Genomic DNA, 59,458 nt, shown 5'->3' on the forward strand with positions numbered 1-59,458 from the left:
CGGATTTCTAATTTCATCCACCTCCAATTCATTTCAACTTTATAAATTAATAATTTAAAATTACCAAACTTCAAAACCAATATTTTGCCAATTGAGTCCGTTAGCACTGTTGTTATTGCAATGATAAGGAGGACGTGAGTTCGAACATGTTTGGGTGTTATGGATAATATTAAAAATTGTATAAAAATACACATATTTTAAAGATCAGATTGATGATTGAATCTGTTCGATTGTTGATCTTATAATAATTAAATAAACAAATAAAAATGTCCATAATAATCATTAAAAGAATTTTAAAAATAATATATATAAACAAGTTTAATGGTTGTTGTTTTTTTGTCCCGATTTTTGGTTTTTTATGAGTTTTGAGTTGTTCGTTTAGAGATCAGTTTAATTTCTTTGTCTGAATCAATATACTAACTAATTTTTAATTCAACCAGTCTAATCTAATTTCAACAATAGTGGTTAAGACTATAGGTGATCATGGGCTGGGCCAAGTTCGAGCAGGGTCCAGACAAATTTTTATGCCCGTTTTCTAGGCCTGGGCCCGGCTCTGCTCGAAATATGGGCCTAAAAATTTGTCCAAGCCCGGCCCATAAAAATTGCTAAGCCCGAGCTTGGCCCGGCCCGACTCATATTAAATTTTACAACACCAAAATAGCATCAAAAACCTGCAATATATATATTTGATTAAAAATAAAATATATATATTTAATATATAATTTGGGCCGGGCTGGGCTGAGACTGGGCCAACAAAGTTTTACCCGAGGCTCGGCCCGTTTTCTAAACGGGCCTCTTTTTTTTGCCCAAACCTATTTTTCGAACTTATATTTTTACCTGAACCCTCCCATTTTTCAGGCAAGCCGTCGGGCCGGGCTGGGTAGCCCAACCCATGATCACCTCTAGTTAAGACTTGAAAAACCTGGAGACAAATTAAACTAAACTTGAAATGAGAAAAAAAAAAAAGAGAGGTTAAAATATGCCATTTGTACAATTCAAAAATTTGAAATTTAGTCTCTATATTTTTATTTCTTGGAATTTAGTCTCTTTACTTTTTAAATTTCAAAATTCAAGTTCAACTATTAGTACTTTTTTTTTGGTTAAATTTGTTGGTGTGAAAGTTTGAAATTAAAATAGAAAAACTTACTTTGTAGTAATGTAATTAAAAATAAATAAAGACTTGTAATGAAAATGAAAGAATAAGGACTAAATGCTAAAGTTTTTAAGAGTATAGAGACTTAGAACATATTTTAACCAAAATTTAAAATCTCCACGAACCAAACCAGGTGAGTTGAAATTAAGGTTGTGGTTATATAAGTAGGCCTTAAAAGAAGTCATTTTGTAGTTGTGCTCCTCAAACTCCAAAGTAGATTCATCATCAACAACAACAACCACCAAAATCCAAGCAAAGTCGGCCATGGCTGCAACTCCATACTTGGTTTCAAGCTCCAAAAGGAAACTTCGTTGCCGATCTCGGAAACCCAGTTTGAGGAAACGGTGTTCGTAGATGGCAAAGCAGCAGAAAACCCGGTTTTACATCCTCGGACGTTGTGTCTCCATGCTTTTGTGTTGGCATGTTCATTCTATTTCAGATTGAAAAAAAGTAGTTCTTACTGTAAATCATGACCAAAAAGAAAAGCAAAAGCTGTTTGCAGACATGGATTCGACAAAGCTGGGTCTCAAGCTTCAATTGTCATCAAGGTTTCAGGTGAGAAGAAGAAGAAGAAGAAGAAATAGCTGAAATTAAGGATTTGTACGGTAAAATGGAAGGAGCGAACTGTAAATAACAATTTTTCTTTTCTTTTTCCTCAGAAACCCTTCTTTTTATTTTTACGAACCACTATTAAATTACTGTCAACACAGAGAATCTCTAAGATGGAGAGACCTTTAGCTAATGCTCCAACTACAAAGACATAGTTTTCTATTTTCTTTTGATTATTACAAGCAAATATTTTTACTTTTCTCTTTTCAATTCTATTTATGTTCAAATTGTTTATTTAAACCCCAATAATCCCTTCACCTTCTTAGTGAGTGCCAAAGTTAGGTTACAGGAAAATTAAATTTAATAATTTGGACTCTAATTCCCCAAAAAATAGATTGGCCCAACTAAGGTTTTACATCATATTATCGGTATTCGCCTATGCTCAATCTGCCCTTTGGATATACTTGCTCCCTGTAGTTCTTGTTTGGCGTTAGAAAGCTTGCCATTGTTTTTAACTAAACTAGTTGAATAAAAATACTTATTCCAATTTTAAAGTATGAGTTTGTACAAATAAAAAATATGAATTAGTCTCGAGCCCAATTTGACCTAACATATTTTATAAATTTGTAATATATTATATAAAAATTAAACCTATAATAATGTAATGTAATTTTTTTACATTAAAAAATGTTATCTTTGTTTGTATGTAAATTTCTAATAAATGAAAATAATATATAAAAGTATTAAATGTTAAAAATAAAAATAAATTTGGATTAACTATTTATAAATATAAGCGGATTTGGACAAACTTTCAAACTCATACTTTAAGCAAAACCAAATTTGAATAAGTATAAAATGTATTAATATTATACTCAAATTTAACCCAAATTCTACATCACCCAACCCATAACCCTTGACATTCTCCATTTGTCTATTTCTTGAATTTTTGTGGCTTATTAACCATTGAATTATAAATTTTTAGGGTTAAATCAAAATTTAAGCAATGAATTTGACAATTATTCTTATATTAGAGCTTGAAATTTTTTTGTCCGAGGTAGGCCTTCAACTTGGCAACTATTCTTATATTAAGGCCTAGACTTCTTTTTGTCCAAATTAGAACATAAACTTGGCAATTGCTCCCACATTGGGACTTGAATTTTATTTTGTCCAAGTTAGTCCATAATGTTTCTTTAAAACCCCTAAAGTTCATGCCTTAATGTGGTAACAATTGTCAAGTATAGGCTCCAATATGAGAACAATTGCAAAGTTTAGGGACTAACTTGGACAAAAGAAATTAAGCTCCAATGTGGGAACACTTGCCTAGTTTAAGCCTTAATGTGGGAACAATGGCCAAGTTTAAGGCTTAACTTGGAGAAAAAAAAAATCATGCCCCGATATGTGAATAATTGCAGTTCAAGCCTTAAATAGCGATTTAACCCTAATTTTTAAAACAAAGAAGTAACTTGATTTAATTTTTAGGGTAAATTATACTATTAATCACTGAACTATGATAAGTTTTCGTTTTGGTCACTTAACTAAAAAAAGTCACAATTTTGTCATTGAACTATTCAAAAGTTTTTTTTATTTAAGTCACTGAACTATTCAAAATTTTTTGTTTAAGTTACTGGGCTATTAAGGTTTTTTTTTTTAAGTTCCACAAACGAGCTTTAAGCGACAATTTAACGATCAGTACGGTGGACCTATGTCAATGAATAGAAAAACATACCTTAGATTCAAATTGATCTAACGTTCAGTGTCAGAGATAGGAGAAAAAAATTGTCTAAATTTTGGTTTGTAGATTTGTGACGTCTAAAGCTGTTTTATGAAAAAAAATTAAATTGTAGAAGACATGGAGAAAAAGAGTTTTTAATTGACATAAGTAATGCAAACAAAGAAAACCATACAGCATCGATATTAATAACTAATGATTTAAATGAAATTTATTAAATAATTTAATAACTAAATTATAAATTAATTTAATTGAGTGATCGAAACAAAAATTTACTCATAATTTAATTACTGATAAACACTGTATTTGATCAATATTAATAACAAAGCTGCGATCTAGCAGTAGATTTTGTTCATCGAGGTGATCTCGCTGCGTCCGGTATCATAGTACAACGAGAAGAAGCGACGTGGCGAGTTTTGATAAGCCGTTCGATTCTCTTTAGTTAGGAAAAACAATATTAGCGGGCTTTTTTGAATTTGAATCTCGTAATTCGTAACGGTTAAATACTCCACAATCCATTTCCTCTTTCTTTACGCCCCTCCCTTTCTCTCTGTATTACGCTCCCTCGTTATGGCTTCGCTTACTCCCGGTATCCTCCTCAAGCTCCTCCAATCAATGAATTCCTCCGCCCGTGTCGCCGGCGACCACCGTTCAGGCCTCCTCCAAGTAATCGGCATCGTTCCGGCTCTTGCCGGATCTGACGAACTCTGGGCCAACCATGGTTTCTATGTTCAACTCTCCGATTCCCTTAACTCCACCTACGTCTCCCTCTCCGATCGCGACAGTGAATTGATACTCTCCAATCGGCTCCAGCTAGGTCAGTTCGTTTACGTTGATCGCTTCCATTTTGAATCTCCCGTGCCACGTGTCTCTGGTATCCGACCGATTGCTGGTCGTCACGCTTTCGTTGGTTCACCGGACCCTCTCATTGCTCGCATTTCGTCTTCCAAGAGGGATTTCGTTGTACAACCCGTATCCGAATTCTCCTCGGATCCGGTTGCAGTTTATTTGTCTAACAAGAAGTTGGAGCAACCAACTCAAAGTGGAAATAAGGATTCGAAAATTGAAAATCCTAGAACAAAGCAGCCTCTCGTGCCTAGAGATAACGTCGAAGTTAATGAAAATTCGGAAAGGTTTTCGTCTCCGGTGGCTTCCAAACGTTCGGTTTCGACTGTGAAGAAAACCAGTGCGGCGGTTGTGGAAAGAGATCCTTCTCCGGCGGGGAAAGGAAAGAGATCCGCATCTCCGTTACCTTCGAAATGCATGGTACCGAGCTTGATGGCAGGGAAGGAAGATAATAAGAAAATTGGGAGAGAGTCGGTGATCATGGTACCTTCGAGGTATAGGCAACCTTCTCCCAACGGGAGGAAGCAAGCATCACCAGGTGCTCGAAGACCGTCACTTTCTCCGGCGAAGAGGTTGGCCGGAGGGTTGAAGGTTTCGCCGGCTGTAGGGGATTCGAAGAAGAAGATGGCAACCATTGTTGCTGGGATTTCGAAGGCGTCCGAAGCTTTGGTGGGTTCTGCCAAGAGTAGTAGGAAGAGCTGGGATGAGCAACCAGAGAAGGGTTCAGGGGAGCTGAAGGAGAAAGCTTATGTTAAGACTAAGCCGGATCTGCAAGCTATTTTGCGGACTCAGGTAATTAAGTTGGCTTTCTTAGTTTGCTAGCTTGATTAATTAATCTCTAAAATCCTAAGAAGATTAGGCTTATGTGAAAATTGATATGTAATTGCATCAGATAATCTCTTTATTCTCATTCTACTACTAATGGAAAATCCCACATTAATTTTCTTTTAAAAATAGTTAAAAGTTTTCAATGGTCTTTAAGGTTCCTATTTAAAGAAAATGGAAACTGGAGACAGAACCAATTATGCTTTCAAGGAATCAAGAATGAGAGCATGGAATATTTTCTAGTAGAGTATCATGTAGAATTTGAGTTTTATGTGCCTCTTTGTTGCCGAATTTTCTGACTTTTCGGCAATATATTTTCTTTTCCCAGACGGCCATTTCAAGACGTTTAACTGATGTACATAGTCAGAAATCCAATGATGGAAATTCTTCAAGCAATGAGAAAAGAAAAGCTAGTTCACCTAAAGATGGTTCTGCCGCAGAGAAACCAGCACGTGGGAGTGGAGCTCTGGGAATCACCGTCCATGAAAAGAAATGGACTGATGGCAGTGTTTCATGGGATACCCTTTCTGCTGACCTTGCAAAGCTTGGAAAGGTATGGGGTTGTGTCGGGATTTATCAAGAAGCTATCAAATCCATCTTATTTTTGCTTTTTCTGCTTGCTTTCCAATTAAGAGAGTGCTTGTTTGATTCCAATTTCCTGTTTAAGATGCTTGCTTTCTGATATTATCTTGTCTAAACTGAAAAAAAGGTGATGTGATGGATTTGGTAGAGTAGAAATAAATATGCTGTAGTTTCTAGTAAAGAATTAACTTCTTATACTTTCATGCTTAACACTTGGTAAATAGTACTAATTGTGTCTAGTCTTTGTTGTTAGCAAATGTCATTGGTTATTCAAAATTTTCAATGCTGTTGAAACCGTATTGAAGTTTCATTATTCACACATAAGTAGAATGCTATGATTGTGGGAAAACTAGTATCGCCACTAATGAGTGCTTGTCACCATCGTTGAACTGTTGTTATTATCCAAAAGTTTAGATTTAAACAAAATATGTTATGTGAAAGTGAAGCTATTTCATGTATTTGGTGGGTTTTTAGAGAATTACATCTCTTTACTCATATTTAGATATGTATTGGACGCAAGTAAGATATATTTCAGTTTCAGTTAAGTTGTGCTTTATATAATATTATTTATAATTATACTTGTATTACTTTTTAAAAAAATATTGGCCACATGTATTTCAAACCATCAAGGTCTCTCTGTTGATATTGTGCTTAAAAGTCTTACCTAAATATTAGATAATTTCTGTAGCATTGGAGTTTTGTCCGTAGCAAATGACTCTAATCATAGATCAAGGCATTTCAATTGTTGATGCCTTAAACTGCATTCCTTTATTTGATTTGGATCTAGAACATAATCTAGGGTTAATGCCTAGGGATTTGCAGGAATGTTGATAGACTTGAATACACTTTAATGATAAGCAAATGAGAACAAAATATATAGTTAAACAAAATACATTGTATGAATGCAGGAAGCTATGCAAAGGAGAGTTCTTGCTTCTAAAACTGCAGCAGAGGCATTGGAGGAGGCCATAACTGCCGAGTCTCTTGTTAGGAATCTAAGGTTTGGATCCATTAAAATATTGCAATATTAAGCATATAAATAAATGTAGCAAATAACTTGATGCATAGGCCTAAAAGGCTTATAGTCTGTGCCTAATTTTATACTCCCAACCATATATGGTTCCAGCATGTTTTCAGAACTTTCCTCTAAATCCAAGGCTGGGAATCCTTTGCCAACCATTGACCGATTTTTATCCATTTACGACGATGTCGTAAAGTACACTGGAATTGCTGAAACTGTTGCAGCTGGTTGCAAATCTGGCATCGAAGAACACTCGAAATCATCTTCTCTATGGGTTGAAGCTGCAGTGACAACTGATCTTGAAATAGTCTCCCTTCTAACCCCTCAAAACAATGAATCTCTATCAGCTTTACAAATAAACCTGTCTCAGCATGCTTCACCCAAAAACCAACTCAAAACCAGTTCAATCCCACAGCTGCAGCAAAATAATAATGCTGCAATGTGGACTAGAGGTGAAGGGATGAAAGAGACAATGCACTTTGCAATGAACTTGAAAGTTGAGATGCAAATGTGGTTTATTGGTTTCATCGAAGAGTCCTTGAAAGCATTAGTATTAGATTGTGGTTCCATTGCAGCGGTTTTATCACAATTGAAACGGGTCAATGATTGGTTAGACCGGGCGGTTTTGAAAGGGGATGAGGTATTGGTTCACATGGTTGAGAAATTGAAGAGGAAAATCTATGGGTTTGTTATTCAGCATGTGGGTAGCACTTTTGATAATTCCTCACATTTATCCTTATATTGAATATTATTACTCTGTTTATTTGTTTTAAGTTATTTGGTTTCTGAATAAAAAGTTATGTCCTTTATGTAAGTAATGCAAATAGCATGGTTTTGGCATATCAAAATTCATTTTGTCGGTGCTTTTTGAAATTTGGTTAGGTATTTGAATTTTTGGTTCGAGATCTTCGAGTCTAGTGTTTTTAAATTTGTTATTTTAAACTTTGAAATATTTTGAATTATTTATTTAGATTTTTACAAGTTTACACCGTTTTGGGTCATTATTATTTTCGAATTTGAGTTTATTATTTTTGAATTTGATCAAATTTACTATATACTTGTCACATCATCCTTCATCAAGCCACTAAACAACTATATTTAAAGATAAAACTTAGTGAAACTTGATCTTGACTTCACCAAGAGTATAGTCTTAGATTCGTATAATAAAAAAAAGTCGCGTCACATATGTTAGACCAACACATTTCCCAAAAGATACATGGAGAAATTTTCTTGTTAGGTCAATTCATCACCCTTTCAAGTTTGATGACATATTATTCAGTCTTTTCACATTAACTTCAACAATATTGTTAGTTGACATCCACTACAATATCGCTTGCACTTACAGGTTGCAAACCATACCAAACTAATCCCTTTTTGTAAATACATCGTCTCAACACTAAAGTAAATGATAAAGACCAAATATAATTTTTTACCATTATTTTTAGTAACTCTTTATACCAAACCATTACCTTTATTTATCAATAATATCTTATATAACTTAATTATTATAAAAAAAATAAATTAATTAAATGGAATTTTTAAATTCTTCAAGGTTTAACATTTTGAATGCGGTTGGGCCCAAGCATCACCAAAGTTTGACCGAAATTCTCGAGTTTGCCTATATTCCCACAAGCCACAAGTAAGTTTAGCTTTGAGTCGGCAAATTAGGCATCTTCCTTTAGCTTAGCTCTCCCCCTTTCATTCATTTCTTTGAAAAGTATTTTAATTGTACATATTAAATATGGATTTCTTTTTGCCTTTAGTTAATCATTTTATCAGAGCAAAAATAACTTATATTTCAAACAATAAATTATTATTTAAATTTTATTAATATGGTCCAAACCTGTGCTCTCACTAAATAAAGCTAAGATATAAATCATAGCAGAGGATATATAAAGAAATATGTTGCACATCAAGGTCCACGAGTGCCCCTTGGTAACATGTGATTGTTTAGTCCATGGAAATGTATTTTATTTAACAAAGACAATTTATTTAGAGTGCGACTTTATTTTTAGTTTTACTCTTCCTACAGATTCAAAATTTAATCCTTCTCCTTTATTTTCTCGTAATTTAATTTTTTTATGAGTAAGTCTAAATTAATGACTCGTTTGTTATTGGTGTTAAAGTGGTGACAACTTTTATAAAAATATCAAACACTTGAATGATATGTAAATATATGTAAATTTATTTTACAAGTACAATTATAACTTCAAACGATATGCATTTAAATCGTTTATAATCGAGTCAAACCGTAAGTAGTTTAATTGTAGTAATAACCATAATGTATATGGAGCCATGTTATAATAGCTCTAGAGATGACTATTCCTTTTAAAATAAATTTAAAAAGTGTCTACATATGGAAAGTGAGCTTGCATGTCGTAATTACATCGACTAAGGTGCTTCCAGCGGGACACTACCTTTCGTTGAGGGTCTAAGATCCAACCCCACTCAACAAGGATAAAGCAACATTTAGCCCTTGAACTTGACTATTCTTCTAAACTTGGTCTCCAAACAATTTTTGGTCTATATTTATCCAGAAACTTGGTAACTTTTCTCAATTTGATATTTAACTTGGATTTTATTAAGGAGTGATGATGTGGCACTTTAAAATTATATCACATCATCACTTATTTTTTTTACAAATATATAAAATCTAAAAAATACAAAAATCATTTAAAAACATTTGGAGTGTCATGTCATCATAAGTCAATAAAATCCAAGTTTACGACCAAATTAAGAAAAACTATCATGTTCGATATTAATGTAGACCAAAATAAAGTTCAAGGACTAAAGTGAAAAAGTTACCAAGTTCAAAGACTAAATGTTGTTTTATCTTGTAAATTTATTATTAATTTAACATGATTAATTGAAATTTCACGTAACCCTTATTGTGTGACTAAATACAAAAAAAAAAGCAAGCACATCATTTTAAGAACAATAACTAATGATTTTATTAATTTTAACCCTTAAATCAAAGAAATAACGAGCTTAAATACGTTTTAACTCATATTCTCCTTATTGTTACAATAACAACAATACCGAATGCCAACCAAATTATTTATTAATTTAAACCCACTAATAACATTAAATGTTTATATTATTATCACTAAAACATAATTAGGCTACCTAATTTTAAAGTATGAAAAAAAGAAAATACTACTAACAAATACCTTAATTAATTTTTGAGTAGAGAGATTGAAAATTATGATCTAATTTAAAAAAAAGAATTATGATCTAATCTTTATTTTTAAATAAAAAAATTTAGTTACATTTATTTATAAAGTGGGTCCAAATATTTGCATGATAGCCAAATGTCTTGTAAAATTTCTTTTCTTACTATCCACCATAAGTACCATTTATTTATTTTATTTTTTAATTTCACAAAAAAATTGCCAAAAGGTCCAATGGGCCATTTCTTCCCAACCACAAAGTCCAATCTGATCATCAGTAAATCTAACGGTTCATATTCATCCAACTTCACTTAAAATCCCTACATCTCTAAACACAGCACCCACCATTAAGTACCCTAAAATCAAAAAAGTAAAACAAAAAAAAATCCAACCTTTGAAACCCATTTACGTGCATTTGCCCTAAGAAAGACCCATCATTCGCCACGTTTCTTTCTATAACGAAAATAAATTTTCCCAGATTCCAAACAGAAAAAAAAAAGGGCAATTTTTTTAAAAAGGGAAAAACATAAAAGAAGAGAAAAGGGTTTTCTTTTCGTTCTTTATTTCATCTCAGTTTTCTTTTTTGTATTTATTTTTACATAAGAAACTTGTAAACACTTAACCTACATTTGAAGAACACCTTGCTTCCTTCACTTTTGTTCTTTTTATTTTATATATATATAATATTCGTTTTCCCTATTTCCAGAAACCAAAAACGTGGTTCATCACAATATTTTCCGCCATTTCTCAGATCATCCCTGAAAACCCAACCAAAAAAATTCAACCTTTTTATCAGTTTCACGTTTATTTCACTCTAAAAATATCAAAATTTCCCCTTTTTTTTTTTTAACTTTTTTTCTGCAACCCCAGAATTTTCCATTGCTTAAAAATCGTTTCTTTGATAAACTACTGTTATAGTTACAATTCTATAAAAAAAAGTTCTATTTTTTGGCGTGGGGGAAGGATTGGATAAGAGATAAAAAAGAAAAAATGGCGGGAGGAGGGAAAGGCAGGAAGGAGGCTCCTTTGGTGATTAACAGCACCAATGTTTTTGCTGCTCTTGGTAGTTTGAAGAAGAAGAAGAAGAAGGGGGGTGAAAAGGAAAATCTGGGTTCATCTTCTAAGAGCAAAGGGTTGAAAGGGTTGGGAAATGAAGCAGAGAAAAAAGAGGTGTTTTGGGCCCCATCACCTCTAAAGGTTAAGTCTTGGGCTGATGTTGATGAAGAAGATGATGATGATTATTATGCTTCAATGGCTCCTCCTGGTTCTGCTTGGGGCATTCCTAAAGAACCTGAACCTACTTTAGAGGTCAGCACTTCGTTTTTTTTTTTTTGGGTTATCATTAGATGATTTGTTGCTTTATTGATGTTGTTAATATACGTATGTTTATGTACGATATAATCTTGGGTCATGAAAGTATGTATGTGTTTGGTGATGGAAGGGATGATTTTGTTCATGGATGATGATTATGAATCTTGTAGATGTAAATGTAACAATGCTTGTGTGGATTTATGAACATCATGATGAAATTTGTATGTATGGAGGGTCCATGTCTTGTTAGGCATAGTGTCTTCAAAGGCATTCATGATTCATGATGAACTAATTATGTTTGATAACATACATGTTCTATGTAGTTGCTAAATTAGATACTTTTTGTTTGTTTTTATTTTAAACTCCGGATTGATAGGATATTGATGAATGGTTCTATTGATTTGATCATTCTTTAGACTTTAAAATGAAGTTAAACTCGATTCTTGAAGCTAACACATGTATGGTGTTGTGTATATTAGGTTTCACTCTATCCGGTTTACACATGTACGTGTGATTGATGTCCTGTGTTTAACTGTTGAATGCCTATTAATTTTGCTTGCACTTGTATTTAGTCCTTATTTGGTCTTTTTCGGTTAGGGTTAACGTTCAACTAAATAGCAATCGAGTTACAAAATATTTATGCCTGTAAACTTGGTGCTATTTTGTGCTTCTGAATTAGCTGACAGTAGTGAATGTCTTTCCATATTGAATCTTTCGAATATTGGTTCTTTTTATGGTATTACTAAGTTTGATGTTGTGTATAACCATATCTTTTACTACCATATATTATCATTTGAAGCAAACAAACTTTTAAAAATGCGATAAGGATATTATAGATTTGGTTTTATTTTGTTTTTGCATTCCAGGAAAGTGAAAGCGAGGAAGATGGTCTTGACGAAGTCGATGATGAAGTTGAAGAAGAACATGAAAACGAAGCTGAGACACCAGTAGAAGTGCAGCCGGTTACTACCAAGCCTCCCGAAGCATCTGCGGTTAATAAAGAAGCGGAAAGACAGCTTTCGAAGAAGGAACTGAAGAAGAAAGGGCTCGAGGAACTGGATGCTGTTCTTGCTGAGTTAGGATATACGAAACAGCAGACAGGTGGCTCGAATGATTCCCATGGTAATTAATATCAACGCACTTATGCTTCTTAGTCTTTCAACGGGACAAATAGCATTTATCTGAAAATGTAACGAGTTGAAATCATAAACTTCTAAAGGTTGAAGTTGGAAACTGAGACTTTACGTCAAGTATTGATTGATTGTTACGAGTATTCACTGTTTATTGATTTCTTAATAGTTTTTCACGTGCTGGTACTGATCGCAGGTGATGAACAGGGGAAAATTTCAGAGAGCAATGGGAAAATCGAAAAGAAAGAAAAAACTCCAGCCGAGAGCAAGAGCGCCAAAAAGAAGAAAAAGAAGGATAAATCATCGAAGGAGGCGAAAGAATCATCACAGGTCCCAGGTGAAGGCAGTGTTAACATCGGAAACGATGCCAAAGAAGCCGGTGAAACCAATAAGCCAGAAGAGACGCCTGCTGTTGATGTGAAAGAGAAGCTGAAAAAAGTTGCTTCAGCTAAAAAGAAAAAATCGAGTAAAGAGATGGATGCCGCGGCACGAGCTGCCGCCAACGAGGCTGCTGCGAGAAGTGCAAGGCTTGCTGCTGCAAAGAAGAAGGAAAAGAATCACTACAATCAGCAGCCGGTGCGGTAAAGTAGGTGAAAGGTTTTCGGGTTTTTTGGTTTTATCATTTATAACTTTCAACATCATGGACATTTTACCCTCCCTTTGTTCGTTTTTTGTTAATGCGAAAATAAACATCAGTATATGGTTTTTGGTCAATTGGAGTTTTAACATGGCATTTTGATTTAAGAGAGAAAAATATAAATGTTCGTTTGAAGCTCAAATGCAATGCTATTTTACTGGTAATTTGTGCACAGCAGTATATTAGGAACTTGAGCGGTAGCTTCAGGGGTCGAAGTGGGTTTATTACCCTAGATTTAGTGTGTGTGCGTGTGAGGTTGAACTTACATTGTGTATCTTAGGAACTGCAGAGCATGCCCCATGGTGTCTTGAAAACTGCAGCTATTTGGTGATGTATACCCTATCCTTCCATGATCAAATCATCTTTAATTAACAGCATATTAATTTTTTCTCTTAAAAATTAATAGATTAATTTATTTAATATTTTAGTGGAGGAATAAAATATAATTTGATTTACTAATATTTTTATGATACTTATAATATAGAGAGTTTGACATTGATAAGACTCTAAATATTAAGTAATTAATTTAAATATTTATATTATTATAATGTATTAAGTTGAGTTGGCATTATTTATTGATTGGGTTTTAGTTTTGTTGTAAAATTCTGTATTATTAACTGGACTTTTATTTTATTTATATATATAAAATTCTTTTAGTTAAATTAATAAATTTAAAAGTTAAGAAAAATAAATAAAATTTCGAAGTTGGAATTATTAAAATATTAATGAAAAAAGTAAAAAACTATTTGAGCTTTATAAATGAAATTCCCCTGAATAAGGGTTTAATTGAAGAATTGTTGACAGGTTCAACTTTCAATAAAATAACAAAATATCAGAAAGTGCTGTACTTCTTATACATTTTCTACCTTTGAAATCTAAGTTTAATTATTGAGATGATTAGAATTATTTGATTAAATTCAAGTTCTGCGAACCAAGGACAGCGGCCAGAACGCACTCACTTCCCACAATGAGCATGTCAAATCCCTTCCACCATAGCGCGCAATTCAGCTTGAAGAACCAAGCCTATACCAATATGTTGGCAGATGCCGCACAACCAGTGGCCATCAGAAAGAGTGACAGCACCATCTGTATTCAATTTCGACCACCCGACAGCAGGTGGCACCCACCGTGCATCAACAGTACCCACCTCGCGTTGTATCGAAAGCCGAGTTATATGCCTTATTCCATGAGACTGAAGTTGATGGAATTGATCCTACGCATCAGAGAACACACAACGATTTCTGCGTAACCAAAATTTCCAACAAAAGATACCCAAAACAATATTTCAGGGCACAATATCAGCTATCATTCGCCATGAAAAAAACCCAAATGCAAGTCTGGTGGAACAATACTTTGCCCGATCGGTGAAACAAACGGACAGCCCCGAAGGACATGCAAAGTTGTTTCCACACCCGCCGCACAAACACCACATAGCCCATTAGTCATCAACCGATCTCGGAGCACCAGCCATAAGAAATGTCCAACCCGCTGCGGCACATGCAATTTCCAAATCAGCCCACCAGATCGACTCAACTCAGAAAATAAATTCTAAATATACAAGATGATAAGAATTTGGAGCATCTTGAAATAAATTTAAAAATAATTTAAACATTTACTTTTAGTCGGCATGAAATTGGTTAAAATACTTGACAGATTCCATCCTATTCATCTTTAACCTTTGTTGTTTAAAAAGTTATTTATTCTTTAACCTTATTTTTAAAGTTATGTAAATACAATTTTTGTTTGAAATTACTGCAGATGGAAAGATAATTCATGTTATTTTTAAATAGTAAATATTGTATCGGTTAAATTTTAGAATTATTTAATTAATTTTAGCTAATATACTAAAAATCCCTTAAACTACTCCAATTTATTTAAATGAACCCATACACTATTTATATAGTTAAATAAACCCCTAACTTATGATTTTTTCCTCGTGAAAGCTCTTGATTTTAATATTAAAGGAAAAATATTTTGAATTTGAAGCTTTCATCTTAATTTTTGTTGATGCAGTAGAAATTATATACACTTTAATATCAACATAAAATTTAAAAGAGTAATTAGAATTTTCAAAAGAGTGATTATGTGCCTTATGTACATAAACACTTCAAAAAAATTATTCATGTAAACATTAAATGTAAATTAGTTTAAAATTTCAAAATATTTTTCCTTTAATATTAAAATCAAAGGCTTTCATAGATAAAAATTATAGGTTAGATGCTTATTTAACCATAAATTTAAGGGCGGTTTTAGTACAGGGTAAATTATAAAAAATAGTCACCCAACTATGCCTTTAAGTCTCTTTTGCCAACAAACTATTTATTTTTTCGATTTAACCACCCAACTTTTCAAAATCAAATATTTTAGTTATTCTCCCGTCAATCCTCCTTAGATGAATGACAGAAAGTTGACGTGGGCTTTTTTTTTTTGCCTAACAACTAATTTAGCCCTCTAATATTTGTACATTCTATCAATTTAGTCAAAAAATCAAAAAATTCAACAGATTTAGCCCTCAATATTAAAAAAAAAATTTTGAAGGAAGGCATTTCGACTGTATTATTGTTCTTGATATTGAAAACTACAAACAAAACATGGTAGCCAAACACAACCAAAAGATCCTACATTAAGTCAAACTTTCAACACAAACAACCCCCTCATATGAAAATCCATGCAATTAAAGCAATCAACACAAGGCAATTTCCTCCATGAAATACTTTCACTTTCTCTACATCATTGTTGCTACTAGGGGTTGCCTTCGAAACCGAGTTCGAACTTGAACCCAAACCTGTAACGACCCAAAATCCATGGGCACCAGAAAAGTATATTATCGGGCTTCCGTCTTAGTAAACTGAGTCATAAATAATTATTAGAAGTAATTATGAGTTTAGTTGAGTGCTTAATTAGGTGAATTTAGTCTAATTAAGAATAATTAGGAGAAAAGGATCAAATCGAATAAAGAGTGAAAGTCTAATTATAAATTAAAAGAAAGTAAAAAGGGCTAAAGTGGCAATTAAGCCACTTACATGGAAAGAGGCGGCATATATGCGTTAAATTCAAGACTTATTTAAGTTATATATAAATATTATATGTATATAATAATAATAATTATTATTATTTATTTAAATTGCAATTTATATTAATTGTATTATTTTATTATGGAATAAATTAAAATTAAGACAAATGTGTGGTGATAAGATGGTACAAGTGTAATAATGTATAAATATACACTTGTATTATAATTATTAATTACTTAAAATTTAAGTAAAAGATATTAATTAATTAATTAATTATATTATGAGATTTTATTTAGTAAACAAATTAAATAGTGACAATTGTATGGTGTTGATGGTGTACAAATGTGAATATATGATTGAATATTTAATAGATATTTAGAATAAATATATTATTATAGTATAAAGTAAATAAAATAAAAGGAAATAAAAACAAAGCAAAAGAAAAGAAACAGAATAGAAAGAACAAAGAAACAGAGAAAGAGACGAAACAGAGGAGAAACAGGGAGAAAGAAGAAAAGAAAGAAAAAGGAAAATAGGGTTTTTAAAGCTTGGAATTTAACTTGGTAAGTCAATCAAGTCCTTTTCTTTTAATTTAGATGTTTTAGAAGTTAGTTTTGTTGAAAATAAGTTGAGGTTTTGGAAGTTAATAGATTTTTTTAGTAGGGTTTATGTTGAATAATGATGGAATTGAGGGTTTATTTGATAAAAATTTTGATTGGAATTGAATAAAGGATTGAATTGTAAACTAAACTATAAGTTTTAAATTTTAGGATTAAATTGAAATAAATTCGAAATTATGAAAATATGATAAAAATTAGATAGTTACATATAAGTTTGGCAAGAAATTGAGTAGCAAGAAGGTATGAATTGAGAAAGAAAAATATATAGATTTAGTTAGGATTAAATTGAAATTAAAGTAAAAGTTAGATAAAAATTTCAGCAAGTAAATTGTGTTGTGCTAATGATTATGAAAATTATCTTATTTTCTTTTCAGTAGCTAATATCGCACCGAGGCATCCACGAGGAAAGGAAAAGAAAAAGTGGACGAGGAATAGACACGGAATTACGGTTTGTATCATTATAATTCAAATTTTATTATTATTAAGTGTTTAATTTGCTAATGATGTGTGGTAAGTATTTTAAGGTAAGTGTTTAATAAATCATAATTTATAATGTGGTATTGAAATTGAAACTAATCTTGAATCGAGTTATGGAATATTAGATATTGTTTTGAGTCTTGAGTGAATTGTGAAAATCTGAATATTGTTATGTATATTGCATTGAATTGTGAAATTCTGGAATAATAAATTACCGTAATATCTTGTGAAACCGATTGAAATAAGGAATTTATAATTGATCTTGAACTAAAATGGAAATTGTCTTTGGAGAGTGAATTAAATACTCTATTAACTAGTCGGGCTAGTCGGATATAGTTGGCATGCCATAGGATATGGAAGAGTACGGGTATTTGCGGCCATCGATTAGGCACTTATGTGCGAATCTTTATCTTATCTTATCGTTATCGGTTCGGCACTTCGTGTGTCGAATATTGTTATCGTTATCAATATCGATTCGGCACTTTGTGTGTCGAATACGCCATCTTATCACATTCTCGACATTCTTTTTCTTGGTGTGTTTGGTTGGAACTGTATCCGCCGAGTCCGAGTCAAGTTAATAGGATAAATGAAATAAATTTCTTGATAAAACTAATCTCGAATGATATATTATATGTGAAGAGTGAAATTTTAAATAAAGAAATAAGAATGATATTTATATATAATTAATTGCTAATATTAAAAGATTGAATTGTTTCTTAGTAGTGATAATCGTAATGAAAAGTATGTGTGTGATTTAATGTATTTAATTATAAATTGAATTATAGTGATACCACCGAGTATATGCATACTCAACAGCACGGTTGTTTCCGTCATGCAGTTGTAGAGGTCAAATCTTGATCCAAGATCCAAAACCGGACCGACTTCAAAGAAACTTTTGGTGATGTATAATTTTCCTTGGTAATGTGGCATGTACATAGGATGTGTATAAAGGTTATTATGTTTTAGTATGAATGATTAAAAATGTTAGTAGTATAAGTTTATGAATTATAATGAAAGAAGTTTATCGATCTTTATTTAATTTATTACATTGTTAAATTTAAATTGACATTATGTTGATTAAGTTGATTAGAAGGTATTTAGAATAGGAATTGAGAATGTGAAATGAATCGGTTGAATTGGTTGAGATTGGAAATACTATGGTTTTAATTGCAGGAGGTATTATGCAAAAATAAGTCGAAATGCTGCCGAAATTTTGTAAAAAAAAAAAAACAAAAACAAAAAAAAAACCTCGGAGTATTTGAACGAGTTTCATTTCACTTTTTCATTCATGTGTTGAACTTCAAAAGTTTATTATATGGATTTAGTTATACAATTATATTACAATTGTTATTTTATTATGAATTATTCGTAAACTGTTTGATATGTCTGGTAATGCCTCGTAACCCCGTTCCGGCAACGGTTTGGGGTTAGGGGGTGTTACAATTATTGGTATCAGAGCTAAGGTTTAGTCGATTCTCGGCCTAAATTGGGCTCGAAATAGAGTCTAGATGTACATGCCACATTTAAGTTGAAGCTGAGTCGGGTTTTTGGATGCTAATATATTTATTTGATTTTGTTTTATAGATAAAATGTCAGATGAAAGAATGCATGATGATGAACAGGAAATGTATACTGGAAGTCAAGAATTCGAAGAAACCGAATCTGCTACACCTAGTGTGAATCCATTAAATAATCAGCCTCCTAATGTAGGAAGAGAAAGAGATGATTCACAATTGTTAAGAACTATAGCCGATGCATTACAAATGTGTAGCAGGAACTGTACCTATTACTACATCAGTACCCATCGTCAGACGGGCCCCGATTAAAGAGCTACGGAAATATGGTGCCACGGAGTTTTTGAGACTAAAAGGAATTGATCCATCTGCTGCTGAAGATTGGATGCAGTCAATAAAAAGAGTTTTGCAACAATTAGATTGCACCCCCCGAGAGAGTCGATATGTCTTATCAACATTGCAAGGAGAAGCGTATCTCTGGTGGGAATCTGTGGTTAGGCATTTGCCAGATGATCGGGTAACTTGGGACTTGTTTCAAAAAGAATTTCAGAAGAAGTATATTGGAGAAATATACATTGAAGAGAAAAGCAAGAATTTTTAATGTTGAAACAGGGTAATATGATCTTTGGACTATGAGCGAGAGTTCTCTAGACTGAGCAGGTATGCTTCAGAATATGTTCCAACCGAGACCGATAGCTGTAAACGATTTTTACGATGACTACGAGAAGAAATCAAGATTCATTTAGTAAGTCTCAGAATTACTGAACTTGTTGATCTAGTTGAGCGAGCGAAAATGATAGAACAAGTACTGGGCTTGGATAAGAAGTCAGAGATAGGTAAATCGGCTGGGAAGCGTATGGGAACTACTAGTTCTAATCCATTACCGAAGAGATTCAGAGAATCAAGAGGTGGATGGAGATCAAGCTTCCGGTCTGATAGGGATGACAGAAACAGAGGAAAACAGATTACTAGCTCCACCAAGAGTGTAAAAGCTCTACCGGGAAGGTGAAAATCTGAATGTGATTATTGTGGGAAAAGACATTTTGGTGAATCTTTGGAAGAAAATCGGAGGATGTTTCATTGTGGCTCTCTTGAACACTTTGTTAAAGATTGTCCAAAACTCGAGTAGTACACCGCTACATCTCGAGATCAATATCGATTGCTAGAGGTAGAGGAATGTTGAGAGGGGTTCTGCTTTTGAGGAGAGGAGGAGTTGGTAGAGGCGTGATATAGCTACAAACAATCTGAAGCCGAGCTCCAGCTAGAGCCTACGAGTCGAACCCGAGAAGAAGGCAATGCTCATGATGTGGTGATGTATATTTTTACCGTATTCGAGCTGTTTATGCTTTAATTGATCCTGGATCCTCACACTCTTATATAAACTCAAAATTAGTTGAATTGGGAAAACTTAAATCTGAGATGTCTAGTCTGTTGGGGCAAACAGTGTTAGTGAATCAAGTATGTCCGAGGTGCCCGTTAATTATACAAAATAAAACTTTTCCTGTTGACCTGTTAATCATGCCTTTCGGTGATTTTGATGTAATCTTGGGTATGGATTGGTTATCTGAACATGAAGTGATTTTGGATTGCTATAAAAAGAAATTCAGTATTCAGACAAAAAGTGGAGATCGGATTGAAGTAAATGGTATTTGTACTAATGGGTCAAGACGTATTATTTTTCGCAATAAAGGCTAATAAATTACTTCATGGGTTGTACATCGATTTAGCCTATGTTATTAATTCGATTCGGTTGGTAGTCGGCAAGAAGATCGAACCGTATGTGAGTTTCGGATGTGTTCCTCGAAGAACTACCGGGTTTACCACGACGAGAGAGGTTGAATTTGCTATAGAAGTGTATCCGCATGCAAAGACCAATTTCTATACCACCGCATCAATGTCGCCCATTGAATTAAAAGAGTTGAAGGTGCGATTCTGAGGACTTGCTAGATCGTAGATTTATTAGACCGAGCATTTCACCTTGGGAGCTCGGTATTGTTTGTTAAAAGAAAGATGGATCAATGCGGCTATGTATTGATTATCGACGATTGAACAAGGTAACAATTAAAATAAATATCCATTACCTCGGATTGATGATTTATTTGATCAGTTAAAAAGAGCTACAGTATTTTCGAAGATTGACTTAAGATCTGGGTATTACCAGCTGAAAGTAAAAGAAAGTGATGTTTCGAAGACTGCATTTCGTACTCGATATGGTCATTATGAATTTTTGGTGATGCCTTTTGGGTTGACTAATGCTCCAGCTGCTTTCATGGATTTGATGAACCGTATTTTTCAGCCGTATTTAGATCAGTTGTGGTGGTTTTTATTGATGATATACTGGTTTATTCGAAGTCAGAGTCAGAGCATGATCAGCATCTCAGGACCGTGTTACAGATTCTGCGAGAAAAACAGTTGTACGGAAAACTGAGTAAATGTGAATTCTGGTTATCAGAGGTAGTATTCTTGGGACATGTTGTATCTGCTGATGGAATTCGAGTTGATCCAAAGAAGATTGAAGCAATTGTTCAATGGAAGGCACCAAAGAATGTATCTGAGGTACGCAGTTTTCTTGGTTTGGCTGGATATTACAGGAGATTTGTAAATGGGTTTTCGAAGATAGCTTTGCCGATGACCAAGTTACTACAGAAGAATGTTCATTTTATTTGGAATGACCAGTGCCAGAGGAGTTTTGAGACATTGAAACAGATGTTGACAGAGGCACCAGTTCTAACATTACCGGAATCAGGAAAAGATTTTGTTGTGTACAGTGATGCTTCTCTGAATGGTCTGGGTTGTGTATTGATGCAAGATGGAAAAGTAATAGCTTATGCATATCGACAGTTGAAGCCACATGAACGCAATTACCCGACACACGATTTGGAGTTAGCTGCGGTAATCTTTGCATTGAAAATTTGGAGACATTACTTGTATGGTGAGAAATGTTATATTTACACTGATCATAAAAGTCTCAAATATCTTCTGTCACAAAAGGAGTTGAATCTGAGACAGAGACGTTGGTTAGAGCTTTTGAAAGATTATGATTGTGTCATAGATTATCATCCAGGGAAAGCAAATGTGGTAGCAGATGCATTGAGCAGAAAAGCAGTGGTTGAATTACGGGCAATGTTCGCTCGACTTAGTATTAATGATGATGGAAGTTTGTTAGCTGAGTTAAGAATTAAGCCGGTAATGTTTGATCAGATTAGAGCAGCACAGATGGAAGATGAAAGGTTAATGAAGAAAAGAGAAATGGTACGGCATGGTACGGCAGAAAACTTTAGTATTGACGAGCATGATTGTTTGAGATTTCGGAATCGAATTTGTATTCCAGCTACTTCTGAGATTAAAGAGTTGATTCTCCGAGAAGCACATGATAGTACTTTTGTTTTGCACCTGTGGAAGCGAAAATGTATCGTGATTTACGAGAACTGTATTGGTGGCGTGAATGAAGAAAATATAATTGAATATGTCAGTAAATGCTTGACTTGTCAGCGGGTAAAAGCAGAACATCAGGTACCAACAGGTTTGTTACAGCCTATTAATATTCCTGAGTGGAAATGGGATTACATTACCATGGATTTTGTTACGGGATTGCCATTATCAGTGAGTAAAAAGAATGCTATTTGGGTGGTAGTTGATAGGTTTACTAAGTCTGCTCATTTTATAGCAGTCAGAACTGACTGGTCACTACAGAAGCTAGCTGAGGTTTATATTCGGGAAATTGTTAGATTACATGGAATTCCAGTATCAATAATTTCAGATCGAGATCCTCGGTTTACATCAAGATTTTGGAAGCAGCTGCATGAGTCATTGGGTACTCGACTTAATTTCAGTACAGCTTTCCATCCTCAAACTGACGGACAATCTGAACGGGTAATTCAGATATTAGAAGATATGCTTCGAGCTTGTGTCATTGATTTTGAATCAGGTTGGGAACGATATCTGCCACTAGCAGAATTTGTTTATAACAATAGTTTTCAATCTAGTATTCAAATGGCTCCGTATGAAGCACTTTATGGTCGAAGATGTCGATCACCAGTGTGTTGGACAGAATTAAAAGAAAGAAAAGTGATTGGGCCGGAATTGATTCAAGAAGCAGAAGAAACAGTTAAAAAGATTAAAGATAAATTGAAAGTCGCTTTCGACAGACAGAAATCTTACGCAGACTTGAAACGACGAGACATTGAATATTCCGTTGGTGATAAAGTATTCCTCAAAGTATCGCCGTGGAAGAAAATTTTGAGATTTGGTCGGAAGGGAAAATTGAGTCCACGTTTTATTGGGCCGTATGAGATTGTGGAAAGAATTGGGCCTGTTGCTTATCGATTAGCCTTACCTCCAGAATTATAGAAAATTCATGATGTTTTTCATGTTTCCATGTTACGAAGGTATCGATCGGATCCATCTCATATTATTTCTACTAAAAATATTGAGATTAGACCGGATTTGTCATATGAAGAAGAACCAGTTCAAATACTAGCTCGAGAAGTGAAAGAATTAAGAAACAAACGAGTCCCTCTGGTGAAAGTACTGTGGAGAAGCCATAATGTGGAAGAAGCAACATGGGAACCGGAGGAAACTATGAGATCACAGTATCCTCACTTATTTTCAAGTAAAATTTCGAGGACGAAAATTTTTTTTAGGAGGGAAGAAATGTAACGACCCAAAATCCGTGGGCACCGGAAAAGTATATTATCGGGCTTCTGTCTTAGTAAACTGAGTCATAAATAATTATTAGAAGTAATTATGAGTTTAGTTGAGTGCTTAATTAGGTGAATTTAGTCTAATTAAGAATAATTAGGAGAAAAGGATCAAATCGAATAAAGAGTGAAAGTCTAATTATAAATTAAAAGAAAGTAAAAAGGGCTAAAGTGGCAATTAAGCCACTTACATGGAAAGAGGCGGCATATATGCGTTAAATTCAAGACTTATTTAAGTTATATATAAATATTATATGTATATAATAATAATAATTATTATTATTTATTTAAATTGCAATTTATATTAATTGTATTATTTTATTATGGAATAAATTAAAATTAAGACAAATGTGTGGTGATAAGATGGTACAAGTGTAATAATGTATAAATATACACTTGTATTATAATTATTAATTACTTAAAATTTAAGTAAAAGATATTAATTAATTAATTAATTATATTATGAGATTTTTATTTAGTAAACAAATTAAATAGTGACAATTGTATGGTGTTGATGGTGTACAAATGTGAATATATGATTGAATATTTAATAGATATTTAGAATAAATATATTATTATAGTATAAAGTAAATAAAATAAAAGGAAATAAAAACAAAGCAAAAGAAAAGAAACAGAATAGAAAGAACAAAGAAACAGAGAAAGAGACGAAACAGAGGAGAAACAGGGAGAAAGAAGAAAAGAAAGAAAAAGGAAAATAGGGTTTTAAAGCTTGGAATTTAACTTGGTAAGTCAATCAAGTCCTTTTCTTTTAATTTAGATGTTTTAGAAGTTAGTTTTGTTGAAAATAAGTTGAGGTTTTGGAAGTTAATAGATTTTTTTAGTAGGGTTTATGTTGAATAATGATGGAATTGAGGGTTTATTTGATAAAAATTTTGATTGGAATTGAATAAAGGATTGAATTGTAAACTAAACTATAAGTTTTAAATTTTAGGGATTAAATTGAAATAAATTCGAAATTATGAAAATATGATAAAATTAGATAGTTACATATAAGTTTGGCAAGAAATTGAGTAGCAAGAAGGTATGAATTGAGAAAGAAAATATATAGATTTAGTTAGGATTAAATTGAAATTAAAGTAAAAGTTAGATAAAAATTTCAGCAAGTAAATTGTGTTGTGCTAATGATTATGAAAATTATCTTATTTTCTTTTCGTAGCTAATATCGCACCCGAGGCATCCACGAGGAAAGGAAAAGAAAAAGTGGACGAGGAATAGACACGGGAATTACGGTTTGTATCATTATAATTCAAATTTTATTATTATTAAGTGTTTAATTTGCTAATGATGTGTGGTAAGTATTTTAAGGTAAGTGTTTAATAAATCATAATTTATAATGTGGTATTGAAATTGAAACTAATACTGAACTGAGTTATGGAATATTAGATATTGTTTTGAGTACTGAGTGAATTGTGAAAATACTGAATATTGTTATGTATATTGCATTGAATTGTGAAATTACTGGAATAATAAATTACTGTAATACTGTGAAACTGATTGAAATAAGGAATTTATAATTGATACTGAACTAAAATGGAAATTGTACTGGAGAGTGAATTAAATACTCTATTAACTAGTCGGGCTAGTCGGATATAGTTGGCATGCCATAGGATATGGAAGAGTACGGGGTATTTGCCGGCTTACTGATTAGGCACTTATGTGCCGAATACTGTTACTGTTACTGTTACCGGTTCGGCACTTCGTGTGTCGAATATTGTTACTGTTACCGTTACCGATTCGGCACTTTGTGTGTCGAATCGATTCTTATCATGCATTCTGATTCTTTGTTCTTGGTGTGTTTGGTTGGAATCTGTATCCATGAGTCCGAGTCAAGTTAATAGGGATAAATGAAATAAATTTACTGATAAAACTAATCTCGAATGATATATTATATGTGAAGAGTGAAATTTTAAATAAAGAAATAAGAATGATATTTATATATAATTAATTGCTAATATTAAAAGATTGAATTGTTTCTTAGTAGTGATAATCGTAATGAAAAGTATGTGTGTGATTTAATGTATTTAATTATAAATTGAATTATAGTGATACCACCGAGTATATGCATACTCACTGCGACGGTTGTTTCCGTCATGCAGTTGTAGAGGTCAATCTCGATCCAAACATCCAAAACCGGACTGACTTGACAAACTTTTGGTGATGTATAATTTTCCTTGGTAATGTGGCATGTACATAGGATGTGTATAAAGGTTATTATGTTTTAGTATGAATGATTAAAATGTTAGTAGTATAAGTTTATGAATTATAATGAAAGAAGTTTATCGATCTTTATTTAATTTATTACATTGTTAAATTTAAATTGACATTATGTTGATTAAGTTGATTAGAAGGTATTTAGAATAGGAATTGAGAATGTGAAATGAATCGGTTGAATTGGTTGAGATTGGAAATACTATGGTTTTAATTGCAGGAGGTATTATGCAAAAATAAGCGAAATCTTTGAAATTTTGTAAAAAAAACAAAAACAAAAAAAAAACCTCGGAGTATTTGAACGAGTTTCATTTCACTTTTTCATTCATGTGTTGAACTTCAAAAGTTTATTATATGGATTTAGTTATACAATTATATTACAATTGTTATTTTATTATGAATTATTCGTAAACTGTTTGATATGTCTGGTAATGCCTCGTAACCCCGTTCCGGCAACGGTTTGGGGTTAGGGGGTGTTACAAAACCCGTCCCGGCCAATGAAGAAGTTGACCCAGTAGCTGGTGGGGAACTTGTTGTGGTTGAAGAACCAACTTCTTTAAAGATCTTTGTAACACCCCTAACCAGTATCTATCGCCAGAATAGGGTTATAGGGCATTACCTGAGTTTACTAATTAATTTTCAGACTTTTCTTTTCATCAAGCATTCGTATTTATAACCAATCAAAATCAAAACATTAATGAGCTAACGTTAACCAATTTCACTTGTACATACCATTATAACCAGAATCAAATCATCCAAAATTATCGATAGAACCAATGGATAATGTGATATATCTCCAACAAGCTTCTTACTCAATCGAGCTTCCGATAATCATTTCAATGCATCAAATAATTATACATATTACCAATAATAATTCAATTCCAATAATAAAACACACACACATATATATATAATATTCATTACCAAATAGCATTCACTTCAATTAAAATTATATGAATATAGTTCATACGAACTTACCGAGCTAAATTGCGAAATACCAAAATTAGGGACATTTTGGAAATTTTCTATTTTCTCAAATTTCCACCCAATCTTGATTTAAATTAATATTTCATTCAATTTACTAATTTAAATAATAAAACAATTCATTTCATGCAATTTGGTCACTTTTTGACGTTTTACAAATTTACTCTTAAAGTTTTACTTTTATTCAATTTAGTCCCTGAGCCTAAAACGTTCAAATTATCCATGCTAACTGAATATTCATATATATATTTTCCTCCTCCCTCCATTCCACATCCTTAATTTATATAATATGCTTATAAGTAACATTATCTATGATTTCACTATTTACTTGTAAATTTATTCAAAATTGTCCATTTGAGTCATAGCCACTAAATTATTTTTATCTTGAGCAAAAGAACTCAAAATTAGGATCTGATAATTTTTCCTGAAACTAGACTCACATATCTTCTTACCATAAAATTTTCAGAATTTTGGTTTAGCCAATAAGTACAGCTTTATTCTTTAAATTTACCTCTGTTCTACTCAATTCTGACCCTTCTTCACTAAAACTTAATTATCTCATTGTACAGAATTCGGATGATATTAAATTTTATTTCTATTGAAAATAGAATCTTTAAGGATTTTAACATATAAATTATAACCCATAATTATTTTTTACAATTTTTATGATTTTACAAAGTCAGAACAGGGGAACCCAAAATCATTCTGACCTTGTCTCACAAAATCTATTATATCTCATGATTCACAATTCCATTACTTACACCATTTCTTCTATGAGAAACTAGACTCAGTAAGCTTTAATTCCATATTTTTTTTATCATCTAATTTCATTTCCACAATTTATGGTGATTTTTCAAAGTTAACCTACTGCTGCTGTCCAAAACTGTTTTTAGTGCAAAATGTTAATTACTAAGTTTATAAATTCCTTATTCCCTTTCTCTATAATATTTCCCATCACTTTCACTTATTTCTCTTCACTAATATATCAAGAACATAAGAATTTATATAAGAAAACTCTACTATAACATCTTTTCCATGCTATTTCATTAATATCAAACTTAAAAATATATTGAAATCTCAATGTTCTTACCTTGTCCTATTGATTTCAACCTTTAACTTGATTTTCTCTCTCCTCCAGCTTCAATTTCTTGAATCCAAATTGATATTCCAGCTCCCCATAGTCTCCTTGTTATCTTTCTCTCTTGATGGCTATGGAAATTCTTTTGATTTCTAAGTGAAAATGGTGAATTTTTTTGGTGGAAGGACTAAATTGTAAAGAAAGTAAAACTTTCTTTCTTCTCTTCTCTTCTAACGTGAATTGCATGGAAAATATGGTGGGTTGGTTCCTTTTCATCTTTCTTTTCACTTATATATACTAAATAATAAAATAATAAAATATTATTTAAAAATCAAATTAAAATATTAATAAACTAATATTTATTTATTTATTTAATCTAAAATATCTCCAACATCATCATTATCTTCTAGATTTCTCTCTTCTAAATGACCATTTTGCTATTTATGATCTTTTAAAATTTCATCCTTGAGTCATTACTTAATTTGGTAAAATTACGATTTAGTCTCTCATAATTCTTCACCTATTCAATTTGGTCCTAATTCATCCATTTTCCTTAGTTTCTAGATTATTCCACCCTTAAAATATTTTCACTATTGGTCCTTCAACTTTTTATTATTTTCACTTTAACCCCTCAAATTTTGAGTATTTACCCTTGGGCAACAAAACTTTTCTCACTTTTGCGATTTAATCATTTCTTGAATTAATATGTCATAATTTACTTCTTAATGTTGACATAACTCAAAATTATCCTTTTTATCACTTTATTTCCTTATTTTACTATATCAGGAATATTATCTTACTTTCTTACTGTAATAATTTTCGGGGTATTACAATCTTTGCATCTAGTGAATCTGGTGATAGGTTCAAAATACCTACCCAACACCATAAAAAAATAATGGTAAAAGAATTATGGACGCCTTTGTACTAAAAGTCAAATTAATTTCCTCTAATTAAAAAATGAGTAAATTAATCTCTGTATAGTAGACTAAAGAACAAACTAATCATTTTGTTAAAAATTCTACTCATTTCTATTGTTAAAAACAGGTCCCAGTATGTTAGAATGAGGTACACGTAGCACGCCACATGTAACTTTCTGGTTATTATGTTCGCCATACCAATTTTTAACAGTAGAAATAGATGAAATTTTGAATAGAAATGATCAGTTTGCTCTTAGATATAATGTACAATGGCTAATTTGCCCATTTTTTAAGTAAATGGAGTCAAAATGTAATCTGACTCTTAATATAGGGGTCTCCATGATATTTTTACCCCAACAACAACAACAACAACAATTAGCTTCATAAACCATTAAAAACAGACAAATGTATAGTATTATTGCAAGAGAGTTCACACATAGAAGGGCAGTCAGACACTTTAGCATCATTATTACAAGCTGATGGCATATGAAGAGCCAAAATGGTGTTCACTGGGAGACCAAATGAAGGATCAGTGCTCTCTTCAATGAGGATGCACTAGCACTTTGGCTTGTCGGCCTTCATTTTTTGTGTGTCTTGGCAACACTGTGGTGCTGATTTCTTTGCAGTTCCACTCACAAAAGGAATACAAGATGCAAGATTAGCAAGCTGGTCAGCACATCCATTCTCATCACCCTCCATTATTGTTGCCTTTTGTTGTTTCCATGACAGCCCATGTTGCCAATATAATGCATATCACCACCATCTATAATGATCCCAAATTTTGGCCCTATAACACTAATTCCTTCTCTAAACTTTTCTGGGTTTTTGTTGTTTTCTGGTTTTATGCAAATTGGGGGGTCTTTTTTTTTGTCAAGGTTTCTTTTGTTTTTTTTTAGCTTGAATTGGTTAGGTATATATAGAGAGTTAGGCCACTTTTTGCTCCAATCATTTTTGTTAAAGTAACTAGGAGGTCCCTATATTATAGGGATTGGATCAAATTAGTCCCTATACTATTAATAAGAATCAAATAAGTTCAAATTCTAACAAATTAACATTTACTGTATAAAAATATCAATTTAATTTCAAACAAAAGATTTTATTTATAGAACAATAAAAATATTAACTCTGTAAAACAATAAATGATATTTTTATATTGAAAATGTTAACTATATTTCAATTTGACCGTATTTGACTTTTTTAATAGTAAATTGATCATTTAAAAATAGGACTAATTTAATCAGATCTCTATAATATAACAACCTCCCAAGCACCATATATGAATCCTTTCCTTCATTCATAACCAGTCTTTGCATTTAACTTTTTTTTCTATAATCTCTTGAAATACAGAAGCTGAAGTTCATTGTGAAGGAAGGGGTAACACTTAATATACCTACGGAATGCCTTGAGAGATGGTATCCCATATTCCAATGAAATATGTTAAAAAGCCATTCCCGATGATATCTCTTTGATTTGATTTCAGGGTTTTTTTCCGATATATTTGGATGAACAGTGAAATCGATAAGCTTAAAAAGGTTTGGCATCAACAAATTGCATTCAAGTATATTACAGATATCCTTGTATGTACAATCTTTGTGGTTTAGATTTCTTTGTTTCCCGTTTCCCTCTTCTCATTTTGCGCGTCTTCCACCGTTGTCGGTAATCGGGGGAGTAACCTACTTGGAAAGGTGGTTAAGAACTACTATCGAATATCAATAACAAAAAGGCAAACCCTCATTTCGTAATCAAAACCGTGCATTTGCAAAGCGGACAAAGAGCTTTCATCTTGAGCCATTTATCTACACAGTTGGTATGGAAGAAATGAGAGCAAGGGAGTTCCTTTAGCATATCATTGTCGGCATAACTCGCCAAACAAATGCAGCAAACCTGCATAATGTGCATATAAAACAAGTTGATTTATGGTTTTCGGGTGAAAACAGAACAATGTGATTATAATACTTCCTAAAACTTACAGCATCATCTCCCGGAATAGCGCAGTCCTTTTCGGTTCCTACAGTTTCAGCCCCTCCTTTAACTTCCGAATTAATTTTCCTTATGCTTCCGCTACCGTCTTTTTGTAACTTGAACGTGTAAGTTGGCAATGAATCGATGCATTCCGAAGAGGCTCCTTTAATTAGGCCTAGGTCTCCACAACAGCATGCTAAAACCACACATAGGATGAAGGGCATAGTAAACTCGAGATAGCTAAAGACGAGAAACATTATACATAACCTACAATGGAGTCAAAGAAACTAGTTGATTTCCGGACAGAGAAAAAACAACGAGTAGTATAATACTTATACAGGTAAGTGTCGACACCTGTGTAAATTCGAAGCCCGCGAGGAAGAGTAACCTCCAAATAACCAAACATTTCCAATAATAAACCATACAAAAAAGTAAGCTTTTAGCACCCATTTAAAGTGCTCTAATAATCTGCTAAGCCTGCCAAGTTATCATGCAAAATGCATCAGCGGTCATATATAAGTAAAGATTGATGAAAGTTATATATAAAACACACAGACAAGTAAATCTTAGGACCAAATGAAAAGAACTCATAAAACACCGATAATGCATACTGTCTGAGGCTTCAATTTACTTTGGAACAAGCTAAAATCTTTCTTAAAATGAGCACAGCAAAAAATGATTTTTAAAATGTTTATTGTACTTTCCATAAGAATAACAGTAACAATGAACATAAAAGATGTTCATAGGAACCTAGGAATAGTAAAAGTAACATGGAGGCCCTTGTAGTATAAGTCAGATTGCATTTTGTCTCCTCTACTCAAAAAACGGATAAATCAGTCCTTGTACGTTAGATAAAAGAGTAAAGTAGTTATTCTGTTAAAAAGGTCATCCATTTTTATTGTTAAAAACTGATCCTTTCACGTTAACATGTGGTACACGTGGATATTTCATCAGCCACGTCAATTTTTAACAGTAAAAATGGAATAAAAAGGACTAGTTTGCTCTTTGATCTAACATACAGAGACTAATTTGCTTATTTTTTTAGTAAACAGAGCAAAATGCAATCTGATTCCCAGTACAAGGGCCTCCATGGTACTTGTACCACCTAGGAATCAATCAATGTTTATTTCTTCTTTTGCTAGACAAGCCAAATGCAAAATTTCTTCCGATACTAGATATTCTAACACACGAATATAATCAATATTGCACTTTTCGATATGAAAACTGACTGATTCTAAGGACAAGACCCGAACTTTCAAGCTCAGAAACGGAGACGCGTAAACGGGATCATGCAACATGAAGCCAACTATTGTAATGTTGACAACAATTAAAGCAAATGGTTCCACAACAAGAAGAACATAACACTAAGAAACCATCAAGTACTAACAATTGAGCATCGGAAAACATCAAACATAAAAAAAGGTAAGCACTTACGTCGGATATGGAAGAAAACAATGTTGGAAAAGGATTGGAATAGAAGCAGCACAACCTGCAGCATAACCCATAATCCAAGTAGACAATGGAGCTTGTGGTTTTTCATTTCTAGAAACTACTATAACAGTTATTGAAGCAACAATTTGACTTATATTGAAAACTAATCTAATATAAACCCAAAAACAAAATGGTGACATAAAACTTCCATGACTTGAAGATGGTTGAATCACAGGTTCATGAGAGTCAACATTGTTCACAACTTGACCATCGTTTGGTGCTATATCAAGAACATGATCATTGCTTTCATGGAGGTTTTCGAGTGTTTGCTCCATTTGGTAAAGTTTCTTTTTTTTGGCCTTTGATCAACTGTTCTTCATTTTCAAGCCATCATATCAGTTTGTGAATATCTTTAGCAAACCAACAAAAATCAGTCCTTGGTCGAACCGCCAATTGTGCTGCATATACAAAAATTTATAAGAAAACCAACAAATACTCCAAAACAAAGAACTTATTCATAGCCAAAAAAAAAAAATTGATCTTCCCTCGATTTTCTCAGCAAATCATCCATTAGCTTGGAAAAACCGCCACAAAGAACAAGAGAATCATTAATTTTAGTTATAATAATTCAAATGGAAGCAAAAGTCTTCATCTTTTTTATTTTCCCAGCAACCAAACATTTTCCAATTTCTCAGGGCTGAAAAAAGAGGAGAAAAAAAGTAGTCTTAAACTAAAAATGGGTGATCCCAATTCTCAAGTTCAAGACTTTGTTTACATATTTGGATTCAAAATTCTCTCTTTTTCTTGTTTTTTTCCCAGTTTTTTTTTCCTCAGCATCCAAACATCAAGCAAAAAGCTTACATGCATTAAAAATTTCAACTTGAAAGCAGAGAGGAATTAAGCACTACCAATCACCAAAATTGATTAAAAAAAAGTAACTTGACGTTTATACATATTTAACCCAACACTTAAAAAGGACTTACAGTATCTATTTTTGGGTTTTAGCCACTTGACCAGCTCTGTTTGGTGAAAGCAAAATAATAAAAGGGAGCAAAAGATTTTGATCAAAAGGTAAGATTTTTGGTTTACAAAGAAAAGCAGGAAGCAAAACGGCGGTAATGCACCTGTTTATTTGTCGTTTTAAGCTTGGTTTTTTGTGCAAATTTCCCTTTATCCCATTCTAAACGGGTCTGTTCTGCTTGGTTCAATTTTAGGTTTTTAATAATTTTAAATTATTTGGTTTTTCTTTATATCAATATTAAGTTTTAAGACATCAGTCAAGCTTTTAAGTTTTTTCACTAATATTTTTTTTTGTTAATTTTAAGACTATTTTGTCATTTTATCATATGATTTTAATTTTTAATTCTAGAACTTTTTATATTTTAAAATATTACATCAATAAATTTAATTAAAAATAATAATAATTAAATTTGAATTTTGAAATTTAAAAATAAAGAAACTAAATTCTAAATTTGAAAAGAATACAAATACTTATAATATATTTTAATCATATTTCTAAAAAATATATATATTTAACCATTAATATAAAAAAAAATCCTACCATACTTATGCCCTCCATTGAATTATTTTTTGTTGTTGAGTGGGCATTCTATTCACTTTTTTTATTGGGGAATTAATTTACTTTTAACTTTTCTTAATGCTTACACATATTTTTTAAAGTAATGAATTAGTAATGGAAAATTAAAATTATCATCTGTCGACTGAAAATGTAACACCCCTTACCCGAGACCGTTTCCGGAGTCGAGCACGAGGCATTACTTAGCTTATCTTACCAATTCGGAGCATAAAAACTAGGTTTGAAAATTTATTTCACTATTTACAGCAAATCTGTCCAATCGCGCAGCAGTTACTAAATTAATTATAACTTGAGATACAGAACTCGAAATTTAATTCCGTAAATTTTCCCTGAAACTAGACTCATATATCTACTCACCATAAAATTTTTAGAATTTTTGGTTCAGCCAATTAGTACAGTTTATTAGTTAAAGTCTCCCCTGTTTCACCATTCGACTATTCTGACCTCTTGTTACTAAAAATAAGTTTTCTCATTGTAGGATTTTCATATGAAGTTCTTACTTGTTTCTACAGAAAATAGACTCATTAAGGAATCTAAGCATGTAAATTTCAACTCATAACCATTTTTGTACAATTTTTAATGATTTTCTAAACTCAAAACAGGGGACACCAAAACTGTTCTGACCCTGTCTCACGAAAATTCACATATCTTAAAATATAAAATTCCTTTCGCTACACCGTTATTTTTCAATGAAAATAGACTCAACAAGATTTAATTCCATATATCATTCACCCTCTAATTCATTTTATACTATCTTGGGTGATTTTTCAAAGTCACGTCACTGTTGCTGCCTGAATTCTGTTTCTTTGCAAAATTTCATCCTTTCATGATTTCCATACATAATTTATCACCTAGACTCTTATAACAACAAATACCTTCATACTTAACCATTTTAATAACCATACATCATCAAATACTTACACACCATTCTTTAGTAAAATCATAATCACAAACATACAAAATAACTAAATCCCTATACATGCCATAACTCAAACGTGATTCGATATAAAATACCGAAGCGAGTTGTGGTTGATAGTGTGGACGATCTCCGACTTCTTTAGGATCCTTGAAGTAGCTTTGCAATACTATAAGAGAAAGAGAAATAAAAGAAGTAAGCATAAAGCTTAGTAAGTTTACTAGCAAATAAATAACAATATTTAACTTAAATAATTAAACTCAAATGTCTATATCTCTAGTTTACTTTTAGTTAATCTCATACTAGTTCTCTAGCTTGTTTACTTAGAATACTTGTGTACATAACTTACTCAACTCTTGCTGCATCGTTGAACATCAATTGATAGTATAATAAGTTCTTAACTCTTATAACTTACCCGAGCTTGCCATTTATGCTTTAAACCGAACTTTCATGAACATGATTCGTTTGCAAGCCCGTTGAGCTACATTGGAATAATAAGGATACTCGGTCTCTTCGATAATAACATGCCAAAGCCATGTCCAGACATGGTCTTACATGGATGTTCTCATGTTGGTGCCCATGCCATGTCCTGCACATGGTCTTACGGAGACCTCTCATCTTGGTGCAACGCCATGTCCCGCACATGGTCTTACATGGGACCTCTCATCTCGGTGCCAATGCCATGTCCCGACATGGTCTTACATGGGACCTCTCATCTCGGTGCCAATGCCATGTCCCGACATGGTCTTACATGGGACCTCTTTACCCAAATGTCATGACATTCGTATCCAAGATCATCCTTATGTATCAACGAGACTTTTAATTTTAATTCTCTATCATTTCATGCTTAGATCATCATCAAATAAATTCATAAAATAAATTCATAGTTGCTGGAAAATAACAGCATTGATAATAAATATTGAAATATTGCATTTATTTACCGTAAACTTACCTCGGTACCAATTATAGCCAAATTCACCAACTTAGTCTTCAACTTTATTCTTCCCTTTGTCTAACCTCGAGTTTCGTACTTCTTGATCTAAAATAGTAAATTTAACTTATTTAATAATCACATTCATCAAAACAACCCTCGACTCTAACTTTTTAAAAATTATAATTTTGCCCCTAAACTTTTACATAATTACATTTTTGCCCCAAGGCTCGGAAATTAAACTTCATCTCTTATTCTTATGTTTTATAACATTCTTAACATTTTTCCCTTCTATGGCAACATCAAATTCCCACTCTAACATGTACTTATGAACATTAGGTATTTTTACCGATTATGTCGTTTTACTCATTTTCACTTAAAATCGCTTAGCAAAAGTTGTTTAACATAATTTCTAGCTTCATATTCTATCATAAAACATCAAAATAAACACTTTTAACCTATGGGTATTTTTCCAAATATAAACCCTAGGTTAAATTATTGCTAGAATAAGCTAAATTAAGCTACCGGACTCCAAAAACGTAAAAACATTAAAACGGGACTTTGGATCACTTACTATGGAGCTTGGAAGCTTGAAAACCCTAACTATGGCTTCCCCTTGCTGATTTCGTCCTAATGAAGAAGATGATGATTTTGCCATCTTTTTCCCTTTTAATTCATTTTAATTACTAGATTACCAAATTGCCCCTAACTTAAAAATTTTCTATTTCACTTATCTCATGTCCATTTTTGTCTACCAAGTTACCAATGGTATAATTACCATATAAGGACCTCCAATTTAAAGTTTCATAACAATTGGACACCTCTAACATGTAGAACTCAACTTTTGCACTTTTTACAATTTAGTCCTTTTGACTAAATTGAGTGTCCAAACGTCGAAATTTTCGAACGAAATTTTCACGAAATCATTTTGTGGAATCATAGACCATAAAAATATAAGAAAAATTAAATTTTTCCTCATCGGATTTGTGGTCCCGAAACCACTGTTCCGATAACCTTGAATTTAGGCCATTACAGAAAACACATAAAATTCTAAATTATTACCATCTTTTTTATTATTGCAATCAATATTATTACGAGAAGTAAAATATTTTATTCAGTTATAAACTGTTACGTTAAGTATAAACAAGTTTAAGGTTTATATGTAAAATACTATACTTTTTCTTTATTGGGTTAAAAATGACATCTAAACTATTAATTTTGATCCAATTTACCCCAAAAGTCAATACCAACACATAAGAATATGACACATGGTAAAATATTATTAGATGTCATACACTTATGGGTCAAATGAGATAAATTTGGTGTTTAGGTACCACTTTGGATCGAAAGAAAGTTTAAGTATTGTTATCCCTCGCCCCTGGACCCCCTTGCTAGATCAAGGAACTTGGCGAAGCTCGACTTCATGGCGACACCAGGGGAGAACTATGCTTCGTGCGGACATTCTGTCACACCAAGCGAGTATATTGTTTAATGAGAAGAAGATATAAGAAGAAGAGTTCTTGATGGAAACCATCTATTTATCATATCTTAGCTTAACGAGCATATTGTTTAATCATTTCTAGTCGATTCCAACAATACCCTAAGTTAACATCTATCACCCTATTAGGGCACCCAAAGAATAGGGAACTTAATGGCTAGGACCCACCCTTCCTTCTACAAATACTTCTTTAAACACCAAGGGTATAAGAGGAAGAGTAAGACATATTATCCAAACTCTGCTCAAGTATAGTTTCAGTCTCCTTAAATCACCATTTTAGTTGTTCTTGCACCATCTATAGTGTAAGTTGCCCTCTTTCTAGTGGCTTACCACAACCATTATGGCATGAATCGCCCCATTATACTATTCAACATTTTGTATAACATTAGTGTTAATTTGCCTCATTAGTGGGAGCCTAACAAAAAGCTATATTTTTATCCTTAAAAGGCAACAACCACCAAGAGCAAGAAGACCAGAGCATTCCCCATGGCTAACATCAGAACAAGTCTGAAAAATAGGGCCAAAATAACATGGTGGAGGCCTACCATCCATCTTACCTTCAAATTAAACAACAGACACATCCATCCTCTACCTTTCATCCCCTTAACAAACCATCACGAAGATGAATATTGTTGTTTTAAGGAGAAAAAGAACCTTGACCGACAATCCAATAATATCATGAATTGTAAGCCTAAAACAAATTCCTTTGGGTATGTCTGAAAGAAAGCTTGAAGGAGTGAGGAGCAATCAAGAAATGAAGGAGGAGAAGATTCCTCTTGGGACTAGAGACAACCCTCCGGAAGGAAACACAATTCTAACCCAACGTGAACATGATTAGAAATTTCCTATTTAGATAAAACCTTATAATAGCATATACTATATATGATTTATACTAAAAATAAAACAAAATAAATTGTTGCTAAATATAGATAATTAATAATATTAATAGTAATGATATGTCAAACAATTAAGGTATCCACTTGGCACAATTTTATAGGATTTAAACCCATAATTGATAAAGCAGGGGATATGTTACCAAATTTATTAATTTTTAGTAACTTTAAAATGGCAATGGTAAGACCCATCTCTACATCATAATAAGCTATTCTTTTCACTGCCTACAAATATTTCTTTCACAATACATGGGTTTGAGAAGGCTTCCTCTTTTGGTTTGTGCTTTGATTATAGTTTCATGTAACTTAATTTTCTCTTTTTTATTTAGATGTAAATCCAAATATGTCAAATTATGATTTTAATCCTTCTATTATGCTTAAATTTTGAATTAAATCTCTATATTTTAATACTTCAATGCAATTATATTAGATAAAATTCTGATGTGATTTTTCTTAAAAAATTCATTCCAATTCATCACATTGATATAGATATTTTTGTATGTTGAAAGTGTTTTTTTTCTTTTAAATTTATGTCCATTTTAATAGTTAACTATTTGGATCAGGGTTAGGGACAAAGGCAAAGAGCGGCAGGCAAGGCCCCCTCTCCCCCAATGGTAGATTTTCTATTGACACCCTTAAATTTTTATGAAATTACATGTTAATATAATGATAAAATTACACTTTAGCCTTCAATAATTTTCTGGCTTCTTCCTTGACCGGGGTAGATGCAAAGGGAGACAGGCCCCTTGGTTAAATGGAAATTTTTGTATTTTGGTCCTGCTCAAAAATTAATAATTCAATTTAGGCCCTTTTATTGCAATTTTTTCTCCTTCCACCCCTCAAAATTTATAGTCTTATCTAAGCTCCCTAACATAAAATTCCCAGCTTCACCCCTAATTTGGACTAACTAATAACATTATAAAAGTAAAAGGATCAACTTGTGCCAAATTGAAGTAGAAAGACTAAATTTCAAGTTTAGACATAGTATAAGGATCAAAACTGTAATTTAACGGATCCAAAACTATCATCCAATTTTACTAGCAAAGCAACTAATGAAAGACATTTTTGTTGTAGGTATATCCTTTCAACAACTGCTACAAGTTGAAGGTTGGAGACGGGAACCAGTTCTTTGCACCCATGATGAAGACTGCAAAGGGTTATATCGTTGCATCAAAGGCTGTTGCAATTGCTTCGATGAAATGCAAGTTCAACAACAACAGCAACATGTTAATGAAGCCATCCCTGTTTCATCTTGTTCTAGAGGCAATGGCCCAAATAATATGCATTAAGCATGCCAAGTTGTTCATTGTATATCAAGTGAAATAAATTTGCTTTATAGTAAGGCAAAAGCATTGTTTTTTCAGGGACGAAGGCAAAGGATAAACAAAAGCCCTAGTACCCTTCAAAATAGGAAAAAATATATTCGAGCCCCCTTAAAATAAAATTTTAAGTTAATATATAGTAAATTTGTAATTTGGCTCCCTAAAAGTGATAAAATTTTGATTTAGTCCTTCTAAAACCTTGAAGTGAAATTACATTTTAACTTTGATAAAAATATATAAGTTAATCTCGACACACCAAAAACTTTTTTTGATTTCGCCCCATGTTCTTTTCATTGAGTGCCAAAAGATCAGCTTGTAGCTTTTGGGTATAGAGTTAATTGTACCAGACGTCTCGAAACCGTGATCCTTATTCTAAATTAATCCCTAAACTTCAAAACGTTCTAAGTGCATCCTAAACTGTTGAGGTTATATCAATCAAATCATTCTATTACTAAAACTGTTAAGTGACCTGTCATATCTTATTTGGCATAATTTAAAATGAAAATTTTAAAACAAAATAAAAAGTGAAAAGTATATTGGAACATTTTCAAAATATAACATAGTGTTCCAGTCGTTACAAATGAAAAGTTATATGACTTGGTTATTAACCAAGAGTTATCACATTTCATGGTGATGAAGTATGTGTCTTAAATTCAAAAATCATATCACTTTGTTATTAACAATAAATCATAATTATTTAGGGATACATCTATTGTTAAAAGATGTAACTATCCATTTAGATAGCTGTGTTTGTATGAAGAGACATGAGAACTCCTCTAAGGGTCTGTTTGATTGAAGGAATTGATTTTCCGGAAAATCATTTCCAACTTTTCCAGCGTTTGATTGGCGGAAAACATTTTCCATTTGGAAAATGAACTCCAAAACAAGGGAAAATGGGTTACATTTTAGGGAAAATGTCTTACCCTTTCAATTTCCGTAAGACATTTTCCGTGCTCTCCTCTCTATCGCCTCCTTCATTCCTTCCTTCATTTCCGGTAGAAAATTGCTTCTGTTTATCGATTTTCCAGTAACTTGTTTTTTTAATTATTCAATACTTGTTTTTTTAACACAATTACAAATAATTTATTTGATATTAATTTTTTTCAATTTATAACGATTAATATTGTAGCTTAATAATTGAGTATTATTATAAATAAATCATTGCAATATATGTAAAAATAATTTAAAATATAAAAATTTATTAATATATATCAATATATGTAAAAACAATTTTTTGAAAAATATTTCGAAATCGCCAAATAGCCGAAAATATTTTACACAGATTCAATCAAACACCGTAAAATATTTTCCAAGAAATCATTTTACGAAAAGTAGAACATTTTCCCGAAATCATTTTACGGAAAATATTTTATTGGCAATCAAACAGACCCTAAATAGAAGTCAAATTTCATTTGATTTTATATTTTTTAATTTGTAATACTGTGCGTAATTTAGTCCATTCCATTTTTATTAATATTAAATGATTTCTTAAAAGGTGATTCTAATTTATTTCATATCATTTATTAATAATAAAACCTTATTAAGAAATCATTAATTAGTGTTCACTTGTGCCAGATAGGAAAATTAAAGTAGCAAAATTTCATTGATTGTAAATCATAAATGTAGTATTTAATTTAAACCCATAATTGGATACGTTACCAAATTGAATACATTCTTTCTCCCTTTAAATTCCCAATCCTACCACCCTTCTCTACACTTTTTTTCATTGCCAGACATGGGTTCCAGAAGCCTTACTCTTTTGCTTTCTGTTTTGCTCATAGTTTCATGTAAGTTAAATTCCATTTTTTTTTTTTGTTGAAACTATCATCCAATTTTAATAGCATGGCATTTCTTTTTGCAGGCATGAGCTTTCAACAAGTGCTACAAGTGGAAGGTTGGAGAGAGATACCGGTTCTTTGCACCCATGATGAGCAATGCAAGCAATATTGCAAAGGGGAATATCGTTGCATCAATGGCTCTTGCAATTGTGCTGATGAAATGCAAGTTCAACAGCATGTTAATGAAGCCCATTCCCCAACTACTATGCATTAATTATGCATAAAATATTTGAAACCCAATAAGTTGTTGGTATAATAAATGAAATATAAATTTTCTTTTATAGTAATTCATACCTAAATTCTCTCCTCCTTATTTTTTGAATCCATAATCTTACTTAAAAAGGAAACGAGTTTTCTTCAAGGGCAAGCCGGAGCCCTGGCCCTCTAAAAATGGGAAATTTTATAAATTAAGTTAATAAGTAGTATATTTATATTTTGGTCTATAAAAATGGTAATATTTTGATTTAGTCCATCTAAAACTATAAAGGTATATGACAATATAATAATGAAATTACATTTTAGCTTTGATCAAAATATATAACTTAATCTCGACATCCCATCATCCTGTAGCTTTTGGATATAGAGTTAATTGCACTGGATGCCCCAAAAACATGATCCTCATTCTAAATTGATCCCTAAACATCAAGACGTTCTAATTACATTCTTAAACCATCGTGGTTACATCAATTAAGTCCTTTCGCTATTAAAATCATTAATTTAATTGTTAAGTGACATCTTGACGTGAAGTGATATATGAGTTTTAGTAATAGAAGGACTTAATTAATATAATCTTGATAGTTTAAAGATGTGATTTTGAAGTTTGGAGGACTAATTTAAAATGAGAATCAAGAGATGCCCGATCCACATAACTCTTTGTATATATATGTAATATTTGAGTAATTGAGAATCACTAATAAATTTTTTTGGGCCACGAGAAATGGCCTCTTGACGATGAATAATATAGCCCATAAGTTGGACTTATTTTTTAAGGATTTGTTTCGCTGGATGTCCACCAATTATGATTCAGATTTTAAATTGGTCTTTAAATTTTAAAATATTTTAATTGAGTCCTTATAATATAAATATTGTACTAATTAGGTCTTTGTTAGCCTAGTTATTAGTTTAAGCATTGAATGTTAGTTCGAATATGATGTTGAAGCATATATGAAACACATGGACTAAATTTTGATCATGTGTACCTATCGCATGTGCAACTATGATATGATATGTTACAAAAAAGTCCTCTTAATTTTTAAAGATATTGTCTATCTTTTTGACACTTTAGATACACGTTGTCCATGTCTTAGGTACAAATGTGTTTAAAATTTGATCCACGTGTTTTAAATATGCTCCATGCTAAATATGAACTAGATTTAATTCCTAAGCTTATGACTATGCTCGTAAAAAATTTCGATTGATATGATGACTCAGTTTAAAAATTTTGAAGATTGATTACGAACCGTAAATCTAGAACATAGCTTGGTACAATGAGTTAGGAGGGTTGTTTAGAAAAAAAATCATATCAACTAGTGAAATTATAAAAAAATTAAATTAAATTTATGCAGAAAATTAATTACTGGGTAAAGATTTCAAAACCATACATTTGGACTCAAAAGAGAGATAGTTAGGGGCGTAGCTAAATAGAGAAGCAAGAGTCTTTGTTGGTTACCCCTCTTCATTAAGTGGACTAATAACAATTTTAGTCTCTCCTAATTGTTAAGTATTCAGTTTAAATCCTTTTTTAAATAAAATTTTATTATCACTCTTCATCCCCATCCCCAATACTAATTTCTGATTTCGCTCCTTGAGATAGTAAGAAGGTTTAGGACTAGGAGTAATTTGGACATGGCTAAAAATAGTTATTGGGCCACGGAAAATGGCCCATGAGTTAGGCTTATTTCTAGTGCTAGATGCTATCTTGCCTAGTCGAATTTCCAAATATTTTATCTCTATCATATACCTATTTAATATGAAAAATTAAATCTATTTGAATAATTCAATGTCAATACTTTTATTTGGACTAAAACATTTTCATATTCAATGTCAAATGTTAGTTTTTTTTTTTCAATTTAATGCTTGGGTTTAATTTCAATCCTCGATTTGGTATTTAAGTGTTTCTTATTTCAGTTAAGTATTTAAGTTTGATTTTAATGTTCAATTAAATATTTTTTATTAAAACACACATGTTAAATATTTATTATATCAATAGTACCAAATTAAATATTGAAATCGATTTTAAATACTAAATTAAAAAAATTCAAGTACAAAAAATAAAGAAAAATCCGTTACTTTAAAATGAAAAATAAAAATAAATAAATTATATTTTAATCTTTTAAAATTTATAATTGAATTCGTATGTATTGAGTGCAGTTAATAAATTAAAGTCGAAATTAGGTAGTTAAATTATTAAAAAATTAATTGATACAATAATAATATTTTAAACACTCAATTGAATTTCAAAATCTAATAAATTAGTTCACGTATCATCAATCTTTATACTTTGTTTAGTAAATTGATTTTTTAATTTCTAAAATTAACTAAAAATAGCCAAACAAATTGGCACCACCAAGCAAGCCTGTCATTGTTATTATTCATCAAATAACATTTTGGTACCGAATTTGTAGACCATACATTCACAATGTCACATGCTTACCAACATTTTCCTACCAATTAAACCCATAACTTTAGATAAACTTACGTATTGACATCCCCTTTTATTTGCATAAATGTTAACAAACGTATAGTAGTCATTGATTATAATTATTATAAAAGTCGAGATTTTGAGATTTGAGTCTCATTATATATGAATTTTTATTCACATCATTCTAAATTTAAATATATCTCAATTTTTAAATCGTTGTATTATTATATTAAATTGACTTTAATTGTATATATGATTCCACTTAAGCAATAGCCAAACTATTAACTCCGTGTGGTCCATTACCTGCATTATTTTATTTAAAATAATTATATCTAATTGTTTGGGTTAATTAATTAGTATTGATGTGGTTTACAAGTTAGCTATACAGATTCGGAAATTAAAAAACGAATGTTTAACCCACGAACTAGGTAACATCAAACATCATCAATCCATCTCCATCACAAGAAATGAAAATCATATCCTTTCTTTCTATGAATAATTTGTTGTTGCTTATTTGAATGTGATTGATGTAACACATGCACCTTCTTGCCTTTTCTTTTTAATTTAATAATTCAACCATTTTTTCCTCCAAATGTCATTTTAAGTAGAGTGAAGCTAAAATTTTATATTAAAAATTTTAAAATTTTGGGATCAAATCACATAGTTAAAAGGGTCTCTAACTATGTCCTTGATTTAGGAAGACATAAAAATATGGGGTTTAAGTTAAGTTATATATTTTATAGGAGTTCTAATGCAATTTCACCATTGTATTGACATAGTGTTTATAGTTTTTAGAAGGATTAAATCAAAATTTTATCATTTTTGGAGGACAACTATAATTTTCTATGTATTAAATTTTATAAATTTTTTAAGAGTCTAAAACAAATTTTCCCATTCTAGGGGGCCTTGTTTATCTCGTTGCCTTCACCTCTATCTTGATCTTTAGTCTTCTTTTACCATCGAGTGTTCAGGTTCAAGTTTAATCATATATATAAAAAAAACTATAAACAAACTTGTTTGTTGAGTTATTTAGTTTAATGCTTGTATCGGAACTGGTAATATCGAATAATTTATTTTTGATTTAAAAAAAAATTAAAAGCAACATTGGAGGTAATAATTTTGCCCCCCATATGGTTCATCTATAATTTAATGCCGAAATAAAGACATATAAGGGAGGGTATGAAGCTTTATGAGAAAGGAGAAAATATTGGTGCATGTTCATACTTTAAGACAACTTGGTTTACCTAAAGGGACGAACAAACAAGGTATTATGAGCTGTATATGACTATATGCATATGCATCTGCAAAGACTCAAAACCTATCTAGCTTGTCGGCAAGCAAACAAAGATTAAAAGACAACTTTAAAAGTGTTTTAGATTGACTTAGGCAACTTAAAAACGATTTTTGTATCCAAAGTAGTGCGATTTGTCGGGTTAAAGTTCAGGCTTGTGATACATGAGTACGGGGTAAGACTGAAGCAGAAGAGAGGGTTATACTTGATGATGGCAACATGTAAAAATTAAAATTGCAATTTCTGTGAAATTTCAACATGCAAGATGATTGCGTCTTTAGTTAAGTTGATATTACTACTACTGTAATAATAAGTAAGACGTGAATTTAAGTATATTTAAACGTGTGTGTTTTCTAAATTTATGGATTTGGAGTATGGGTAAAAGTACACATTATATCAAAAAAAAAAACTGCTTTAAAGTCTTCCATTGGTTCTAGCATTGTTGTTTGCCATAGGGTTTTCTTCTTAGCCATTGATAATCAAGCTCATCTTACAAATTCAATTTTCCGGAAAATCAAGCAAGTCTTAACAATCCATCAATATTTACACAATCAAATTCATCTTAACAACAGATTGTACCCAAATCAACAATTTAACTATATTTAAAAAAATATTGAAATTGTCAAAAAGAAGTATTGATTGGTGACAGAGAAAATAACATTAAAATAAGAGGTTTTGACATCTAAAACATTTGTTGCCATAGAAGAAGTGTTGGAACAATTGGTAAATGATAATTCCGTAGATGATCTTCAACCACATTCTCAACGTTTTTTTATAATTTAAAAATTAGAAGGAAATTGATAGACTTGAAGATAAATTGAGAGAGTTTTTCTTTATTTTTATAGTTAAAATATTAATTAAAGAAAAAACTGAAATTTTAGTATTTTTAATATTTTTCCTGTGCATGTAATACTAATAAGAGTAGTAATGGCCTCGTTTACTAGTTGTCGTCCATGAGAGTGGGCTTGGGTTGTTTTAAAAGAATCAAAAGCATCTTTATTTCCCCCTATTACTTTTCTTGAGAAACAAACAAGATGAGGAAGGAAAAAGAGAAAAGTTACAAACTTTTCTTATGTTACAAATAACAAAAAAGAAAGTGTTTTGGACTAAATCTAGCTTTAGTCAAAAGTAACAAAATGTCACGTCAACAATCCGTTAGTAGATTAATAGAATTTTCAATGACAATTATTAATTCGAGTAATTATCTTAATTAAACCGACTAAATTGATTAAAAAATTAAAGTGGTCAAAATAATTAAGAACAAGATTATTTTAAAGTGACTCATGACGTAGTTTACATATTAATTAAATTATTAGTTAGATATACAAAATACTAACTATTTGCATTTAAATTTTTAAAAATATAAAATCATAAATTAATATATAATAAAATTATATTTTATCTCTCAAAATGTATAATTCAATTATAAATGTAAATTTTTAGAAAAAACCCATCTTTATCCGTTATCACTGCGAATATTAAAATGATCCATAAGTTTGTACCCTAAATTTAAAGCCATATCTAATCTAGTATGGTTCCAAGGATTATGGTTGAACAAACACTGACCTAAAAAAAATAAAGGAAGAAATGAGATTTAATTACACGAGGCAAAGTTAGTTGTTGGGCTTCAACTTGTCGCTAACTCTTTTCGTAAACCACGAATTTTTGGGAACCACCAACTGTTTTGAGTTAATGCAACCATTACCTAATTTTCCTTTTGAAGGACCATAACCTAATTTTTAGTATCCCATATATGAATCACTTAAAAGACCATAATATTCTTTCTCATTTCATCGTAGAATTAATTATGTACTGGTTCAGGCTGCTTATCAATATCTGCATTAATGTCATAATCCTACATCATCACATGGACTAAAATTGTGGATAAAATAATTTAGGGACTAAGTTGAAAAAAATTATCAAGTTCATGGGCTAAATGTTGCTTTACCCCAAATATATTACATGCATAAGTTGGATTATAAAAATTCAAAATAAAACTTTAATTGAGTGATAAATTTAAGATTTTAAACATTGATATGAGCTCAAATCCCATTATAAGTACCTTTTTTGTTTTTGAAATAAAATTTAAATACATTCAAATAATATAATATGAAAAATTATTTTTATAATTTTTAATCGAATTAATACCTAATTAATTTGCAATACCAATGTATACGATGATAAAAAAGTTGAATTCGTCCGGTTACAATCAGCTCTATGAGATTTTTTTAAAATGGATCTTATGGTTGGATCAATGTGTTTTATCATTAAAATATTCAGATTTATTTGGTATCAAGTTTAAATAAAATTTGCTCCAACCCTCTAATATATTTATGGAAATGTTTATTTATTGTATAACTATTTTTATATTTTCTAATTATAAAAGAATTTATAACATATATTTGAATTTTATAAATTTAAATATTGTAAATAAAAATTAATGATAATTTTTTTCCTTAATTTTGACTTGATTGGACACTGCGTTTATTATGTGTTTAATGTAAGGGTTTAAAAAAAAACACTGAGCGATGACACTTGTACCATAAACCTATTACCAATTACATCAAAACCAGATATCGGCGGCAGAGACAAAAAGATTCCATGGCAATGTTAGAATTAGAAACACGTGTGCAAAGTTTTACAGAATTGACGACAGACACTACTGAAAACTGATGCTACAATGCGAAAGAAAACAGCTGCTGGTTCTTTTTGCCAACTAAGCTAATCTGCCGGGGGATTTGTTATCTTCTTCTGCTAGCTCTTACTCTCAGGCAGAGTACTACAAACCATGCACATACCTCCATGGTACAAAAACCAGTGGCTAAACGAGGTTGTTCCTCGAAAACCGACAGCGCCCACAGGCCACTTGCAATGATGGGCTGTTAATGAAATTATGAGTGAAAGTTTTTCTGGTCAGTTTGCAACTCTACGACACGTTGATGGCTGCAGTTGAGCTTATAAGGTTGGCTGTAATAACAGGGTTTAAACAAAAACAGCCACAAGTTATTCGAGGTTTGAATGTTTAGGGGGTGTGATGTATCAAGTAGTCAGTATAATGAGTAAGGGTGGGTTTGGATGGGCGATTGGGTGCGGTGCGGTGCGTTTAGTTTATTTTTTGTCTCACACTACAGTATCGCTACAGTATCTAATCTCACCGCCACCGCTATTTTTACACTAACCACAGGTAAACGTACCGCCCATCCAAACTCACCCTAAGATTAATTACGGAGGTGATTTGTATGCGGATGAGATTCCAACCATCAATTTGAGACATATACATAATATACTTATAACAGCATGGAGGTTGAATGTATCCATTTCTGCTCTATCTTCACCTCACTTTAATTTAATTTTTGTTACTTATTGCTTTAATTTAATTTAATTTTTACTAATATCTTTTTATATTTTTAATGATTTTAAATGCAAGTAAATATTTAAACATAAAACACATGAATTTTTCTATAACATATATTATTACATTTTTACTTTTTTAATAATCACGTGTACAATGATAAAATGATAATTGCATACAATAGAACAGGATGGGGTGTGACAAGCAATTACCATAATCGCTAAAAATTTCACTTTATTTGGAACGAATCAATCTAGATTTTGTTGTCCCTAAGTTATCTTTCTCAATAGAGCTATTTGAGTTGGACTCGAATTTTAATTACCATAAAAAAGTTTAGATGAAGGATGTAAATCTAAAATAGATTGAAAATGATATAAGATATAGGAGGGAAGGGGAGTAGTTGTTAAGTGATCATCATAAAACTTATCTCTGCCACATATATGTAAAATGGGGAGATTCAAAGGTGACCATCATTATAATTAACCCAGACCAACCTTTTTGTACTATTAATTAATAGCTTTTGGAGAAAACTAAATTGAGATGTGATAGGAGGAAATTGCTTCCCACGACTTTGAATCATTATGGGTCCATCTTTTAGTAATGTGTGAATTACCTCATTCTAACATTTTGTTTTCTGAAATATTTTCAAAATAAAGAAATTGGGAAAACTTAAGTAGTAAAAAAATACATAATATATTATCTTAAACAAATAACTTAGTTGATTCTTCTACATTAATCACTTCTAAATTTATGGCTTTCATAAAAACAAGAATTGAAAGTAATAAATTTACAGGCTGTAAACTGTAATATGAGGGCTACAAAACCAGTGAACCAACGGGCAACGGAACGGGGGACCACTAGCACCGTAAAAAGTACCCCACTTTTTAGCTTATCCAAATCCCTCGTTAACGACCCTGTCCCTCAACTGTTTGTCATTTTACGATGCGGTCCTTCTTTACCTTTGATAATAACGACAACAAATAGAACATCTGACAGTGCAATTAGAAGCCTCCAGAATCAAGGTTTTACGTTAACCCTTAACCAAAAAAACAAGTTTTAAAAATTGCTATAAGTGTCTATATTTTTCTAAATTTTAGAATTTAGTTTCTATTTTTTTATTTTTAGTAAGTTAATATCTTTATTTTTTAGATTTCAAAATTTAAATCCAACAGTTAACCCTATTAATATTTTTATTACGATTGATTACAACGTCATTTTTTTAATTATATAACTATCAAGCTTAATCTTTTATTTCAAAATGTCACACAAAAAATTTTAATGATTTAAAAATAAAAGTAATAAATATTATGCATATTTTAAAAGATATTTACCCTTAAAAGAAAAAATAAATAATAAAAATAAAGTCCTGCCCTTCAACACAATCTAACTTCTCTCACGTAATTGGTTAATTTTAATTTAAATAAATATATAATTTCCACTCTTCTCTTTTTGTCTTCAATATTTTTTCCTCTTTATGTATCCTTTTGACTTTGGTTTTAAAGTTAATTTTTAAAAGATATCAAATATAAAAATTGGTTTTTATGAGTTTAAAATAGATTGAATTTCAGGTTTGAATTCATCATTGTTTTGTATCTTGTTAAATTTAATGTTGTTTCAAATGGTATATATATATTTTAAAATTTTGAATTTTTAAAGTTAAAATAAAAATAATATTTGAGTTTGAATCTACAGTTAAATTAAATAAAATGATTCTAAAAATCTATGGCATCATTTTAAATCCATTTGTGTTATCTGCTGCCAGCAGAGTAAAAAAAACTCCACAAGCGGGTTTAAGTTAATGTCAAATGTCTTTTTTAATTATTTTATTACACCCTAAAAACAAATGGCCTCAACCTAGACCTACTTGTAGAGCTTCAGTGGATAGGATAATAATCCTATATATATGTTCACGTAATTTCTATAACTATCCTTATTTTAAGTAATTTGTTAATATGTTTATCAAATACAATTAAAAAAATTAAATGTTGAAACTTTTTATTTTCAATGGTTTATCAAACATACTCTTATCATTTTTCACATTTTATAGAAAAACAAATTTCTATTTGATTATTTTATTTTAGATTATCAAACAAATTTTAAAAAATAACGATTAAAAATATTAATTTAAAATTTTCAAAACATCTTTTGAATGACCAAGCAGTTAATTCCAATAAAAATATTTTTAAATTTAAATTGATAGCTTTCATTTTAATGCATATATAAACTTATGCAGGTTATTTAAGGTTTAAACAACTCTTAACTATAAGATGATTGATTATGAAAATGAAATTTACGTGTTCATCATGCATTTCAGCTTCATGTTGTTGAACTACTCTTCCCAATAAATTATTATTATTATTTTCTTAGTCAAATTTGAATATGATTTGTTGAAGTTATGAGAAAAGTAAAATCATTTATTTTTATTCATTTCTTCTTTTACATGAAAACAAATTATGTACATTTATTTCCTTGATCTGATCGCCTCAAAATAAATCATACAAATTATTCAAGATATAACACAAACTGCTCGAGTGGGGTTTATTTTTAATTTTGTTTTTAGATATAAAGAAATGGGGATATCCATATAGCTATTGTCGATTCCATATCTAATATTTAGATTAGAAAAAGCAGTCCTAAATTTTGGGTATTTTTATTATTATTTTAGAATGGATTATGGTCTAATTGAGACAAAATAAAGATTTAGCTTCCCATCTTCCACTTGCTTTTTATATATATAAAATTGTAATTAATTAATTAATTTCACGATAAAAGTATAGTTAATTGATTCATAGGTGGTTTCTTGGATTAATCATGATCATTAAATTAATATCACATCACATTTGATCATAGTTGTTGAGAGTTACTTCAAAAGCATTTATTTGAATAATTAGTATTGTTTGTTTTGCAAGGAAAAAAAAGTATTATTTACTTTATTTTTAATTACTTCATAAATATACATAAGAGCTTGTATGATGGAGTTATTGCTTTCAATACATTGTAATTACTCAAAAAAACTGTAAAAATAGAATGTTAATGATAATATATTGCAAAGAAAAAAATAAAAATAAAGAACACACAAATTTTTACGTGGAAATCCTTTCGCGAAAAAAAACCACTGGCAGAGGAGAAGAAAATTTACTATGTCGAGTTCGAATAATTACAAGAGGAGTAGATTATGTCTATTTATAGGCTTGTAAAACCATATTCTAATAGGAGTGTAGTAAGATTGAAATACCTTATTCTAATCAATATCAAATAGATGGAGTCTAATAAGGTTTAAAAAACCTTATTCTAAAATAAAATAAAAGAAGTGTAGTTTTATAGGAGTTTTACTTTTACTTTTATTTTACCACTGTATTTTATTTAAATAAGGATTCGAGTCACTTAATTCTAACAATCTTCACCTTGACACGAATTCTCAATGAACAAGTTCTTCATCGCGAACTCTCAACGAACAAGTTCTCCATCTCTTCCATAAAACCCCTTAAGGGTTTAACTTCAACAATGAACACCAATCAAGTCTAAGCAATGCTCAAACTTGGTTATAGGAAGTGACTTAGTCATCATATCTGCAGGATTTTTATGAGTACTAATTTTGCTCACAACAATATCACGAGCAATAATATCACGAACAAAATGATACCAACCATCAATATGTTTTGTTCTCTCATGAAACATTTGATCTTTTGTAAGGAAGATAGCACTCTGACTATCACAAAATACTGTATTGATTTGAAGGTCTTCATTGAGTTCATTAAAAAGTCCCTTCAACCAAATAGCTTCTTTACAAGCCTCAGTAATCACCATGTACTCAGCTTCAGTGGTAGACAAAGCAACTGTAGTTTGCAAAGTGGCTTTCCAACTGATTGCACAACCTCCGATTGTAAAGACGTAACCTGTAAGAGATCTTCTTCTATCAATGTATCCAGCAAAATCAGCATCAACATACCCAATGACTCTATCTCTAGTTCTTCCAAACTGTAAGCAAACATCAGTAGTACCCCGTAAGTATCTTAAAATCCACTATACTGTTTTCCAATGTTCTTTACCGGGATTCGCCATGTAATTGCTAACTGCACTGATTGTATATGATAAATCTGGACATGAATAAACCATAACATATATGAGAGATCCCATTGCACTAGAGTATGGAACATGTGACATGTACTCAATCTCATCATCTGATTGTGGAGACAAAGCCGATGAAAGTTTAAAATGAGCTACTAAATGAGTACTAACAGGCTTAGCACTCTACATATTGAACCTGCAAAGAACTTTCTCAATGTACCCCTTATGACTTAGGTACAATTTACTTGTTTTCTATCTCTAAGAATCTCCATACCAAGTATCTTCTTTGCTAGTCCCAAATCTTTCATCTCAAATTCTTCACTTAGTTGGGTTTTGACCTTTCTTATCTCTCATTTATCTTTTGCTGCTATCAACATGTCATCAACATAAAGGTGTAGATACACAAAAGAACCATCATTGTTTTTCTTAAAGTAAACACAACTGTCAAAGCTACTTATTTTGAAATCATGGGAAGTCATAAAGGAATCAAATCTCTTGTACCACTGTCTTGGTGACTGTTTCAAACCGTAAAAGCACTTTTTCAGCAAGCAAACATTGTCCTTTTTTTTTTCTGAGACTGTAAAACCCTATGGTTGTTGCATGTAAATATCCTCCTCAAGTTCTCCATGCAAAAATGCAGTTTTTACATCTAACTGCTCACGCTCCAAATCATGCATGACCACAATACATAAATGGACACCTAACATTCTTATGTTAATGATAATAATAATATGCATATATTATGAATAAATGAATTAAGATTCAATACAATATATATGATAGAAAATGATAAAAACATGACGAAGGCTTCTGGAGGAGGATATTGACCACTTGATACAAATAGCATCGTTTGGGCTCTAGCTTTGTTAACGTTTTAGTCATGCAGTAAATCCTTTTTTCAAAAGAAGAAGAAGAAGAAGAAGATAAAAACATAAATACTAAATAGACATTACAATTTTTTTTTAAACAATCTCAAATTTTAGATTCTAACAGGCACGAGTATTACATTTTTAAATTATTTACTATTTAGTTTACACTATTTTAAAAATTCAAATCTAAAATTTAAAATCCTAATTCCCACACCTAACATTCTTTTCAAAATACGTGGATAGGTTCAATAAATTTATCGCTTTAATCTTATATCTTTATTTCATTTTCAATAATACTTACCAACTATTTTATATTATTTTTAATAATTTATTGTTAAATATTACAATATTATGAATCTACATCATAATACCCAATCTATTTATAGCTAAAACTCAAGTTTATGGATGTTTAATTTATTCAAAAATAACGTGATATAATTGCGATATGTGAGTTTTAGTCTTAATATATGTATATGTCATGAATAAATTTTATTCGGTTCTTTATTTGTTGTTGTTTGTATTAATTTGATTATACATGAATATATTGTAATTACAAAATTAGAACTTATTTATTTTTACTTTTTTTTACATGTATGAAATAGATCACATTTATATGAAACATTTGTAAAAATATTATGGAGGTATTTATATTGGTAGCTAGTTTGTATTTTGTTCTCTCTACTAAAAAAATACGAAACTAAGTATGTTAGATAAAAGAGCAAATTAACATTTCTGTTAAAAAATTCATCCATTTATATTGTTAAAAATTAGGCATGTTAGATAAAAGAGCAAATAAGCCCTTCTGTTAAAAATTTCATCCATTTCTATTGTTAAAAATTGCTCATTGTACTTTAGAATGAGGTACATGCGGCATTTCACATGTCACTATATAATTATTCTGTCAATCATACCAATTTTTAACAGTACAAATGAATGAAACTTTTAATAGAAATGGTTAAGTTGCTTTTTGATTTCATGTACATGGATTAATTTATCTTTTTTTTTCAGTAAAAGGAACAAAATGCAATATGATTTTTTGTACAAGGGCCTAGAGTAATTTTACCATGAAACTTCCAATTTCTCAACAATTTTTGTGAGCAATAAATTTAATCGATAATTGAAAGAAAACATTAATTTAGGGTAAAAGAGTAAATAACAGAAAATACCATTTACAAATCCCAAAAAAATGAAACAAGGGAGAGGCGGGAGAGACAGACAGATGTACACTATAAAAGAGAATCGCTGGACTCGACTTTTCTACAACGCACTAAACCGCTGGCATCCCCTAAATACTCTTTTCTCTCATCAAAACTTAAATAATTTTTTTTAATTTTTTTATTTCTACTTTGATATTTTTGAAAACTCGAAACGAAATTTCAAAAACGCTAGGAGAGCAAGAGAACGAGACGAAGAGAAAATTCGTGTGTAGATCGCAAGCCGTAGAAGTAAACAAAGAAGGATTTGCAGATCTTAAATCATGCTGTAATTTTCTCGAGGAAATTTTTTACCTTCATTGATTCGTTTCTATTTTCGCTTGAGGTACGGACGTGGAGGCTCGCATTTTCTGTTTGATCTATATATATATTTATATATAGTTGAAATGTTGCTGCTCTATTTGGTTTGGGAGAAAGCAGAGGAAAAAAATTGGATGTTTCTTTGTTTTTATGTTGTGTTAAATGTTGAGTAATGGTGGTAGCCACGAGAGATCTAAGATTTTTTTCTTTCATTTTCTGAGCAAGAAAATGCAGCTTGAAATTGTTTCCGTGTTAGGTGTTGCTAATTTTAATTTTCTCATGAAATGGAGCCGGGATATGTAAAAGATCGTCAATGGAATGTTCTGTTGTTTATAGTAAAGTTAAAACGTGTTTATGAATTGTTTGCTGTTTTTCTCTCACTTTCTTTTCAAAAAAATTTTTTTGGTTTGTTGTTTGAAACTTTTATTGCTTAGATCTGCTTCGTTCCCCCCATTCAGCTTCCTTTTTGCGACATATTGTTTTCGCACTAGTTAAGAGTCTGTGTGTTGTATTTTCAATGATTTCTCTGTTAATTTACTATGTTTTTCCAAAGATGATTGAAACATTATAGTATCTTTTAAGCCTCTGTTAAATCCTTCTTCTCTAACCAGATTTCCAGAGATAAATGATTTCTTTGATTCTTTTTTCTGTTTCTGGTTCAATTACGGAGAAAACTATTTTGTGATTATCTGAATTTGCTAACGTTTTTGTTGTTTTTTGTTGGAATTATTCTGATTTTTTTATTATCATATATGATGTATGTTACAGTTGGAGAACGCTTCAGCTGCCTTTCTAAAAGATTGTTTCCAAAAGAGGGAATTTTAGTGGATAATAGAAGTTCTTTTTAATTCTCAAAATCATGGTTGCCACTGCTGCTACATCCTCATTCTTTCCCGTAACTTCTTCCCCCGACTCCTCTGACTCAAAAAACAAGAAGCTTGGAAGTGGATCTACTAACCTCGGAGGCATCAAGTCGAAACCATCTGCTTCTTCTGGAAGTTTGCAAGTCAAGGCAAATGCTCAAACCTCTCCAAAGATAAATGGTACCACTGTTGTAACTTCTCCGGTTGAAGGTTTCAAGAACGAAGATGGTGCAGGTTCCCCTCATCCTCGGACCTTTATCAATCAATTACCTGATTGGAGCATGCTTCTTGCCGCTATCACAACCATTTTCCTGGCTGCTGAGAAGCAGTGGATGATGCTTGATTGGAAGCCAAGGCGGCCTGACATGCTCATTGATCCTTTTGGTATAGGGAGGATTGTTCAGGATGGTCTTGTTTTCCGTCAAAACTTCTCGATTAGGTCTTATGAGATAGGTGCTGATCGTACGGCATCCATAGAGACGCTAATGAATCATTTACAGGTTCACCAGCAGTTATTTGGCTAGAATGTTTGGATATATTGCAAAAGCTTCTTTTTTTTTATAAAGAAATTAATATACCTGCAGGAAACCGCGATTAATCATTGTAAAAGTGCTGGACTGCTTGGAGAAGGTTTTGGTGCTACCCCTGAGATGTGCAAGAAGAACCTAATTTGGGTGGTCACTCGGATGCAAGTTGTGTTTGATCGGTATCCTACTTGGTAAGACATACTTCCAAGCTCATGGTTTGCTCTTATAGCAACAATTCATGATACGACACTTTTGCTATCCTCATGTGGTTATGGTTTTATGTGTATCATCATGATGCTCTGTTGATACGTAAGGCATGTCTTTTGCTATTGACTAGTTGAGTTCTTCAAATCCGCTTATTTTTTGCTTGGACTTAGTTATGTCTGCTTTGCAGGGGTGATGTTGTTCAAGTAGACACTTGCGTCAGTGCATCAGGAAAGAATGGCATGCGAAGAGATTGGCTTGTCAGTGATAGTAAAACTGGTGAAGTTTTAACAAGAGCCTCAAGGTAGGGCATTGTTTCAAAAGTTTCTTCTCGTGCTTATGGCTGTGTTTAATTCTTACCTTATGGACAAATGATGAGATGATCTTATGACACCTTTACGTGAGGATCACAATCATTTGTATTCTTTCATGATATAATCTGCACCAGTTTGTTCATCACAAGAAAATGATTTCATTAGATGCATGAATTAATAGTTTAGTTCCCGAGATCCTGTTATGCGTACCTGTGCATTATTGAATGGTGTTTTGATTCCGGTTTTGGTGATCTGCAGTGTGTGGGTGATGATGAATAAATTGACTAGAAGGCTATCTAAAATTCCTGAGGAGGTCCGAGGAGAAATAGAACCTTATTTTATGAATTCCGATCCTGTTGTGGCAGAAGATAGCCGGAAATTAGTGAAGCTCGATAAAAGCATGGCTGAGCACGTGCGTAAAGGTTTAACTGTAAGTCCTTGCTTACCCTTCTGTTGGTACTCATAAGTGTCTTATAACTTGTTGCATTCTTATTTAAACTTTATGTTTTAATTTACAGCCTAGATGGAGTGACTTGGATGTCAACCAACATGTCAATAACGTGAAGTACATTGGCTGGATCCTCGAGGTAGACTTGCTCCAGTAAAACATTACCCCCAATTTTCTTTCGATTCCATGCGTTTTAACCGTAAAGTAATACTTGGTTGCAGAGTGCTCCATTGCCGGTGTTGGAAACTCACGAGCTTTCTTCCATGACACTGGAGTATAGGAGGGAGTGTGGGAGGGAGAGCATACTGCAGTCGCTAACAACTGTGTCCGACTCCAGTGTAGGAGACTTGGTGAATGTGGGTGAAATCGAGTGCCAGCACCTGCTGCAACTCGAGGAAGGGTCCGAGATTGTGAGAGGGAGAACTCAATGGAGGCCCAAGTATGCCAAAAGTTTTGGTAATGTGGGTCAAATTCCAGCAGAAAGTGCATAGAAGGAAAAAATCCCAAAATTTCTCTTATTGTGACCTAAGTGGGGCAATAGTCTGATTGCCGTGTGTCACAATGATTTATGTAGAATCTAATCATGTGATCTATGGATATATATATATATATATATGCTTCTTTTTTATATATAAATAATATTATATATTCCTTTTGATTCGTCTTCATTGAGAACTAAAAAAAAGTTGTAAGGTTCAGTGTAATTAAGTTCTTTGCCTTATCCAGTTATCCTTGCTGTTTCTAAAACCCTTGTCGGTTGGCCGACAAGCTAATTGGCTATTTGTCGAGATAGAGGTTTTCAAAATTGGAAGCCATGTGAAATGGTACCATTTTTGTATACGAGGAATGTTTCTATTATCTACTATACTTGAAATCAAAATCTTTAATTTGTCACCGTCTGTATCATTTTGGCATTTCATTCAAGAATCCAAGGTCTTTTACTTATTGTTTTTATTTTATAATCATAAGAAACTGATCTTGTTGAAGCTGGATGGTATTTAAGTAAAATCTTACTATCAATGAAGGCTTTGAACTTTAAGGTTCAAATTTTGGTCTAAATATTTGAGTAAGAAATTCACTCACTTTTTCTAATCATTTGTTGGTCTTTTAAATCTAATTTAATTTATAAGCTTCAACGTGTTCTCAATTGAATTATCAACATTTCAATATCATATCAATTAGATCTTCTCATTAGCATACTATTAGCTTGGATATTAAATACTAGCTCGAATCTGATGTGGGATATTTCGAAAATAGATAAATCAAATTTTAAATCTGTATACTTAATTGCATAAATAATGTATTAAAAAGATAATGTACTTTTTGAAAGTAAAGCACCTTAAAAGGGGTAAAAAAAAGTATATTAAAACCCAAGAGAGCTATGTTTTTTTAGGGGGAGGAGGATAGAATCAATCAAATAAAACGTGACAAGACCTTTTAAAACAAGCGTCATGGAAACTCTGCAATAAAAAACACATGAAACCAAGTTCATGGTTGGTTGTTAAAGAAGAGGACTATATATTTTTTTTAATATATCAAATCTAAAGATAGGTATAAATATGTTGAAAATTTTATCCAAGTATTGATGTATACTTTATGCTACCACTTAATCTCTCAGCTTAGTTTTTAATGATTGAATTAAAACGTTAAAAGATAAAAAGATTAGTTTTATAATTTAATAACCTTTGTTTGGCAGGGGAGAACGATTTGTTATATAATGGGTATGAATATGGGCTTTTTTGGGGTTTAGGGCTAATACGGGCTAATGGGCTCAAGGCCTTTTTCCCTGTTTAGGTCCTTAAACTATCTCAACAAAAATTAAAATGTCATAAGTCCCTATACTTTTCATAAATTTAGAATTTAGTCTTTATACTTTTATTTCTAGGAATTTAGTCTCTTTACTTTTCAAATTTTAAAATTCAGGCTCAGTTGTTGACATTGTTAAATTATTTTGTTAAATTCAGGTTCATTACATCATCATTTCTTTTAATTACATTGAAACCAAGTGATTTTTTTTATTTAAAATGTCACCAACAAATTTATCCCCAAAAATAAAATTAATAGTGTTAATTGGACTTGGATTTTAAATTTTGAGTCTAATTTTCTACAAATAAAAAAATCAAATTCTAAATTTGGGAAGAGTAGTATAACATATTTTAACCTATTTATCTAATACAATTTTTTAGTTAAAAACACACTTAGAATTATAATCACAAATAATACACATTTAAGTTACTTATAATTAGAATCAAATCATTAAGTTAATTATATTTTGAAATTTATCGATAAGATACATTGTACTCTTAAAGAGAAAATATAGGCTCGAATCTTAAAAGGCTACATTATTAAAAGGGACAACCATCTAAACATGAAATAAAAAATCATTAAAATGTAGAAGATAACTCACACATGTTTTGAAGCTGATGGGAGTTCCATTGGAATAAAGGACTTACATGCCCATTTGTTTCAGCAGAAAATGAAGAAAAATAGGTT

At 31.5% G+C, this 59,458-nt stretch overlaps 5 protein-coding genes across 6 annotated transcripts; 4 read left to right on the forward strand and 1 right to left on the reverse strand.

Annotated features, from left to right (window-relative positions):
• Nucleotides 1-3,960: 3,960 nt before the first annotated feature.
• LOC105773421 (uncharacterized) lies at nt 3,961-7,519 on the forward strand. Its single transcript, XM_012595719.2, has 4 exons — nt 3,961-5,069; nt 5,431-5,655; nt 6,593-6,684; nt 6,811-7,519. The coding sequence occupies exons 1-4, from the start codon at nt 4,002-4,004 to the stop codon at nt 7,448-7,450; spliced, it is 2,025 nt and encodes a 674-aa protein (XP_012451173.1). The 5' UTR covers nt 3,961-4,001; the 3' UTR covers nt 7,451-7,519.
• Nucleotides 7,520-10,242: 2,723 nt separating this feature from the next.
• Nucleotides 10,243-13,030, forward strand: LOC105772719 (uncharacterized). Its single transcript, XM_012594514.2, has 3 exons — nt 10,243-11,183; nt 12,053-12,308; nt 12,513-13,030. Exons 1-3 carry the CDS (start codon nt 10,866-10,868, stop codon nt 12,899-12,901), a joined length of 963 nt encoding a protein of 320 aa, XP_012449968.1. The 5' UTR covers nt 10,243-10,865; the 3' UTR covers nt 12,902-13,030.
• A 16,989-nt stretch (nt 13,031-30,019) lies between these two features.
• LOC105784931 (E3 ubiquitin-protein ligase At4g11680) lies at nt 30,020-33,028 on the reverse strand. 2 transcript variants are annotated; one of them, XM_012610867.2, is made up of 5 exons: nt 32,863-33,028; nt 31,883-32,337; nt 30,803-30,925; nt 30,457-30,715; nt 30,020-30,370 (listed from the first exon to the last, which is right to left on the reverse strand). In XM_012610867.2, exons 2-5 carry the CDS (start codon nt 32,212-32,214, stop codon nt 30,218-30,220), a joined length of 867 nt encoding a protein of 288 aa, XP_012466321.1. In that variant the 5' UTR covers nt 32,215-32,337; nt 32,863-33,028; the 3' UTR covers nt 30,020-30,217. The 2 variants fall into 2 exon arrangements, with proteins under 2 accessions (XP_012466321.1, XP_052489038.1); XM_052633078.1 differs by having other exon boundaries at nt 31,883-32,576; nt 32,863-32,990.
• A 7,708-nt stretch (nt 33,029-40,736) lies between these two features.
• LOC128042618 (uncharacterized) lies at nt 40,737-41,155 on the forward strand. Its single transcript, XM_052634084.1, has 2 exons — nt 40,737-40,823; nt 40,898-41,155. Exons 1-2 carry the CDS (start codon nt 40,772-40,774, stop codon nt 41,086-41,088), a joined length of 243 nt encoding a protein of 80 aa, XP_052490044.1. The 5' UTR covers nt 40,737-40,771; the 3' UTR covers nt 41,089-41,155.
• A 13,192-nt stretch (nt 41,156-54,347) lies between these two features.
• On the forward strand, nt 54,348-57,621 carry LOC105771957 (palmitoyl-acyl carrier protein thioesterase, chloroplastic). Its single transcript, XM_012593519.2, has 7 exons — nt 54,348-54,634; nt 55,378-55,972; nt 56,057-56,190; nt 56,394-56,507; nt 56,776-56,947; nt 57,036-57,104; nt 57,187-57,621. The coding sequence occupies exons 2-7, from the start codon at nt 55,469-55,471 to the stop codon at nt 57,454-57,456; spliced, it is 1,263 nt and encodes a 420-aa protein (XP_012448973.1). The 5' UTR covers nt 54,348-54,634; nt 55,378-55,468; the 3' UTR covers nt 57,457-57,621.
• Nucleotides 57,622-59,458: the final 1,837 nt, after the last annotated feature.

The sequence above is a fragment of the Gossypium raimondii genome, chromosome 7 (assembly GCF_025698545.1).
Source record: "Gossypium raimondii isolate GPD5lz chromosome 7, ASM2569854v1, whole genome shotgun sequence".
NCBI lineage: Eukaryota > Viridiplantae > Streptophyta > Magnoliopsida > Malvales > Malvaceae > Gossypium > Gossypium raimondii.

Bases quoted from the DNA above. Each gene is read 5' to 3' on its own strand.
- LOC105773421 (XM_012595719.2), top strand. From the start codon at position 4,002: ATGGCTTCGCTTACTCCCGGTATCCTCCTCAAGCTCCTCCAATCAATG. The intron at 5,656-6,592 runs GTATGGGGTTGT...GTATGAATGCAG, and splicing joins ACCTTGCAAAGCTTGGAAAG to GAAGCTATGCAAAGGAGAGT. The intron at 6,685-6,810 runs GTTTGGATCCAT...ATATGGTTCCAG, and splicing joins TCTCTTGTTAGGAATCTAAG to CATGTTTTCAGAACTTTCCT.
- LOC105772719 (XM_012594514.2), top strand. From the start codon at position 10,866: ATGGCGGGAGGAGGGAAAGGCAGGAAGGAGGCTCCTTTGGTGATTAAC. The intron at 11,184-12,052 runs GTCAGCACTTCG...TTTGCATTCCAG, and splicing joins AACCTGAACCTACTTTAGAG to GAAAGTGAAAGCGAGGAAGA. The intron at 12,309-12,512 runs GTAATTAATATC...TACTGATCGCAG, and splicing joins TGGCTCGAATGATTCCCATG to GTGATGAACAGGGGAAAATT.
- LOC105784931 (XM_012610867.2), bottom strand. From the start codon at position 32,214: ATGGAGCAAACACTCGAAAACCTCCATGAAAGCAATGATCATGTTCTT. The intron at 30,926-31,882 runs GTAAGTGCTTAC...ATAACTTGGCAG, and splicing joins TGTTTTCTTCCATATCCGAC to GCTTAGCAGATTATTAGAGC. The intron at 30,716-30,802 runs GTGTCGACACTT...ACTCCATTGTAG, and splicing joins CGGGCTTCGAATTTACACAG to GTTATGTATAATGTTTCTCG.
- LOC128042618 (XM_052634084.1), top strand. From the start codon at position 40,772: ATGGGTTCCAGAAGCCTTACTCTTTTGCTTTCTGTTTTGCTCATAGTT. The intron at 40,824-40,897 runs GTAAGTTAAATT...TTCTTTTTGCAG, and splicing joins TGTTTTGCTCATAGTTTCAT to GCATGAGCTTTCAACAAGTG.
- LOC105771957 (XM_012593519.2), top strand. From the start codon at position 55,469: ATGGTTGCCACTGCTGCTACATCCTCATTCTTTCCCGTAACTTCTTCC. The intron at 56,508-56,775 runs GTAGGGCATTGT...GGTGATCTGCAG, and splicing joins GTTTTAACAAGAGCCTCAAG to TGTGTGGGTGATGATGAATA. The intron at 57,105-57,186 runs GTAGACTTGCTC...ACTTGGTTGCAG, and splicing joins ACATTGGCTGGATCCTCGAG to AGTGCTCCATTGCCGGTGTT.